The following is a 72,089-nucleotide window of genomic DNA, read 5'->3' as shown; positions in this document are numbered from 1 at the left end:
ACATAACATAAAATTTACCATCTTAGCTATTTTTAACTATACAGTTCAGGGGTGTTAAGTATATTTACATTGTTGTACAGCCAATCTCCAAAATCTTATCATCTTACAAAACTGAAACTCTGTACCCATTAAACAATAGCTCCCTGTTTCCCCCTTCTCCCCCAGCCCTTCGCCACTGCCACTGACTTATGCCTCTGAATTTGGCTACTCTAGGTACATCATATAAGTGGACTCATGCAGTATTTGTCTTTTTATGATTGGCTTATTTCACTTAGCACAATGTCCTGATGGTTTATCCATGTTGTAGCATGTCAGAATTTTCTCTTTAAGGCTAAATAATATTCCATTGTGGGTATATATCACATTTTAAATGATTTCATTTTTGAAGAAAAATATATTTGTTAGTATAGGTACGTATGTATAATATATAAACACACATACATATATATAAAAGATTGTACATGAGAATGTTAACGGTGGTTATCTCTAAACTGTGGGATTTTGAACACTTTTCATCTTCTTTTTCCTGATGTGTACCTTCTACAGTATTTGCAATGAGCACACTTCCCTGGCGTAAATGCCAAACGAGGAACCAGACATTCAGCGGCGCTGCATCAGCTACAGTGTAGTCATCCCTGTGCCAGGCACCTGCCCTCCTCCTCAGCTCATCCTTCACCACTCACTGCCTTACCCATTGTGCTCTGAGCACCACAAAACTCTGGTTCCTGCACGCACAGGGCTTGGACGCCTTGGTTGCTTGCCCCGCGCACGCCACCACAGCCGCGTGGGAAGACTCCACGCCCCTGAAGACTCAGCCCAGGGTCATTTCCTCCTTGCTTGCCCTCCCCCTGCCCTCCGTGCTGGGTTAGCTTCGTCCCTTCAAAGCTCCCTAATCCCTGTACCAATCTGGTGCTGCACTTGTTTCCTGATTGTCTGTGAGTGGCCAGGGGGCAGGGGACTGTGTAGTCATCCTTGTATTTGCAGCCCGTAGCGCTGGGCAGCTTGGGGAGCCACTGGTTGTTCAGAGGGGCTGGCTCACTGGATGCTCAGAAATGAGGCTGGAAGAGGAGGTGGAAGACCTCCCCCAAGGCCCTTCATTCCACTACACCCTGCTGCCCCTTGCGTGAGCAGTGTGAAGATGTGAAAATACTTTACATTTTACTAAAAATAAATTAGATATTAAAATTACCTAAAGCACTACGTTTCTATCTTAATGATACTGGTGAACTCTGGCCCCTGTCCTTGGTCACATGGGCCGTGCCTGGTCTCCTGTTGTGTTGGGCTCATAACACACATTTGGTAAATACCTGTTAACCTCCTTAATGACCCTAGTAGCTCCCTGTAATCAAACCTCTCTTCCGTAAATTTAGCTACTTTGACAGGCTGGGATAGGGGTTATTTAGGGCCATGGGAGGCCTTTACTGTCACCCTCCAAGTCATGTGATAGTGACTAGCTACCTACACTACATGTATGGTTGATCCCAATCAGGACCCTTTTGAGAAATAAAAAAGAAGGAAAAAGATCTACTGCTGGCATGGCTTGAGTTCTGTGTTTAAGCATCCTGTGGGTAAAAGCAACTAATGAATCCTTGCTGCACTTGATGTTGCCAGTTAAGCCTGGACCAAGAGGGGCTTAAAGGCATATGGTGAGTAATAGTAGTTCACTCTGAAAGCTGTAATGGGCCAAGTGTGGTAAAACAAGTTTTGCAGGCCAGTACAGTTAGGTAGTTTGGGACAATTCTCTTACATATAAAAAAGGGATTCTAGGCCTCCTTTAGGGAGCATTAAAAAGAGCAGAAGGAAAAATGAAAAATAGTTTTAATTACTGTGGAACTGAATCATTTGGGGCCATCTTCAGCATCTCAGACCACAAGGATTTATCTTGGTTTTCCTTGAGAACAGTGGCCCAATGTAAGTGATTCACCCAAAGTATCTGAAATATTTTTAGCAAAAGTTATTGATGACAGGACGTTTAATGTTTGAAATGATAGGTTTTTCAGCTGTTGAAATGATATGTAGTTTATTGGCGCAGGTGGCCTGTGCTGTTTGCATCAGAATCACAATAGCTTCGTTTAATGTTTCCCGCTTACCGAGATCAGACTCTTTTTGTAGAAGTTTGGTTACACTAGATAGTCCTTGTTATGATATTGTTGTTTTGTTTTCTTTCTTTTTTTTTTATATTCATTTATTTATTTGGTTGCCCTAGGTCTTAGTTGCAGCAGGCGGGCTCCTTAGTTGCAGCTTGCAGACTCCTTAGTTGTGGCATGCGAACTCTGAGTGGCAGCATGCACGTCCCTGTTTTGTTTTCTTTTGTTTTTCCCAGTAGGCCAGAAAAGGAAGTAGCAACGTTACTCAGAATAAGAATTAGACTTGGAGATGTAAATGTCAGCATTTAAGCCCTGGCCTGACCACCCTCTCTCTAGCTGGCTGTGTGCTTGAATAAGTTATTTAATTTATGGAAGCCTAGAGTTTCTGTTGTTCATCAGTAAAATGTGGGTTTGTCTGTCTTGCTCACTAGACTGTAAGCTTCTTCAGAGTAGGGGTGGTGTGGCTCATCCATCATTGGAAACTCGATACATGGGATGAGGCCTGGCAGGTAAGAACTCTATAAATATTTGTCAGGTAAAGCAGATTCATCTTACTTACTTTATAGGTTGTTTGAAAGAGCAGGTAAGATGAGCAGCAGTAGAGTATAGTGCTCAGAGGTCCCAATCCTGGCTCCAGCAAGTGACGGTGGGTGAGTAACTATTCTCTGGGCATCTGTGAAAGTGGATGGTGGTACCTACCTCCTAGGGTTGTATTAGATGTGCCTGTGCACAGTAATTGCTATATACATACCAGCTATTGATGTAACATGTGAATGGGTTTTAAAAAGTGCTATTCATATAAAGGTAGTACTTTTCAATGATGTCTTACCAAGTGTTGGACACACTGAAATACTTCCAGTACTGGGTCTTTTCTTATCTTAACTAGAGGTAATTCAGTTCCGTTTCACATTCTCTAAAGCCCTCTTACAGTGTCTTTCACCTGGACCCTTTTAGTGACACCCATGACCACCTGAATGTAAAGTATAAGTTCAGAGAAGGCCTGACCTTGGCTGCCCTGGCCTGGCACTGCTGCCTGCTCTCTTTTTCCACTGTTTGCTATGTAGAAATAACTCTGGTCAATTCCCAGGCAGTAAAGATTGTTAAGATTATGCTAAATAATTCTGATTTCATATGTGCAGACACTGTAGTAGTTTCCACTCTGGTTTCCCTGCCTCCTGCCCCCTGGCCACTAGAGCCTCATGTGCGCAGTGCTGTCTGCCTCATCTTGCCGTTATTTCACTCTCGTAAGGTCTCCCCAGCCCAGGAACCCTCTTGAGATAGTATCTTATTATAGGACCAAATCCAAGCTACCGGTGTTGCCTTTCAAGGCTATGCATAATCTGAGCCTTTTTTTAAAAAAAAATTTTTATTTATTTTTGGCTGTGTTGGGTCTTGGTTGCTGTGCACGGGCTTTCTCTAGTTGAGGCGAGCAGGGACTATTCTTCGCTGTGGTGCGTGGGCTTATTGCTGTGGCTTCTCTTGTTGCAGAGCACGGGCTCTAGGCACATGGGCTCAGTAGTTGTGGCTCGCGGGCTCTAGAGCGCAGGCTCAGTAGTTGTGGCGCACAGGCTTAGTTGCTCCGTGGCATGTGGGATCTTCCCGGCTCAGGGCTCAAACCCGTGTCCCCTGCATTGGCAGGTGGATTCTTAACCACTGCACCACCAGGGAGGTCCCCTCTGAGCCCATTTTATCTGTCCATGTTTTACTTCCAATTCCTATGTAATGTAGACTTTTACTGCCCACTCACTGGGATGTAGTCTTGTCTTTCTTTCATTTTCATGATTCCCAACACTGAAATGACCTCCCTGCCCATTCTATTTATTTACATTTGCCCATGGATTTAAGGCCCCCCTTTTTCATAAACCGTATCTTTCCTAAACATTAATTGGCTTCTCCTGTATTTTTACATTTGGTTATATTTAATATAGAGCTTTCTTAGGTACCATTTTGAAAATTAGTATCTTCTCATTAATGACTCAGATGTTAACTTGATAATATTAAAATTATTATAAGCTTACCAGTTACACATTCAGGAAAATTGTACTAGTTTCTTAGTAGTGTAAGTTTTAAAAAATTTAACTTTTTCCTCTTGGCAGCTGTAATTACACCACACTGCCTATAAGTAAAGCCCTGGAGTCCAGACCATATGCAGTAGAACAAAATAATACAGTTGAGCAAGGCAGGGCTACTATTGCTAGTATGGGACTCATAAGTTTCTATTTCTTGACTTTTATAATACATGAGACTTTGGCTGTTTCCGTATATCAACATTTCTTCACTATTAAACCATGGATAGGCAATAGAATGAAGAGCCAGAACCCTGATATCATTTAAGGACATAGTAAGAATTCAGTAACTGTTGTGGACAGATTAGTTTGTGGTTTATTTTTGGCTCCTCAGCGATTTAGTCTGATTTGTACATGTCAGTTCACTTTTCTTTACTAATTTAGTAGATCCTCTAAAATATTAGAATTTTATTAAACTTACGATATAATGGACTTCCCTGGTGGCGCAGTGGTTAAGAGTCCGCGTGCCAATGCAGGGGACACGGGTTCGAGCCCTGGTCCGGGATGATCCCACATGCCGCGAAGCAACTAAGCCTGTGAGCCACAACTACTGAACCTGAGCTCTAGAACCCGCAAGCCACAACTACTGAAGCCCGCACGCCTAGAGACCGTGCTCCGCAACAAGAGAAGCAGCCGCAATGAGAAGCCTGCACACTGCAACGAAGAGTAGCCCCCGCTCGCCACAACTAGAGAAAGCCTGCATGCAGCAACGAAGACCCAACACAGCCAAAAATAAATAAAATAAAATAAATCTTTTAAAAAAAAGGTGGTTAGAATTTGGGGCCTAATATATTGTTGTATGTCAATTATACCTCAAATAATAAAAAGAATTTGGGATATATACATGACTTCCTAGGGGAAGGGGAGAAGGGGAACTTAGGGAAAAGCAAATGATTTTTCCTAAAGAAAAATCCTTAGGGAATGGGCCCTTGCTTGGGAGAACAGACGGTGTGACAATATCTGACTTTTCTTCTGTGCAAAGAGATTAGAGTTGCTCCTGAAGGGATTTAGAACAACTGAGTTCCTTTGGGGAAGCTCTTCTTTTAGGCAGATGAGGGATTTCAGGAACTACAACACCTTTACTTCAAAATAGTTCCGTATCAAAGGGGCATGTTTTGGGGTAGCATATCCTGATCCCCTCAAATCTCACACAGTGCCTTTTCAGTGTCTATTTAAGTGATAATTTTTTTTCCTTTTTTTTTTAAATGTATGTTAATAAAATTCCCAACCCATTTTCACGCTTCTGAAATAATTCATATACCTAGTTGTAGCTTATTCTTTTCATACACTCTGAATGTTATTCCTTACAAAAGCAGTCTCTCCAACTGTGAGAATTTTAGTTCTAAAAAGTAGCTTGCCTGGCAAAACTACAGTTGTCAAAACCAAGGTTTTAAAGGAGACTGAGGTAAGGAACCAACTTCAGTTTTGAATATGGAACTGAATTAAGTAAAGGAAAAGTTCTACGTGGTAACCTCTTCCAACACAAACCAAATTTGTTGATACTAAAACCTGTGTTGATAGGTAACTTTTTTCCACATTCACATTCTTTAGTTGATCAGAAAACATTTCTGTGGTTTTCTAATTCATTGAGAGACTGAATATGCTTTGGACTTGAAGTCTCCCTTTTTTGTTTTTACAAATTTGGCTAAATTCTCCTTAAACTATGGTCATTTGAGGGGATTATTAGAGTACTTACTGGAATGTTCAGGGAGGTTCCCTAATGGTCAGTCCATCAGGGGGTCAAAGAGATCATTCTGATCCACTCAGGAGACTCACCCACAAGATCCAGGGACAGAAATGATTGCTGTCCTTTTTTTTTTTTTTTTTGTATAAGGGCATAAACTGTGGATATGTGAAAAAAATCAAGAATTTATAATTTTTGATAAAGAATTATAAAATTTCATCAAATCAAAACTGAGAGTTGATGTCTTTTGTTTTCAATCACAAATGAAATTGGTCTATAGTTTTTTTTTGGAGATAATGCTTTTCAGTTTTTGGTATCAGAAATATCCTATTTTCAAAAAACTTTGGGTAGCTTCCCACCTTTTTCATGTTCTAATATATTTAGCTTTAAAATTAGTTTTTCCTTAAAATTTTGAAACTGTTAAAAAAATAATATTCAGAAAAAGGAAAATTCATGACTCTCACACAGATATAAAAATGAACATGTGTTATAGACTTTATTGTACTCAGTAGTCAGTGAGGGAACCAGGCAGATGTTATAGCCAGTTCAAAGAGAATTTTTTTAAATGGACACGCTTACAGATCAACAATACTGAATTATAGATAAGCAATATTGAAATGAATTAATAAATGTGCAAATGAAAACAAAAGCTTTCACAGGGAAGAGGAGAATCAGTTGAACTTCTACCAGACAGAACAGAATTTGCATGTCAATTGATAAGAATTATTTTGCACTGCTCTCATTTACCTATAATTTACAATTGTTAAATAGCTTTCATAGAATCAGATAACCTGGAAAGTTGTCCTCTAGATGATACGGTTTTCCACCGCACACAACTTTTTTCCTACAAAAAAGACACATTAATAAAACTAAAGAAATCATACATTTATTCAACAAAAGTTTGAATTTCTATCCAGTGTCAATTTCTTTCTGAATTTGATCCGTTTGGATTGCCTATGTTTAGATTCAGTTTTGGAAATTCGAATATTTCCAAAATATAGTCTATTTCATTGCGATTTTCAAATGTATTAACATTCAATTTCTTATAATATTCTCTTATGATTTAAAAAATCTGTATTTTCTAGAACTTTCTTTTAAATTATTTTTGAATTCCTATGATTCAAATATCAAAAATTATTGTTATATGGTGAAGTATATCCTTCCTACCTTTTCCCCTATCTGCCTAATTCCCACTCCTCCCAACAAGTAACTACTATTTGTTTTATAGGTGTGTGTGTGTATATAAAACCATACACATATGTGCATATATATACATATATATATGTAGTAGACTGAAAAAAAAAAACCACACAACATGAGAGCTGTGAGTTCAGTTTTACTGGGGGCTGGCTGAGGACTGTGCCTGGGAGGCAGCCCCTTTGATAGCTCCAAGCAACTGCTCTGAAGAGGTGCAGGTGGGGGGAGATCAGTATGCATGCGATTTTGGTGAAGGGGGCACGTGCGTCAAGCACACATTTTGGCAGAGGCTTGCTGCTGGTCACAAGGAGCAGATGTCTCCGTTAATGATTTTAGTGCTTTTCTACGTGTGAGAAGGTGAAAGAATTTGTGTTCATAAAATTTCCTCCTGAAAATATCTAACTATCAGAAGCAGTGGTTAATGACCTAATCCTTGTAGAGCCAGATGGGAAGCATCGCTCTTTAGCTGGCAGCACCAGTGAATGTAAATACACATTGTAGGGCTTCCCTGGTGGTGCAGTGGTTGAGAGTCCGCCTGCCAATGCAGGGGACATGGGTTCGTGCCCCGGTCCGGGAAGATCCCACATGCCGCGGATAGGCTGGGCCCGTGAGCCATGGCCACTGAGCGTGTGCGTCCGGAGCCTGTGCTTCGCAATGGGAGAGGCCACAACAGTGAGAGGCCCGCGTACCGCAAAAAAAAACCCAAAAAAACAAACAAATAAATATACATTGTAGATATTTTCTAACAGTATTTTTGCATATTTTTATTTTTAAGATATTTGATTTATGAAATTTTCTGTGGTGGAGGTAGCTGGTTTAAGAACCAGCTCTTGGATTTTTCTTTATGTTAATTTGCTCTTTTTTATAATTCATTGATTGTTGCTCTTAACTTTATTATATTCTCCCTCTTAGTTTCCTTACATTTGTCCTTTTTTCCCCTAAATTCATGAAGAGAATTCTTCTTTTATTCTTCCTTCCTTTTTTTATTATAATGAAAATATTTAAGGTCACCCATTTATTCCTGAGTATAACCTGGGCTGCATCTTCCTACATACGATATTTGACAAATTCAGAAAGATTATGCCGGTATGCATTATCACCAGCACTAATTCTTGTCATTTTTATTAAAATTTTGCTGACTTCATAAGCAAACATGTTATCTCATTGTCTTACTCATACTCTTTTATAGGTTCTCCACTGGCTTCTTATTCTCAGCCTATATAAACCATTGTGCTCAGTCTTGCCATAGTTCCCATCCCCAGAGATCTTTGATCCTGGCTCTTCTTTGAACTATTGCTCCATCTGTTTGTTTATAGCCAAAGCCCTTGAAAGAGTACCCACTGCCTCACTGCTTTCTCAACCCAGTTGTACTCTAGCTTCTGAGCCATACTTTATGAATACCATTCATGCCAGTGTCACCAACGGTTTCTGAGTTGTCAGATCCAATGATTCCATGTTGCTTCTGGTCTTTGCTCTCAAAACATTTGATGTTGTTGACCATCTCTTTTCTAACAATATATTCTCTCCTCCTTTTGCTCAACCTCCATGACCACTTTTTCAGCCTCCCTTCCTTCATTGCCCTCTAAACATGAGTGTTCTGCACGCTTTCTTCTGTAAAATAAAATTCATATTTTATGGCAAGACAAGAAAAAAAAATTTTTAATAAATTTATTTATTTATTTTTGGCTGCATTGGGTCTTTATTGCTGCGCGTGGGCTTTCTCTAGTTGCGGCCAGTGCGGGCTGTTCTTCGTTGCGGTGCACAGGCTTCTCATTGGGTGGCTTCTCTTGTTGCAGAGCATGGGCTCTAGGTGCGTGGGCTTCAGTAGTTGTGGCTTGTGGGCTCTGGAACGCAGGCTCAGTAGTTGTTGCACATGGGCTTAGTTGCTCCGTAGCATGTGGGATCTTCCCGGACCAGGGCTCGAACCCGTGTCCCCTGCATTGGCAGGCGTATTCTTAACCACTGCACCACCAGGGAAATCCCCAAGACAAGAAAAATAAAAAATTTTCGCTGCCGTTTGGCCTCCTCTCTTCCCTCTACCATGCATTGTGTATCTGCATTATGCATGGACTAAAGCTCCCACATCAGCAGAAATACCTGCTCAACCATAAACAGCAACATTCTCCCAGCATCAACAAGACAACTCCTTAAAAGATAACATTCCTCCTTGATCTTGTAAGGGACCACAATGACGGTTAGGTCTGGATTGTGTAAAATGTCAATAATATGTCATCTAATGTACAGCCCTTGGTCTCAGAAAACTTATATAACTGTGTTTTGCCTTCCAAGGGGCAGAGCAGTTCTTGGAGCTTTCTGGGATGCTGTCCCCAGGTTATAATCCTCAAATAAAAATTTTCATTTCTTTCTTAGATTTCTTTCTTAATTTTCCGAGTTTTTAATTGTCTGAGTTATTGCAATGGCTACTTTGGCTTGAATTTTGAATCTTGGCTTGAACCTCTATGCAACTGACTCCCAAACCTCTGTCTTTAACTTCACCCTCACTTCTGAGAGATGTACTTCTTTTCTGAATGTCCCAAAGGCATCTCAAATGCAGCTTGTCCGGACTATCAAATTTGTTTGCTTCCTTGGGCATCTTGATTCTCCTTTTGCAACTCCTGTCTTAGTTAATAAAACCTTACTTGTCACTAAGTCTTTGCCTTTGCTCCCTTGGGTTCTGCTGCAGCTGCCCTGCCTTGGATCCATCAGCTGTCTGGCTTTTATGCTTTTGTATATTGGCTGTTGATCACTGATGAAGAAAACTCTAGGCAGCGGTCTGCAGCCTTTTTGGCACCAGGGACTGCTTTCATGGAAGACAGTTTTTCCACGTACAGGGGTGGAGGGTGGTTCAGGCAGTAATGCGAGCGACTGCGCAGGCGGAAATGCCTGCGAGCAACGAGCAACGGGGAGCGGCAGGTGAAGCTTCACTAGCTCACCCGCTGCTTACCTCCTGCTGTGCAGCGAGACAAATTCAGGATCTCCAGCCTAATTTAGGCCTTCAGGTGTGGAGCTGGATGGTTTTTATAAGTCTGCTCACTCTCCCAAAACCTCAAAGTGATTACCCTCTCCAGGCCCCTTATATTCCGCTGCCTTTTATTTTTTTTAAGTCTTTATTGAATTTGTTACAATATTGCTTCTGTTTTATGTGTTGGGTTTTTTTTTTTTTTTTTTTTGGCTGCGAGGCCTGTGGGATCTTAGTTCCCCAACTAGGGATCGAACTGCACCCCCTGCACTGGAAGGCGAAGTCTTAACCACTGGACCACCAGGGAAGTCCTGCCCACTGCCTTCTCTTTCTGTCTCTCTCAACAGATGTACTTTGCTTTGGCTGTCTACTTTCACAGGAAAAATAGTGGAAATTATCAGGCATGAACTAACGGAGATTTTCACCCTCCTGTCTTTTACTGCCTCCCTCCTGTGGCGGATAATCCTCACCGCACTCTTGAGCCAGCCCCACCCCTGCAGGATCTGGAGCGACTGCATACTGCATCTCTACCTACGAACGTTTTCAGCCTTCTGCTTTTATTCCCCATTGGCCATAAAATATGCTTGAATCTCTGTTTTTTGAAAAACAAGCTTCTCTCTTGACCTTTATCTCGATCTCCTTTACTTATGGTCGCATACCTTTGCTTTCCTAGTCAAGCTTCTCTGGAAGGTAGTCCACATCACTTTATCTACTTCTTCACTTTCCTTTCATTCTACATTGTTGCAATGCGACTTCTCCTGCCACAATTCTGCTGAAACTGCTCAGATAAAGACCATCACTGATCTACTAATTGGCAAATCCCTTGGCCTTTCTTCATCCCGCGACTTGACCTCCTTGCCTTTGAGAGAGGTGACCATTCCTTTCTTCTCAAAACCTTTCCCTGGCTGCCATAACAAAACTCACTCTTGTTCTTCTGTCTGGCTGATTATTCCCACTCACTCTCCTTTGTCCTCCCACTCGTGGTGTGCCTGGGCCCTCTGTCCTTGGCCCTGCTGAGCTCTGCTCTGCTCTCTTCCCCTTCCCTCTCCACTCGCTCATCTCCTGCCCTTTGCGCACTCTCCTTAAGTGGTATTTCCCCTGCACTTCGTGGCTCCCCCTATCACCAGGACGTTTAACTCCCAAATCAATATGTACAACCTGACTGCTTTCCTGAACTCCAGCCCTGGATCATCTCTTGCCGTCATGCCTCAAAGACACCGTAAAACTTGACTCATCCAGAATAGTGGGCCAAGAGGGCAAAGAAAGTATTATAGAAATAGTAAGAGAGAAGGGAGAACAAGAGGGAGGGTCATGGGAAGGGGAAATAAATTGTCAGTGAATTTTTATGTTTCTCCCACTGTGATTCTGCTGTGTCAAGGATGCTCGCCACCCTATCCCCACTTTTCCACACTAGAGCCGTAGTTTTCAGAGTGTGGTCCCCAGGCCAGTAGTGGCAGCATCGCTTGGAAACTTGTTAGAAATACAGACTCTCAGGCCCCTCCCCAGGCCTACTGAATCAGACACTCAGAGGTGAGGCCCAGAAATCTGTATTTTAATGAGCTCTCCAGGTGATTCTTATGCCTGCGCTAGTGAATTCCCTATTCATTCTTCATGGCCCAGCATCAGTGTTACCTCATGTGCAGAGCCCTCCCCAATCCTCTCATACAAAATTAATGACTTCCTCCTCTGTGTTCCATTGTACTTTATCCATGCCAACTATATAGCACTTATTCTATTGTAGTTAGCTCTTTAAGAATCCTTCCTCCCCCACAGATTATAAGGTCCGGGGTTATTATTGATCTTTATATTTCTAGCACCAGACATGGTGCCTGGTATGAAGTAGACATGTTACATTATCACAAATTACTTTTATTTTTTCTGCTCCCATGACCCTTTGTCACTCCCTTCTTACCTGTTCTTTTTCTTCCTTTCCTTGAACCTGGCTTTTGGGTATGAATAAATCATCACAGTGAGATCTTACCATTTAAAGGCAATGTTTTCATTGGGTTCAAGCACTCAACCCTTTCATATCTATCAAGCAGGGTTCAAAGAGAGAAGCAGAAGCACAAGTAGAGATATTTAGGGGTGTGTGTGTGTGTGTGTGTGTGTATGTGTATGTGATTGGATGATTGGTTACAGGGATTTGAACTTACACGATTATAAGCTAGTTAAAATGTCTGTGCTTCTAAGTTGGAGCTTGAGTCCACTTGGTCAGACATTTGGGAAGGGAAAGATAGATGAAAAAGGGGTGTGTGGGGAGAGCAAAGGAAAACTGGGTCCCACAGCACCTAGTGGAGTTCATGAGCATGAACTAGTACCCAAGGACAGACTGGAACCAGTCCTGTCTCCAACCTTGGTGACATGGATGTCCCATCAGTGTAGCGAGTGCCTGTGTCACAGAGCTAAACACACTCCCCACCCAGCAGTTGGAGGCGCTGACGGAGAATCCGGGAAAGGGGAGCAGCTTCAGGCCCAGCGGCTGCCCCTCACTGAAGAGGGAGCCAGCAGATAAACAACTGCGTGTGGGAGCCACAAAAGCGCCTGCCCCAACCTTCTGAGTGTGAAAACAAATGCTTCTATGCACCTAAAAGTACTCCAAAATAAACTTTTTTTAAAAAATGCCTGCTGCTTCACTTTCACCTCCAAATCTCATGTGAAAATATCCCTGTGTTGGGCTTCCCTGGTGGCGCAGTGGTTGAGAGTCTGCCTGCCGATGCAGGGGACACGGGTTCGTACCCCGGTCCGGGAAGATCCCACATGCCGCGGAGCAGCTGGGCCCGTGACCCATGGCCACTGAGCCTGTGCGTCCGGAGCCTGTGCTCTGCATCGGGAGAGGCCACAACAGTGAGAGGCCCGCGTACCGCAAAAAAAAAAAAAAAAAAATCCCTGTGCCCCATTCTCACCAGGAACATATCGGGAAGGAAATTCTGGAAAACTTAGTTCAGGCTAGCAAGTTGACACCTTACATAGCCACCACAATGTCCATGAGTCTGATTCTGAAATACCTGAGATTTACTCTCTGAACTGAAAAATCTGAGATACGGGTAATATTTTGCAAGAAAACCCCACTATGGGCTGGGTGGTGGAGGAAAACTCTTCTTAGATTGGCTGGCAGTGGAATTGGTTCCAGAAAGATAGATAAGAATTACATGGGGGAAGACTAGGACATCCCAGGGGAGACAAATCATGATTCTCAACAGAAGACCCTCAGTCACCAGTGAAAGGCATAATTATGCTGAGGACATTATCTTTACTGAGGTAAGATAGATTTTAGAAAGATTATCAGTAAGAATTAAAAGCAAAGCCATCTAAATTTAATTAATTAGAATATCCTTCATGCATTATAGTTTATTGAGGTCTTTTGTATTAGTGAGTGTAATAAAGGATAATAGAGTTTAGTAGAATGTAGTGGGCGAGAGCCTGGACTCCCCACTTACTAGCTCTGTGACCCAGAGCAATATATTATACAATACTTCTGCAAGCCTTTGTATTCTCGTTTGTAAATGAGCACTAATAGTAGTCTCTACCTCATAAGTTATTGTGAGGACTTAATGAGAGAATCCATGTAAAGTACTTGGCAGAATACTAGGGACATAGTATGTTAACTGCTGCCAATGTCCCATCATTGGTGCTGTTGATGTTGTTACTGATAATGCTATTATTTCTCTAGGAAATACTTAGCAGGCAGGTTGGTTCCAAAGGTTCAGTCATACCTTTACCACTCTAACTATGAAGCCCATTTAGCAGACAGGACCCAGCATTGTTATCAGAAGAAATTTGCTCTCCTTCTATTTATCTTTTCTTTGGATTCAAATATAGTTGCCCTTATCTCCTCAGCCTCAACTCCAAAATGTATCCCTCCACTTTCCTGTAAAAGTTCTCTTTCCTTTGCCTAAGTAATGGGCTTTGCAGCTTTTCTCCACTACCTGTGCTACCAGGTCTTGGGATGGTTTGAGAGCCCAGGTGCGGTGAGGATTATCCGCCACAGGAGGGAGGCAGTAAAAGACAGGAGGGTGAAAATCTCCGTTAGTTCATGCCTGATAATTTCCACTATTTTTCCTGTGAAAGTAGACAGCCAAAGCAAAGTACATCTGTTGAGAGAGACAGAAAGAGAAGGCAGTGGGCAGGACTTCCCTGGTGGTCCAGTGGTTAAGACTTCGCCTTCCAGTGCAGGGGGTGCAGTTCGATCCCTAGTTGGGGAGCTAAGATCCCACAGGCCTCGCGGCCAAAAACAAAAAAAAAAACCCAACACATAAAACAGAAGCAATATTGTAACAAATTCAATAAAGACTTAAAAAAAATAAAAGGCAGCGGAATATAAGGGGCCTGGAGAGCCCCAGCCTGCCTGCCTGTTCACGAGGGGTGTGGCTGTGCGCACACCACCCATGGTTGGTCACCTGACCCACCCTCAGGTGCTAACAGGAAAGAATGGGATGTGGTTAAAGCAATTTTATGGTCTCCCTGTAGCAGAGTACAGAGACTTGTTTTGTAGGGACAGGGAGAAACAGACTGGGTCCGCCCACAGCCATGGGTATCAATTTATAACCATAATCAGAAGCTGTTAAGCCTTTTTCTGCCTAAGGGAAAGTCCTGCATATCTCTTTATCTTTGTTAAACAATAAAAAACAATGAATGGAATGTTATCCTTTAATTAAAGAGCTATCCTAACCTCTTTTTTTTAATCTTGATTATTTTTGAGTTTTCATAAATCTCTATCTCTATCTGTAAATTTTCAGTCTCATCCTCTTCCCCCACCCCTCCCCATCTTTAATTAGATTTTCTGGTTTTTGGCCACTTTAACTGGAGAAAAATCACTGAAGTACAATTTGAAAATAATACAGTCCCTTCTGGTTTTATTACTCATTTTCGGTATTGGTTGGATCCCCAGAATGTACTTTCATTTACATACTTCTCTTTTAAAACAAAATCTATGGATCCTATCAAAGCAATACTGTTTTTCTTCTTTACTAAGCCCAAACTGACTTTACTCCAATTACAAAAATTCCTACAGCAGAATAAATTAAAGGGTTCCTAGTCATTGAGATGTGTATTTTGCAGGCCCTGTCTCAGCTATATTTCCAAGAATGAAATGCCTCAAGCATTCTTTCTGCTTTCACGTCCCACCTTCAAAGTATTTCTTGAATTCATCTCTTTCATGATGTCTCAACTGCTACTGCTTTGGTTCAGGATATCAGTGTCTCTGCAGGACAGTGCAAGAACTCCCCCAGTACCTCAGCCATACTGAAATCCTGTTCATTGGTAAAACAGGTTCATAATCGAATCGTGTTTCCATGGCTTTGTTCAAGCTGTCCCCCTGCCCAGGATGCCCTTTTAGCTTTGTCTGCCTGGTGAATTCCTTCAAGACCATCTAAAATGTCACCTCTGTATTCATCTCTCCCCAGCTTCCTCAGTGGGATCATGCATGCCTTACTTTGGGCTTGGTAGAGCTTCTTTGTATTATGAAAGTCATTACATTTGCGTTTGTAATTATTTGTTTCCATCTCCTCCTCTAGACACCTTGAGGGCAGAATCCTTGCCTTCTTCATAATTGTAACTTCCCCACTACCTAATACAATACCTGATCCAGGGAAGGCACTTGGTAAATACTTGTTGAGAGAATGAAAATGCAATCTCCTTTTTTAAGGTTGGTATATAAAGAAGAAGAAAAAACATAATAAAGAAGACAATTACTTAGATATTTTTCTGAAAACTAGAGAAAGCCACAAGTAATTTGTTTGTAGTTTAAAAGAAATGGGCTATTCCTTCACAGCCAGAGGATGAAAGGCAGGGTTCCCAAGATACTCTTCTCTCTTTTTAGAAATGTATAATATCTACCTAAATGTACAATGAATGTCTTTGTAGAAAGAAAAAAACAATTTTTTTTGTTCAAAAAAGATCAAAGAATAAAATGGTACATCTGAGATAATCTTAGTCTCTGCAACCCAATTTTGTTTTTGTTATTTTAATTAATTTATTTTTATTTTTGGCTGCGTTGGGTCTTCGCTGCTGCGTGCAAGCTTTCTCTAGTTGCAGCGAGCGGGGGCTGCTCTTCGTTGCGGTGCATGGGCTTCTCATTGTGGTAGCCTCTCTTGTTGCAGAGCAGGGGCTCTAGGCTCACAGGCTTCAGTAGTTGCGGCATGCGGGCTCAGTAGTTGTGGCTCATGGACTTCAGTAGTTGTGGCTCACGGGCTCTAGAGCACAGGTTCAGTAGTTGTGGCGCACTGGCTTCATTGTTCCGCGGCATGTGGGATATTCCAGGACCAGGGCTCAAACCTGTGTCCCCTGCATTGGCAGGCGGATTCTTAACCACTGCACCACCAGGGAAGTCCCCCAATTTTGAAGTATGGTAATGTTTTTAGTTGTTGTGTTTTAATGAAGTAGGTTATTTTGACCCTACCTCGTCTTTCTTCTCACTTTATTATCATATAGAGTGCTTCAGGACCCTACAGTTGGCTATCTGATGCCTCTCAGAGCAGTACACTTTTTGATTTCATGCATTAAGGTGCCATATCTTCTTTGCACCCCAAACAAACCTAGAAGCATCTCTTTATCTTTGTAAATCCACCATTTAACTCAACTGGAAATAAAATTTTGCATGCTACTGACCCCTAACTGATTTTCAGATTATGTTCTGTGATGTTTTGTTAGAGCTTACTTCCATCATGTCAAAACCATTTCAAGAATAGTCAACGTTTTGGTTTCTCCACATTGTTTCATTTGGTCAGTTGTGGATTTTGGTAACAAGGACAGGGGATGCCCAGGCTAGCTCACCATTCTTAACCAGAGAACTCCCAAGGCAGAGACGTGTGATTAGAACATGGAAATGGCAGGCGAAAAAAAAAAAAAAATCCATACCCTCATGGAGCTTACATGTAGCCAAAGAAGAAAGACTGCTAATAAAATGGATAAAATATAGTGCTGGGTACTGTGGAGGAAGATAGAGCAAGGAGGTTCAGGGAATTCTGGAGGTGAGGAGTGAGGGTGATTTAAATTGGGTTTTCAGGGAGGGCCTCCTCAAGGAGGTCCCATTTGGGTGAAGATTTGCAGGGGTGAGGGGGCAGTCATGTGCATTTCTGGGGGGCAGCGCAGGGAGGTGCTGGGGGTATCCAAGGTCCGCCTGGAGGCCAGAGTGGCCGGAGCTAGGGGAAAGACATGGACAAAGTCAGAGAGGAGTTAGCCTTCGGAGGTAGGGGTTGGTGTTTACCCTTAGCAGGAGTTGGGCTAAAGAGTGGTCTGATCTGGCCTGTGTTTTAAAATGATCAGACCACTGTGGTGAGAAGTGGCTAGGCTTAGGATCTCTTTTGGAACAGGATTTCCTGGCACACTGAAGGTAGGGTGTGTGAGAAATTGAGCCATTTAAGGCGACCCTGAGGATTTCAGCTTGAGAAACAGGAAGGGTGGAGCCACCATTAATGAGGAGTGGAGACTCCAGGTTTGGGGCAACAAGGTCAAGAGGACATCTGTGTCTAGTGATGTATAAAGCTGCCCGTGGTGTGTTAAGTAAAAAATTTCAGGGCTTCCCTGGTGGCGCAGTGGTTGGGAGTCCGCCTGCCGATGCAGGGGACGCGGGTTCGTGCCCTGGTTCGGGAAGATCCCATGTGCCGCGGAACGGCTGGGCCCGTGAGCCATGGCCGCTGAAACTGCGTGTCCAGAGCCTGTGCTCCGCAACAGGAGAGGCCACAACAGTGAGAGGTCCGCGTACTGCAAAAAAGAAAAAAAATTTCACACTTATACATATGGTGGGGAAAGCCTGGGAAGAAGCATGTTTAAGTGCTAGCAGTTAATTGTTTAGGGTGTGGCATTACTGGAGACGTCACCTTCTATTTTTCATGTGTATACAATGCACAAGTCCAGGTGATACGAGGGGTACAAAAATGCATAAGACATGGCCCTAACTGCAGTGCATGTGAGAAGGCAAAGAGCAGAACTGGATACGGTAGGGCGATCAGACCTGGTGAGTCTACCCAGGTCCAAGGTCTAAGCTCTCAGCTCTGCAGGTTTCCTTCATCATTCTCCAGAAGGTGCTCAAACTCTGAAGGCCAACTCACACCAACAAATTCATAAGACATTTCTAAACCAGAATAGAAATGTATTCACAATAGGTTTAAAGTAATATTAATTGTTTGCTTAGGAAAATCCTTTCTTGTGAGTAACTCCATTCAGAAAACCATATTATAAGCCAAAATGTGACTTGGTAAATATAGATTTAGAACAATAGAAGTGAGGATATTTCTACCAAGCAAGGCTACTTTGGCAAATTGCTATTCTTTTCTGTCGAGTTGTTTCCTTCCAGAAAACTAATCATCCTCAGAATCAAAGAAACTTTTCCCCAATCCAACACTATTCAGACACACTAAAAATTCTAATGGATCAACTTGCTCAGTTCACGAATCTGCCCTTAATTCACACCAGGCAAGGTACAATTCAGGATATTAAGGGGAGTGTAACTAATTTGAGAATCTGAATAATATGCTAGAAATTAGTTATCTACAGAGAGAGAACAGGTTATCTATTTGCTGATGAGCTATTTCTAAAAGAAAACTATTGTCTCAATCTGTTTTTTGTAAGGGGACCAATTACTGCAGAGCCATTAAAGGAGAATTTTGCAGATACCATAGCTGGAAGGAAAAGTAACACGGGCGGGTGGCAAGTCTTGAAAAGTAGAACAGTACTAGTCCAGAAACTGGGCAGCCAAATCACAGTCAGAAAGAGACTTGGTCTAGGTATGGTAGAGGGAACTGTCAAAAGTTTAGGAAAAAACAACAGAAGTAAAACCATTGAGTCACTGAAGTAATCATACTAGTTTATGTTTATTGTGAACACACGAAAAAGATAGTTTGCAAGACAGGAGCACTCAAACCAAAACATGGAATGAGGCTCAGAGGTGTATTGCTGTAAAGCAGCTGATATAGTACGGAGGCATTGGTTGTTTATTCTTCACAGTGATTGGTTACGATATTAGAATTTTCTTAACTGAAAGGAATTGGTCCGTGATGACCTCATATCAATTCAAGAGAACAATTTTAGTTTCGCTTATGATTTTCAGAGGCATAAGCAAGAAGTGACCCAGGTCACATTAGCATCGTTTGGCTTGCAAAATAAGCTAAACTAAGCTTTGCTTTTATAACTAAACTGGTTTTGTCTGCTCAAGGAATTTTCAAGTCTAGTCTCCATTTGTGTTTGATTTTAGCAGTCCCCTGCTTTGGTCATTCTCTCAGCAAGCTCAGTGTGAACAACTTGTATAGCATTACTCTTGGTTACCGTTGTTGCTGTAGCCAGGCTGAAGAATCACATATTCGCTGTATCCAATATTTGTCAGGACAGAGGGTCATGCAATTGCTGTTACCAACAGTTGCATCGTCATCATAGACCTGGGAGGTCAGATCATTGAGTTCCTCAAGTTGTCTAATCCTGATGGTGTTATCACTGATGTGTGTGTGGCTGCCAAAAGGTATTTTACGCTTAAGAGGAAACAGCACGCTGAAAAAGTTAGTCAAGGACTGAAAAATTCCCCCGAGCAGAGATTTCCAGAGGCCAAGATTTAACCAACCGAACAACTCAAATGGATTATAATCAGATTCAGACTATACCTTTCTAAGTCAATCTACATTTCTATTCTGAGTGATTTATGTAGCACAACATCATGTATTGACAATCACATATTCTCATGATTACTTAGGACAGGATGAATGTGAGGATGTTTTATTTCAGGAGGTGGTGCTGCAGGTGAGTTTTCACCTAAGTTAGGCCTCTACATGCTGTGGGCAATCGGGTAATTTAATAAGAGACATTTCTATGGAAAGAAAAGGAAAACAAAGGGTAATAGTTTCAGCAGATTATACATTCAGTTTCTGAATTTGGAGAACAGCTAGTTGAGAAAATTTCTAGTTTTGAGTTCGGAGCATCTCTAGCAGATGGAATGAGGATGGCAGTCTCAGTCTGGTGGATTTCCCTGGTTTGCAGTTTGACTGTCTTTGATGAAGTCATCAGGTATTCTATTGAACTTTCTTGAGTGGCCCATATAGCAACAGGCATGAAGGTTCCATATGTGATTTACAGTAGTAATTTCTCTGAAGTTTAAAGTAGATAACAAAACCTCAAAGACAATGAACTGGACCAGAATCTGAGAATAGGTATGCTACAGTTTTCTATTGAGATACAATTTTTATAGTAACCCATTTTTATCAAAAATATTTACAGTGGGGCTTCCCTGGTGGCACAGTGGTTGGGAGTCCGCCTGCCGATGCAGGGGACGTGGGTTCGTGCCCCGGCCCGGGAGGATCCCACATGCCGTGGAGCGGCTGGGCCCGTGAGCCATGGCCGCTGAGACTGCGCGTCCGGAGCCTGTGCTCTGCAACGGGAGAGGCCGCAACAGTGAGAGGCCCGCGTACCGCAAAAAAAAAAAAAAAATTTACAGTGAAACTAATTTGTTTGTAAAACAAAATAATAAGTCTAGTCTTATTATTTACATAAATGTAGTAACAATAATAATTCTATGCAATTCTCAAATATGACATTTCAGCCGAAGTTTTGGTAATATTCAAGGGGCTTTACTGATAAAAGTCAACCTTAGGTCTTTAACGTTGTCTGGTAATAAGGAATCTCAGATTAGATCTTTAAAGTCTATTTAGGATAAGAAGCCAAGCTAAGGACTTGTCTAGTTGTGTCCTGTTACAAGGAGAACAGATTCTTATTGAGCTTATACAAATACATATATTGTCATGAAAAATAAAAATATTTAATAAGGGTTTCTGAATTCTGGAGGAATCGAATAGTGAGAAAAAGAGAAATGTTTCAACTCTTGTTTACAAAAGTATACTTTATCAAATTGCTGTAAGGTATAAATAGTTTTTTTAAAAGAGAGGAGGAAAGAGGCTCTTTAAATCTGTAAAACAAAACATTAAAGAAGCAGCAATGTTTTCAATGAAGTCATAAAAATTGTAGTCATCTTCATCAGTTCATTCAGTCTCCTGTAATTAATTTTTGCTTTGCTTCATCTTGGGTTTGAAGCTTTATGAATCTATCAGTTTTCCATTAGCATTTAGAAATTCTTACTCAGTTCAGTAGTATGATGTTAAAGTTGCCAGCGTCTTGGCCTTGAATCTCTTTGAAGATAAAGAGATTTTTGCCTGTAGTTGATTGTAAATGCTTTCAGAGAAGAATGGAGACTAAAACAATAACTATCCGTGAGTGACAAAAGACTTAAATAGCCATCGTTAAAGGTCTGGTGAGAGAAAGTTCACCTAAAATGATGCAGCTGAGAAGCAAATTGTTATTTTTGTGATACACAAGATTGTAAAATAATAACTGGAATTATGACTGATAGTATTATACCAGGACACATCAGATTTTTAGGAATTTTGTATAATTTCTGGAGCACTTATATAACCATGTAAATATAATCTAAAAAGGTTAAACATTACTTTTTATTTGACCTTGTTTCCCATGTAATTTAACATATCAAATAAGCCTAAATAAATTAACATTTTTCTTTTATAAGGAGAGAGAACAAATCTTTTGAGATCTTCCCTGGGCCCTCTGGAAAATCCCAAATTTAGTTTGAGGTCAAAAAGACTTCATTCAGAATTTGATTTGGGGAAGTTTGTCCAAAATGTCAAACGGTTTAAAACACTTGATCAAATAGGATCACAGGTCACTGTGAAACAATACCTAGTTATACATTCAACCAAAGTGACAATTAAAAGATTTCAAAGGCTAATAGAGAAAGTTATATAGTTGTAAAAAACCTTAGCTCTTTTAATATGGAAAACTCAGTTTTCTTAATCAAAGACATGATAAAGACAACGTGAAGCCCCAGAAATTATTTTGATAAAACACAGAGTCTTTGTTTTCTAGGCAGCTTACTTTAAGGGTAAAGAAAAAGCTTGCAGAAGCTTATCAAGAGCAGACCAATGGTCCAATAAGTTTTAGTTTTACATAAGGACACTACTTATTAAAGCTTATTTTTTAAAATCCTTATAACAAAACCATTCAATTTTAGCCAGCTTTGACTTCACAACATAAAATTTCTTTTCCACAAACGTGTAACTTTCTATATCCATTTAGGTTTTGTCTTATTCTTTTCCTTTCTTAATCTGGAACAACTAGTTATTTTATTTTAGACAGCATTACTCTCTTTTTCCCTGACAAACTCATTCTATATTCCTTGCATACTCTGCATATAAAATTACATCCCATTTTCTTCCCATATTTTGTATGCACAGTTGTTTCCCTTCACTCTTATTGTTTCTTATAGTTTTGTTTTTATGTATTGATTATAAATTTTAACCATTAGTAAATTTTACCTTCCAGTGAAAACTGGGAAGCAGGCAATTGTGAACTGTCTATCACATATTAGCATCCAGTAGTAGATTAGCAAATTTATATAATTTAATAATATATATATTATATATAATATATATTATTATACTATATATTATATAATATATAATAATATATGATTATGAAAACATTCTTTTTAGAGACATGTTTTTCATAGTATAATTTTTAATGTGGTACAAGATATTTATTAATAAACCTAAACATATTTTGTCTCTCTGTAAAAATTAAAAAACCAAAAGTAGATAAACTTATGTTTAGCAATCAGTCTCAGTATATTATCTTATTTGAATATCTAAATATTTGAATATCTAGATATCAGTGAATATCCATTATTTAGTTTAACTTAGTATAAACTTTTATCTCATTTGTTTATTTAAATTACTTTTTAAATTTACTTTTAACAATCATGCTTAGATTATACATCAAACAGCTAAACATTATCTTAAGTTATTTTTCTTGTTGACAAATTTTGTAACATAGAGATAGCATGAGCTTATGTGACAAGCAAACCCAGGTAGGAAAAGTTGTATGTTTGTATTACATTTAATGTTGACAATCCTGAAGACATGTCTGTTTTTATTAAACCAACAAACTTAAACTAGTTTTTTTTTCCAAATTAGTTCTTTTATTTAAAAATTCTTTTAAGTTTTTATACAATTTTTCAAAGTTACTTTCCGTTTACAGTTATTACAAAATATTGACTATAGTCCCCAAGTTGTACAATACATCCTTGAATCCATCTTACACCTAATAGTTTGTACCTCCCATTTCCCCACCCCTGTGTTGCCCCTCCCCTGCCCACTGGTAACCACTAGTTTGTTCTCTCTAACTGCCTCTCCTTTTTTTTATTATATTCACTAATTTGTTGTGTTTTTTAGATTCCACATGTAAGTGATATCATACAGCATTTGTCTTATTCTGTCTGACTTATTTCACTTAGCATAATGCCCTCCAAGTCCATCCATGTTGCTGCAGATGGTAATATTTCATTTTTTATAGGTGAGTAGTATTGCATTGTATATGTATACCACATCTTTTTTATCCATTCATCTGTTGACAGACACTTAGGTTGCTTCCATATCTTGGCAATTGTAAATCATGCTGCTGTGAACATTGGGGTGCATGTATCTTTTCAAGTTAGTGTTTATGGATTTTTTTGGATATATACCCAGGAGTGGAAATGCTGGGTCATATGGTAGTTCTATTTTTAGTGTTTTGAGAAACCTCCATACTGTTTTCCACAGTTGCTGCAATAATTTACATTCCCACCCACAAATGTATGAGGGTTCCCTTTTTTCCACATCCTTGCCAGCATTTGTTATTTGTGTTCTTTTTGATGATAGTCATTCTGACAGGTGTGAGGTGATATCTCATTGTGGTTTTGATTTGCATTTCCCTGATAATTAGTGATGTTGAGCATCTTTTCATGTGTCTGCATTTCCTCTTTGGAAAAATGTTCAGTTCTTATGCCCATTTTTTAATCTGGTTGTTTCTTTTTTTGTTGTAGAGTTGTGTGAGCTGTTTATACATGTTGGATATTAATCCCTTATCAGTCGTATCATTTGCGAATATTTTTTCCCATTCAGTAGATTGTTTCTTTCGTTTTGTCAATGCTTCCTTTGCTATGCAAAAGCTTTTAAGTTTTATTAAGTCCCATTTATTTATTTTTTCTTTTATTTCCTTTAAGAGATGGACCCAGAAACATATTGCTGCAATTTATATCAAAGAGTCTTCTGCCAGTGTTTACCTCTAGGAGTTAAATTAGTTTTTATTTATCAAAGATTATCCCAGATCATGTGAACTTGAAAAACATTTGGATTAGATTTTACATTTCTGAGAGTTTTAGGAATCAATTTATATGAGCATTTATTTTTCTTTAAGTCAATTAAATAGAACTCTTAAAAATATCACATGTACATAATATACATACATACATACACGTAAACATACAGACAGATGCGAAGAGAGATCTTGTGGCCTTCATTTAAAAATTTTAGCCACGTTGGGAATTCCCTGGCAGTCCAGTGTTTAGGGCTCCAAGTTTTCACTGCTGAGGGCCCAGGTGCAATCCCTGGTTGGGGAACTAAGATTCCGCAAGCCACACGGCGTGGCCAAAAATAAATAAATAAAAATTTTAGCCATGTCTTAGGTACAAGACAAAAAAATAACTGGATCCAAATGGTGTTTTGGGCCGGTGGACTCAGTTAAGATAACCTGCTCAGTTAGACAAAGTTATTTACAAAAGATTTTTTTTTGCATTCTGTAAGGATTCTTTTAGAGAAAATATTTCTGGAGTCATTTTGTCTTTTAGAAGCTTCTGCATGCCAGTCAAAGAATGCATTCCACTATCTCTGAGAGGTTTGGGATCCTCTCTTTTCCAGGGTCTCCCTTTAGGTGGACTTACCTCAGTTAAAATTTCCCCAAAGTGGCCACTGCGATTACAAATTATTCAAAAGTTCACCCATTTTTCCAGAAAGGCACAAGATCCTGGTCCCTAGTGGGTATACATATAAGAAGCAGGAGTCTTTTAAGGGAGAAGGAGGAACTTTAGATCAGGTAGACCCCCTCTCTGCCTTTAGATTCCCCGAAACAAACAATCTATGGGGAGCCCAGTAATCCAACGGCTGCCTAAACCCCAGGGAATCACGGGTTTCTCCCCTCACAGACAGAAGGGTGACTTAGCAAGAAGCTTCAACAAACAGAAACAGAGAGCAAGTGTGCACAGTAAGGTTGGAGAACTCAGAATGCAAAGAGAGGAAAGCTCAGACCCAAGAGAGACTTAACCCCCAAACTCCAGGGTCCGCGAGAAAGCAGTGAGCGCAGTGGTCTGTGGGTCCTGACTCCTGATTGCTCACCAGCCTTGGAGTCATTGGGGGAGTCTTCTTTGGATCCCACTTCTGATGCTATGAACTGTCAAAAGTTCAGAAAAAAGCAAAAGTAAAACCAATGAATCACTGAAGCCATCATACTAGTTTAAGTTTATTGTGCACACACCAAAAAAGACAGTTTGCAAGACAGGAGCATTCAAACCAAAACATGGAATGAGGCTCAGAGGTGTGTTGCTGTATTACTCTAAAGCAACTTGTATAGTATGGAGGCATTGGTTGTTTATTCTTCACAGCGATTGGTTACAATATTAGAATTTTCTTAAATGAAAGGGAATTGGTTAGCGATGCCTCATTATCAATTTGGGGGAACGATTAAGTTTCACTTTTGACTTTCCCAGAGGCAGAATCAAGAAGTGACCCAGATTGGCCTTGCTTGTCTTGCAAAATAAGCCGAATTAAGTTTTGCTTGTATAACTAAACTGATTTTGCTCAGGGAGTTTTCAAGTCTGGTCTCCATTTGTGTTTGATTTTAATGAAACAAAAAAGAGACACTTGGGAGAGACGGCATGTGTGTCCTAGGGGATGATTCCTCTGCCTCCACCCTGCCCCTCCCTTCCACTCTCAGGAACTGGGTATCATGTATGATCACGTATGATCCATCTTCACAGGGAAGCAGAGATGGGCCGCAGAAGGGAGCTGGCATCTGAGCTGTGAAAGGGGCAATTGGGAGAGCATTGACCTAAAGAAGTAACCCAGGACCAAGGCCAAAGCATCCTGGGTCTGGTGAAGGACACTCGAGCCTTTGGAGAACCACCAAGGGGCACAACGGCTGGGCCCAGCACACTGAGTGGTTCAGAGTTCCAGTTTCACGCCAGTCACTACTTTCTGAGAGTTGGGAAGCATGCCAGTCTCTTAGCAGGATGCTTGTAAGTCGTTGTTCAGATGTGTTACTGCTCAAAGTGCTTAATTTCATTGGTTCACTATGGAGCCACTTTTGTTGGTGATTTTGCTAATTTTGCTCTTAATTCTGCAGGCACACCCTTATGTATATCCTGTAGCCTTCTAAGTGCTTAACATTAACATGCAGTGACATCATCTGTGGGAATGAGGATTTGAGGAAGACAGAAGAGGTTGATGATTTATGAGGTCTATTCCAGGTTGTTTTTTGTACAAGGGAACTGTATGAAATGAGAAACTGCATTAGGTCACCTTTCACAAGGTGTGTGGAACGCCAGCTGGGTGTGGAAGACGAGGCATCAGGCAGTAAACTACATTTTATAAATCCCTGGTTTCACTGATTTTTATTCTGGTGATGTAGTGGTTCTGAGTGTTCGGGGGAGTTCAGGTTCTGAGCTGCTGATTAGTTCCTCTGGCCTTGAGAAAGATGCAGGATGATGTACAGCCTTCTTCAGTGCACGTCTGAGCTCCACAAAGCAACCTCTGGTCTCATATATTTCATGTGGTTTTTTGGTCCTTCCAAAGACGTCATCAGCGTAATTTCTAGGAGACAGTTTGAAGGATTTTTGTACAAGGTCATACCCTGCTTCACCAAGAGAACATTAAAAACTTACCTTACTTTCTCGTTCACGTTCCTCACTGAATTCCTGAGCAGTCACTGTTAAGCTAGAATAAATTTGCACATTTCTACTTTCTTTTTCTGGACCACAAATGGATGGGCACTAGTGATATTAAGACAGCAATTTATAATAATAGGCTTCCAATTATTGAGCTCTTGCCATATACTTATCAAAGAGCCTTACATGTTTTAACTTCCTTAATCCTCATGGCAGCCCTAGGAAGTAGGTATTATTACGATCCCATTTTATTCTATAGATGAGAAAATTGAGGCTTAGAGAGGTTAAGCGATTTGCACAGCATCACCCACCAACTCTGTGGCAGACTCTGGATCCAGGACACATGCTTAGGGATCCAGCTCTATTCTGTGTTCCCACTGTAATGGAGAGTGGAAGAATTATCATTTTGACTCTCACTTTTGGTATATCACATCCACTGAGCAGCTGCGAGTGTGTTGGATGAGGAGATACAAGTTCAGTGCTTGGCGCTTGATGGTCATGTGCAGTAGTAGCCTAGCATTTTTCAGCCACATAAGATTCTACCTGAATTTCCTTCTCAGATCCCCATGTCTTGAACTTACCGAACTTACCTATCCTTTGGGGATTTCTTTTTTGCTCTTGTTTCCTTCATGTTTGTTTCAGGCCTGTGGAGTTGGTGTCAGAGCCCAGCAAGAGAGCGCCAGCATCACGAGGAGTCGTCGTTTGTTTTGGCACTTGGAGCTGTGACTGTGGGTCGGAAGGGGTTGTTGTGATGCTGTTTCAAAGCTCTGGATCAGGGACTCCTGGGCACAAGGATTTCATTTCCAGTTAGCCTGTGGTCAGATGGCTTTATAGTCTTTTTTTGTGTTTGTTTTTTGCCTTAGGGATAGGAAGGCACATGAAATAATTGCATGTGGCAAAGAGTCTAGACAAGATTCTTTAGAACTGGTGAATCGAGAATGTTAAAAGCAGTGATGTCATTGTCATCTATAAAATAAAATTAATAATATTACTCAACTTTTTTATACCTCCCAGGATGCCCTGAGGATTCATTTGATTCCAGATCTATAAAATACAACTAGCTCTTTAGGAAAAACATATGTTTGTGTATTTGTAAAGGCTTTTTGAAAATTATGTGTAAAATATTGGTCACTGCTAAGTAAGGAAGATGTCCCCTGGCCTTAATTATTTCATGTACTTAGAGAAAACACCTAGTCACTTGGAATGCTTGGGTATCATCTGACTCATCAGGGCAGGATTCTCTTAAATTGTTGTCACCTAAGAATCCATGTACTTCTCCAATAGCTCGTGGACAGAGTGACTTCATCATTTTTATGGGAAATGATGGCAGGTATCAGATAAGATATTTGGGCTGCGGTGAACAGAGTATCTGAATGTATTCGCTGTGGTAAAAGGTTCAGCTGCTGTAAAAAGAAACCCAACAACAGTGTGGCTTAAAAATGAAGTTTGTTTTCTCAAGTATCAGTCCCGGGCGGGTGTCCCATATCAGCGGGAGAGGAGAGATTCATGACAGGCCGTGCTTAACGTAACTTCTTTCTTCTGGTCACCACTGTCTCAGCCCATAGGAAATGAGTGTTTGAGAGACGTGTGTGCCGGGACAGGAAGTGGCACCCATCTCTTCTACTCACATTCCATTGGCAGGAATTCAGTCCCAGTGCTACTTCACATGCAGAGGAGGCTGGGCAGCCAAATGACGCCTAGCTATTCTTTTAACACAGTGGAAGAAGGGGAAAGTGGATTTTCATAGACAGCTAGCTAACAATCTTTTTAAATTTTTATTGAAATATAGTTGATTTATAATGTGTTAGTTTCAGGTGTACAGCAAAGTGACTCAGATATATATATAGATTCTTTTCCACTATAGGTTATTATAAGATATTGAATATAGTTCCCTGAGCTATACAGTAGGTTATTTATTTTATATACAGTAGTGTGTACATGTTAATCCCAAACTCCTAATTTATGCCTCCCCCCCTTCCCCTTTGGTAACCAGAAGTTTGTTTTGTATGTCTGTGAGTCTCTTTCTGTTTTGTAAATAAGTTCATTTGTATCATTTATTTAGATTCCACATATAAGTGATATCATATGGTATTTGTCTTTGTCTGTCTTATACCTCACTTAGTATAATAATCTCTAGGTCCATTCATGTTGCTGCAAATGGCACTGTTTCGTTCTTTTTTATGGATGAATTAATTTTCCATTGTATATATATACCACATCTTCTTTATCCATTCATCTGTTGATGGACACTTAGGTTGACAGCTAACAGTCATATGATTTTGTCTCTTTCTGGCTTACTTCACTTAGTATGATAATCTCTAGGTCCCTCCATGTTGCTGCAATGGCATTATTTCATTCTTTTTTCTTTTTATTTTTTTATGAGTAATATTTCATTATATATATATATACCACATCTTCTTTATCCATTCCTCTGTTGATGGACATTTAGGTTGCTTCATGTCTTGACTATTGTAAATATTGCTGCAATGAACATTGGGGTGCATGTATCTTTTTGAATTATGGTTTTCTCTGAATATATGCCCAGGAGTGGGATTGCAAGATCATGTGGTAACTCTATTTTTACTTTTTTAAGGAACCTCCATACTGTTTTCCATAGTGGCTGCACCAGTTTACACTCCCACCAACAGTGTAAGAGCATTCACTTTTCTCCATACCCTCTCCAACAGTTATTATTTGTAGACTTATTAATGATGGCCATTTTGACCAGAGTGAGGTGATACCTCACTGTAGTTTTGATTTCAATTTCTCTAATAATTAGCAATGTTAAGTATCTTTTTGTGTGTGTGCTTTTTAAAAATTTATTTTATTTTTAATAGATCTTTATTAGAGTATAATTGCTTCACAATACTGTGTTAGTTTCTGTTGCACAACAAAGCGAATCAGCCATATGCACACATGAGTCCCCATATCCCCTCCCTCTTGAGCCTCCCTCCCATCCTTCCTATCCCACCCCTCTAGGTCACTGCAAAGCACTGAGCCGATCTCACTGTGCTATGCTGCTGCTTCCCACCAGCCAACTATTTTATCTTCGGCAGTGTATACATGTCGATGCTACTCTCACTTCGCCCCAGCTTCCCCCTCCCACCCCATGTCCTCAAGTCTATTCAGGGCAGATTTATTCCTGCCCTGCAACTAGTTCATCAGTACCTTTTTTTTTAAGATTCCATATATATGCATTAGCATATGGTATTTGTTTTTATATTTTATAAGAGCTTTATTGGAGTATAATTACTTTACAATGGTGTGCTTGTTTCTGCTTTATAACAAAGTGAGTCAGCTATATGTATACATATATCCCCATATCCCCTCCCTCTTGCATCTTCCTCCCACCCTCCCTATCCCACCCCTCTATGTGGACACAAAGCACCGAGCTGATCTCCCTGTGCTATGCGGCTTCTTCCCACTAGCTATCTATTTTACATTTGGTAGTGTATATATGTCCATGCCACTCTCTCACTTCGTCCCAGCTTACTCTTCCCCCTTCCTGTGTCCTCAAGTCCATTCTCTACGTCTGCGTCTTTATTCCTGTCCTGACCCTAGGTTCTTCAGAACCGTTTTTTTTTTTTTTTTAGGTTCCATATTTATGTATTAGCATACGGTATTTGTTTTTCTCTTTCTGACTTACTTCATTCTGTATCAGTCTCTAGGTCCATCCACCTCACTACAAATAACCACTTTCATTCCTTTTTATGGCTGAGTAATATTCCATTGTATATATGTGCCACATCTTCTTTATCCATTCATCTGTTGATGGACACTTAGGTTGCTTCCATGTCCTGGCTATTGTAAATAGAGCTGCAATGAACATTGGGGTACATGTCTCTTTTTCAATTATGGTTTTCTCAGGGTATGTGCCCAGTAGTGGGATTGCTGGGTCATATGGTAGTTCTATTTTTAGTTTTTTAAGGAACCTCCATACTGTTTTCCATAGTGGTGTATCAATTTACATTCCCATCAACAATGCAGGAGGGTTCCCTTTACACCACACCCTTTCCAGCATTTATTTTTTCTAGACATTTTGATAATGGCCATTCTGACCGCATGAGGTGATACCTCATTGTAGTTTTGATTTGCATTTCTCTAATGATTAGTGATGTTGAGCATCTTTTCATGTGCCTCTTGGCCATCTGTATGTTTTCCTTGGTGAAATGTCTATTTAGGTCATCTGCCCATTTTTTAACTGGATTGTTTGTTTTTTTGATATTGAGCTCCATGAGCTATTTGTATATTTTGGAGATTAATCCTTTGTCTGTTGTTTCATTTGCAAATATTTTCTCCCATTCTGAGGGTTGTCTTTTTGTCTTGTTTATGGTTTCCTTTGCTGTGCAAAAGCTTTTAAGTTTAATTAAGTCCCATTTGTTTATTTTTGCTTTTATTTCCATTACTCTAGGAGGTGGGTCAAAAAAGATCTTGCTGTGGTTTATGTCAAAGAGTGGTTTTTCCTATGTTTTCCTCTAAGAGTTTTATAGTGTCTTGTCTTACATTTAAGTCTTTACTCCATTTGGAGTTTATTTTTGTGGATAGTGTTAGGTAGTGTTCTAATTTCATTCTTTTACATGTAGCTGTCCAGTTTTTCCAGCACCACTTATTGAAGAGGCTGTCTTTTCTCCATTGTATGTTCTTGCCTCCTTTGTTATAAATTAGTTTCCCATATGTGTGTGGGTTTATCTCTGGGCATTCTATCTTATACCATTGACTATATTTCTGTTTTTGTGCCAGTACCATACTGTCTTGATTACTGTAGCTTTGTGGTATAGTTTGAAGTTGGGGAGCCTGATTTCTCCAACTCCATTATTCTTTCTCAAGATTTCTTTTGCTATTCGGGGTCTTTTGTGTTTCCATACGAATTGTAAAAATTTTTGTTCTAATTCTGTGAAGAATGCCATTGGTAGTTTGATAGGGATTGCACTGAATCTGTAGATTGCTTTGGGTAGTATAGTCATTTTCACAATATTGATTCTTCCAATCCAAGAACATGGTATATTTCTCCATCTGTATGTGTCATCTTTGATTTCTTTCATCAGTGTTTTATAGTTTTCTGAGTACAAGTCTTTTGCCTCCTTAAGCAGGTTTATTCCAAGGTATTTTATTCTTTTTGTTGCAGTGGTAAATGGGAGTGTTTCCTTAATTTCTCTTTCTGATTTTTCGTTGTTGGTGTATAGGAATGCCAGAGATTTCTGTGCATTAATTTTGTATCCTGAAACCTTACCAAATTCATTGATTAGTTCTAGTAGTTTTCTGGTGACATCTTTAGTATTTTCTATACTATGTATAGTATCATATCATCGGCAAATGGTGACAGTTTTACTTCCTCTTTTCCAATTTGTGTTTCTTTTATTTCTTTTTCTTCTCTGATTGCTGTGGCTAGGACTTCCAAAACTATGTTGAATAAGAGTGGTGAGGATGGAGATCCTTGTCTTGTTCCTGATCTTAGTGGAAATGCTTTCAGTTTTTCACCATTATGTATGATGCGTGCTGTGAGTTTGTCATATATGGCCTTTATTATGTTGATGTAGGTTCCCTCTATGCTCATTTTCTGGAGAGTTTTTATCATAAATGGGTGTTGCATTTTGTCAAAAGCTTTTTCTGCATCTGTTGAGATGATCATATGGTTTTTATTACTTAATTTGTTAATGTGGTGTATCACATTGGTTGATTTGCATATATTGAAGAATCCTTGCATCCCTAGGATAAATCCCACTTGATCATGGTGTATGATCCTTTTAATGTGCTGTTGGATTCTGTTTGCTAGTATTTTGTTCAGGATTTTTGCATCTATGTTCATCAGTGATATTGGTCTATGATTTTCTATTTTGTGATATCTTTTTCTCGTTTTGGTATCAGGGTGATGGTGGCTTCACAGAATGAATTTGGGAGTGTTTCTCCCTCTGCAGTTTTTTAGAAGAGTTTGAGAAGGATTGGTGTTAGCTCTTCTCTAAATGTTTGATAGAGTTTGCCTGTGAAGCCATCTTGTCCTGGGCTTTTCTTTGTTGGGAGCTTTTTAATCATGGTTTCAATTTCATTACTTGTGATAAGTCTGTTTATATTTTCTAATTCTTCCTGGTTCAGTCTTGGAAAATTGTACCTTTCCAAGAATTTATCCATTTCTTTATGGTTGCCCGTTTTATTGGCATATAGTTATTTGTAGTAGTCTCTTACAATCCTTTGTATTTCTGCTGTGTCAGTTGTTATTTCTCCTTTTTCATTTCTAATTTTATTGATTTGCGTCCTCTCCCTTTTCTTCTTGATGAGTCTGGCTAAGGGTTTATCAATTTTGTTTATCTTCTCAAAGAACCAGCTTTTAGTTTTATTGATCTTTGCTACTGTTTTCTTCATTTCTATTTCATTTACTTCTGCTCTGATCTTTATGATTTCTTTCCTTCTACCCTGGGTTTTCTTTGTTCTTCTTTTTCTAGTTGTTTTAAGTGTAGGGTTAGATTGTTTATTTGAGATTTTTCTTGTTTCTTGAGGTGAGATTGTATTGCTATATACTTCCCTCTTAGAACTGCTTTTGCTGCATCCCATAGGTTTTGGGTCGTCATGTTTTCACTGTCATTTGTTTCTATGTATTTTTTTATTACTTCTTTGATTTCTTCAGTGATCTCTTGGTTATTTAGTAACGCACTGTTTAGCCTCCATGTATCTGTGTTTTTTACAGTTTTTTTTCCTGTAATTGATTTCCAGTCTCATAGCATTGTGGTCAGAAAAGATGCTTGATACAATTTCAATTTTCTTAATTTTTCTGAGGCTTGATTTGTGACCCAAGATGTGATCTATCCTGGAGAATGTTCCATGTGCACTTGAGAAGAAAGTGTATTCTGCCACTTTTGGGTGGAATGTTCTATAAATATCAATTAGATCTATCTGGTCTGTTGTGTCATTTAAAGCTTGTGTTTCCTTATTTATTTTCTGTTTGGATGATCTGTCCATTGGTGTAAGTGGGGTGTTAAAGTCCCCTACTATTATTGTGTTACTGTTGATTTCTCCTTTCATGGTTGTTAGCATTTGCCTTATGTATTAAGGTGCTCCTATGTTGGGTGCATAAACATTTATAATTGTTATATCTTCTTCTTGGATTGATCCTTTGATCATTATGTAGTGTCCTTCTTTGTCTCTTGTAACAGTCTTTATTTTAAAGTCTGTTTTATCTGATACAAGTCATGCTACTCCAGCTTTCTTTTGATTTCCATTTGCATGGAATATCTTTTTCCATCCCTTCACTTTCAGTCTGTACGTGTCCCTAGGTCTGAAGTGGGTCTCTTGTAGGTAGCATATATATGGGTCTTATTTTTGTATCCATTCAGCCAGTCTGTGTCTTTTGGTTGGGGCATTTAATCCATTTACATTCAAGGTTATTATCATATATATGTTCCTATTACCATTTTCTTAATTATTTTGTGGTTTTTTTTGTGGGTCTTTTTCTTCTCTTGTGTTTCCCACCTAGAGAACTTCTTTAGCTTTCTTGTAAGGCTGTTTTGGTGGTGCTGAATTTCTCTTAGCTTTTGTTTGTCTGAAAAGCTTTTGACTTCTCCATCAGATCTGAATGAGATCCTTGCTGGGTAGAGTAATCTTGGCTGTAGATTTTTCTCTTTCATCACTTTAAGTATATCCTGCCACTCCCTTCTGGCCTGCAGAGTTTCTGCTGAAAAATCAGCTGATAACCTTATGGGGATTCCTTTGTATGTTCTTTTTGGTTTTTCCCTTGCTGCTTTTAATATTTTTTCTTTGAATTTAATTTTTGTTAGTTTGATTAATATGTGTCTTGATGTTTTTTTCCTAGGGTTTATCCTGTATGGGACTCTCTGTGCTTCCTGGACCTGGGTGACTATTTCCTTTCCCATGTTAGGAAAGTTTTCAACTATAATCTCTTCAAATGTTTTCTCAGACCCTTTCTTTCTCTCTTCTTCTTCTGGGACACTTATAGTTTGAATGTTGGTGTGTTTAGTGTTATCCAGAGGTCTCTGAGATTTTCTTCAATTCTTTTCATTCTTTTTTCTTTATCCTGTTCCTTGGCAGTTATTTCCACCATTTTGTCTTCGAGCTCACTTATTCATTCTTCTGCTTCAGTTATTCTGTTATTGATCCCTTCTAGTGTATTTTTCATTTCAGTTATTGTGTTGTTCATCTCTGTTTGTTTGTTCTTTAGTTCTTCTAGATTTTTAAGTATGTTTTCATGTGTCTTTTGGCCTGTATGTCTTCTTTGGAGAAATGTCTGTTTAGATCTTCTGTGACATTTTTCTTGTGTCTGTTCTTTTTTTTAAAATTGTGGTAAAATATCATATAAAAGTTACCATTTTAAGTGTATAATTTAGTGGCATTAAGTACATTCACATTGTTTTGCAACCATCACCTTCATCCATCTCCAGAACTCTTCTCATCTTGCAAACTCTGTAGCCATTAAACACTAACTCCCTATCCCCTTTTTCCCCCAGCCCCTAACAACCACCATTCTACTTTCCAACTCAATAAAGTTGATTACTCTAGGTACCTCATATAAGTGGAATCACACAGTATTTGTCCTTCTGTGACTGGCTTATTTCACCTAGCATTATGTCCTCAAAATGTCCATGTTGTATAGTATGTCAGAATTTCCTTCCTCTTTAGGCTGAATAATACTCCATTGTATGTTTACACCACATTTTGTTTAGCCATCCATTGATGGACACTGGTTGCTTCCACCTTTTAGTTACCTTGAGAAATGCTGCTGTGAACATGGGTGTGCAAATATCTCTGAGTCTCTGCTTTCAGTCCTTATGGGTGTGTATCTAGAAATGTGTTACTGGCCCATATGGTAATTCTATGTTTAATTTTTTGAGGAACTACCACACTGTTTTCCATAGCAGCTGCCCTATTTTACATTCCTGCCAATACTACACAAAGGTTCCAGTTTCTCTCCATCCTCACCAACATTTGTTATTTTCTGGGGTTTTTTTGGTTTTGGTTTTGATTTTGATAATAGACATCCTAATCAGTGTCATGTGGTACATATTTTTTTGATGATGTAGGTTTCTAAAATTATTTTTCTATTATGGTAAAATACATATAACATAAAATGTACCATTTTAACCATTTTTAAGTATATAATTCAGAGGCACTGATTAGATTGACAATGTTTTATAACCATCACCACTCTATTTCTAAAATTCTTTCATCGCCCCATGGATGAAGTTTTTAAAAGTGAATTTTAGACACTATGACAATTAATCCCCAAATACTTCAGTGTGCATCTCTAGAAAATAGATACCTTTTCCTATATAATACAATATTTTTATTGTAAGAGCCTTCACGTACATTCCATTGGACAGAACTTACACACAGGGCCACACTCACTTGAAAGGGAGGCTGCTAATTATAGTGTAGTTGAGCAGCCACTTGCCCAGTTATAATGGAAGAAGGGAGAGCAGATTTTGATGCTATACCAACCTACAGTAATAAAGCAATGAAGACTTAATTGGTTCACATTACAAGAAGTTTGGGAGCTGGTGATACCGGGAATTTAGTACAGTGTCTAATGAATGATATTATCAAGGAGTCAGTTCTTTCCATCTGCTACTCTGCCATCCTTAGTATTTTGGCTTTGGGTCCTTGTGTTTGTTGTCTCATGGTTACATGATGGCTGCCATAGCACTAGGTATCATACTTTCACAACAGCATCCCAAGGGGGAAAGGAGAAGAGTGGGCAGAAAAGAGACTTTCCGTTTCATCTCATTGGCCAGGTGCAAGGGAGTCTGGAAAGATATTTGTCTAAGGAAAATGAGATAGCTATAATTGGCTTATACTGGCCATGACTTATACTCTTGGGCCGAACACATTGCTGTGCTGGGTAAAACTAGATTCTTTTAGCTAAGAAAAAGAGGAGAAATGATTTTTGAGTTGGCAATTATATTTGCCATATGTGGGAAATATTTTTATTATTGAAGATATAAATGGACTCTGAGGAGGATCTTGGCATAAAAATTCTAAGAGGTTAATATTGAATTGAAATACTGGAAGAAGGGACTTCCTTCTGGGATTATTCCGTGAATGGTGTGAGGACAGTATGTTCCATCTATTTCTGAGAAAAAGAATCATTTGGGCCACTAGCGTGAATGGATCCCTATAAGTCATTTGTCGACTGAATGAAAGCGATTGATTTTAGAAATCAAGAGCCCATTGAAGAAAAACCAGTCACCATTCGTTCTACATAGAAACTATCATATTCCTTTGGAGATGGTAATATTTTAAAGAATTCCGTTATTAATTAATATATTTTTTCTTTCCAGTGTTCGTGGAAATTATTTTGGCTCAAAATTGACCTCATAGCTTGAATAGTATTGTTTATATCTGTATGATTAAAGGAAGTCATATATTTTTATATGACACCAAGTCACTCAAGCTATCATGCTTTCCCAAACTTAGGATTTTGAAAGCAAAATTTTAACCATCAGCATATTGAGTTTGCTATATTGAAGATCTCTATGCTGACTTACATCTGAGACCCTGTAAACATTTTAGGGATGAAACAAAACAAAACAAATAGTCCTTGTCTTTACCATCTATAATTGTAAATGAATTACAAAATAACTCACGCTCTCCACATTTGTCTATGATACACGTGGAAAATAACTCGAGATTCCCAGAAGGTTAAAAAAAAATCAAGGATGCTCTTGGTCCATAGACACTGCAACAATCCTGGTCATTAGTGGGTGACTCGTTAATCTTTCCTGCTCCATGCCAGCTGGCCCTGGGAGCAGAATGAAAAATTGCTTTGGTAGAGAGCTTATTTCCTGATAAATTACAAAATTTTAAGAAAGATAACTGAAGACCCCGAAGATCACTTGCAGTGGCATATAGTTAAGACTTATTGAAAAGCCATCAAATGTTAGGCACTGTTATCAGAGCCTTAAATGTATTTTCAACCCTCATAAAAACCCGTTGAGTAGGTACTATTATTGTTCCCACTTTACTGATGAAGAAACTGAGGCAGAGAGGACTGAAAAACCGAGATCACACAACCACTATAATAAGTGGCAGAGCTGGGATTCCAAGCCCTGGTAAACTGGCTTCTGAGTCCATGAACTCTAGCTGCCTCTCACCACTACCCTAGGTTATACAAAATCCTTCCAATTCATAACAAGCAAATCGTTTCCAGCCCCAAAAGATATTATCTTAACTTTTGAGACATTTCACTGTCATAAGTAGTTTCTTATTAACAAAGTTTTAAAGTCTGTAAATCAAGATGATCCAATGGGCTTTCTTTTTCCATTTGTTGCTTGGAGGAGTTTTACCACCACCTGAAAGAACGGAAAGTTTGTCTTCAAGGATTATTATTGGTAACAGTATGCTATATTCTTTGACTTGAGTAGCTTCATTAGATTATACTATAAGAATCATCTGTTTGGAATTTGGTGATAAAATTATGAATATATGACCTCAACTTTATCAAGACCCGTTCATGTAGTTGGAGTCAAATCACGTTTTTCAAATCACGTTCATGTAGTTGGAGTCTTGGGCGCTGAGCAAATGTGGGCTTAAGTAACACTTTGTTTCTTTCCATGAGATTGTAAATTTTCAAATGACCAAGTGTTCTCTTGAGCATTAAAGCTAGAAGACTTACAGAGGAACAAAAATGTCGACAGCAGAGCCACTGCAAACGTTTGACGGTTCATTTTTCTTTCTGAGGAAGAAGGAGCGCTCAGGGAAGCAGGGAGCAGATTGAGATTTTCAGCCTTTGACTCTGAGTGCTCAGCAGTCCCCACTGTGCAGTCCCACTCCTACCACAGATTCCATGAAAGAGACTGAAGATCGCTCAAACTTCGAGAATGCTATTTATTGGAAGAAAAGAACATGCAAAAGAAATGTACAGGGGATTAGCAGTACTGGCATTCGAGGAGGATTTGACCATCTGGATAACAGCTTTGCAAATCATTTGGGTAAATGACACCATTTGGAGGGGAGTCTTCCAAACTGAGTCTAAATGCCAGAACCCTTTCGAGAAGGTTTATGCAATTCTGGCTCTTTTCCTCCTTTTGTCAGAAACGCATTAGATGACCTTGTTGCAGATATAGTTTACTATTTGGGACATGGAAGCAATTATCCTAAGTTTTTTCCTATGAGGTATTATTGGAAGATTAATATCAATGGAGTAAATATTACACAAAAATTTTAAAAAGTATAATTCAGAATGCACAGATAAAACTATCTTAAGAGTATGGAGTAGTCCTTCCTTCTTCCCCTCTTTCTTTAAAAAGGCAAGGAAAAATGTATCCTCATAGCTGGTAGGTACCATGTTGATGCAGCTCAGGGAAAGAGTGGAACTTGTCCTTGCTTGGAAATATAAGTAAAGTTTGTGTGATAGGAAGCATTGGGCCAGTTTATTTTAATGGTGTCTGGAAGGATGGGAGAAAGAGAACCACCTCTCAGTTTTAACTTTTAATTCTTAGATAACATTGAGGCAATGAAGAGAGTTGATTGAATAGATCTATTCATTTTTTTCTTTTAGAAGTACTTCCAGTCAAACATCTGAACTTGTCAACCAGAACACCTTATGAACCAAACCAAATCAAACATTCATCTCCTGGCATCTCCAGAAATCCTCCTCCGGCGTAGAGAGTATATCAGTGTTTTTTCTATTGCAGGTTCTTTGGTTACATTATCAGCTGGGTATGCGCTAAGGAAAGACAAATAGATTATTTTGGACAAGAAAAGTATATGTAACAGAGTCCCCTTTTTTGGTTAACACAGTCCCACCAGGGAGGGAGAAGGAAATAAAAGCATCAAGATGTGTCAGATGGGGTATTGGTAGGTTAACAAAACCAGAAGCTGGTCCTGAAAGAGCATTTTACTTTGATTTTCTGGTCTCCATGATAACTCAAAGGTGGGTAAGGAGGTGAAGTAAGTAAGGGAACTTCCCCCATCTACACACATACACCTCACTGTTCTGTTCTTAACCTCATACTCGTCAGTTGACAAAAGAACCTGGCATGGTAGGGTGTATTATGGCTTAAATATATGTTCTTCATTATAAGAATCTTCTTTACTACTTGTTACTAAGTCAGAAGACTGACTTAGCTCATCACCTATTTCCTGATCCTTGTTAAAGTGATTTATAAATGGTCTAGGGTCTAATCCAATTGAATAAGACAATAGAAATCTATTGTTTAAAAAGACATAACCAGATCGCAGATTTAAATGTAAAATTATACATCTTTTAGGAAAAAAATACAGGAGGAAACCTTCGATATTAAGGGCTAGGCAAAGTTCTTAGGCTTGACATCAAAATCATGATCCACAAAAGGAAAACTTGGTAAGTTAGAACTCATCAAAATTTAAAAAGACAGTCTTTTAAATAAATAGTTCTGGATACTATCAAGAAACCAGAAAATAGGGAATTCCCTGGTGGTCCAGTGGTTAGGACCCCATGCTTTCACTGCCAAAGGCCTGGGTTCAATCCCTGGTCAGGGAACTAACATTCCACAAGCTGCACAGTGTGGCCAAATAAATAAATAAATAAAATCTGACACAATCCCTGTTTAAAAAAGAAGAAAAAGAAACCAGAAAATAACAAGTGTTGGTGAGGATGTGGAGAAACTGGAACCCTTGTACATCACTGGTGGGAATGTAAAATGGTGCAGCTACCATGGGGGTTCCTCAAAAACTTAAACATAAAATTACCACATGACCACCAAGTACCAGCAATTTAATTCCTAGGTATATACCCAAAAGAACTGAAAGCAGGGACATGAATAGATATTTGTGTATGTCATACATATGTTTATAGCAGCATTATTCACAATAACCAAAAGGTGGAAACAAGCCAAGTGTCCATTTACAGATGAATGGGTAAACAAAATATGGCATATACATACAGTGGTATATTATTCAGCCTTAAAAAGAAATGAAGGGCTTCCCTGGTGGCGCAGTGGTTAAGAATCTGCCTGCCAATGCAGGGGACACAGGTTTGAGCCCTGGCCCGGGAAGATCCCACATGCCATGGAGCAACTAAGCCCAGGCGTCACAATTACTGAGCCTGTGCTCTAGAGCCCACGAGCCGCAACTACTGAGCCCGTGTGCCACAACTACTGAAGCCCATGTGCCTAGAGCCCGGGCTCCGCAACAAGAGAGGCTACCGCAATGAGAAGCCCACGCACCACAACGAAGAGTAGCCCACGCTCGCCGCAACTAGAGAAAGCCGTGCGCAGCAACAAAGAACCAAAGCAGCCAAAAATAAATAAGTAAAATTAATTAATTTAAAAACAAAAAGAAATGAAGTTCTGGGACTTCCCTGGTGGTCCAGTGATAAAGAATCTGCCTTCCAATGCAGGGGACACGGGTTTGATCCCTGGTTAGGGAACTAAGATCCCACATGCTGCGGGGCAACTAAGCCTGCACACCACAACTACTGAGCTTGCGCACCTCAACTACAGAAAAGAAAACCTGCAGGCCACAACTAGAGAGAAGCCCACGCGCTGCAAAGAAAGATCCCGCATGCCTCAACAAATATCCTGCGTGCCGCAGCTAAGACCCAACACAGCCAAAAATAAATTAATAAATAAAATTTTAAAAAAGGAAAAGAAATGAAGTTCTGATACATGCTACATCATGGTTGAACCTCAAGAACTTTATAATAAATGAAATAAGCCAGACACAGAAAGACAAATACTGTATGATTCCACTTACATGAGGTAGCTAGAGTAGTCAAAATCATAGAAATAGAGAGTAGAATGGTGGATACCAGGGGCTGGGGGAGGAGGGAATAGAGTTATTGTTTAACGGGTATAGAGTTTCAGTTTGAGAAGATGAAAAGGTTCTGGAGATGAATAGTCGTGATGGTTGCACAACAATATGAAGGTACTTAATGCCACTGAGTTGTACACTTACAATGGTTAAAATGGTAAAATTTTTACATTATGTATATTTTATCACACATACACAAAAATAATTTTTAAAAAGACCCTGTATAAGAGGATAGAGATGCTACAGACTTGAAGAAAATAAATTGCAAACTACATGTCCAAAAACAGACTAGTATCTAGAATATATGAAGAAATCTCAAACTGTTTTTTTGTTCTCAACTGTAAAAAAAAAAAAAAGAAATCCAAGTTGAAAATGGGTAAAAGACAAGAATAGACATTTCACTGAAGAGAGCATACAGATGGCAAATAAGCACGGGAAAAGATGTTTAATATCACTAGCCACCAGGGAAATGCAAATTAAAACCACAATGAGATGTCATTATATGACTCTCAGAATGGCTAACATAAAAAATTGTGATAGCACCAATTAACACTGATTATTTAATGATAACACCAAATAGTGATATCACCGATAGTGATAATGATGTGAAGAAACCGCATCAATCATACATTGCTGGTAGGAAAATAAAATGGTACAGCTGCTCTGGAAACAGTTTGACCAAGTCTTTAAAAACTAAACATGTATTAGGTTTGCACAGTGGCAGTATTGTAGCCAATGAGGTTTATCCAAGGTGTGATTATTGCTAACTGAAAACTTTTCCCAATACCCCACCATAACGACTTGAAATATAGTCCGCAATGGCAATTTTTGACAGTCTCTATGGAGATTGAAAGAAAAAAACTAATCATGTATTAGCAAATGACCCAGCAATTGCAATCTTGGGTGTTTATTCCAGAGAAATAAAAACTTATGTTCCGAGACTTCCCTGGTGGCTCAGTGGTTAAGAATCCACCTGCCAATGCAGGGGACACGGGTTCGATCCCTGGTCCAGGAAGATCCCACATGCCATGGAGAAACGAGGCCCATGCGCCACAACTACTGAGCCTGCACCCTAGAGCCCGCGAGCCACAACTACTGAGCCCACGCACAGCAACTATTAAAGCCCACGTGCCTATGCTCCACAACAAGAGAAGCCCCTGCTCGGCACAACTAGAGAAAGCCCACACGCAGCAGCGGAGACCCAATGCAGCCTAAATAAATAAATAAATATTTTTAAAATAGTAATAATCAATTAAAAAAAACTTATGTTCCCACAAAAATCTGTACACTAATGTTCATAGCTTCTTGATTTGCAATGGCCAAAATCTTGAAACAAACCGGATACCTTGTAAGAGGTAAATCAACACACTTGGTCCATCCATACCATGGAATACTACACAACAATGAAAGGTACCAAACTGTTGATCAGCACAAACCTTAGATGGTCTCCAGGGAATTGTGATGCCTGAAAAAAAGTCAATCCTAAAAGTTGCATACTACATGATTCCATTTGTATATCATTCTTGAAATGGTAAAATTATAGAAATGGAGAACAGATTAATGGGTGCTAGAGATCATTAAGGAGGGTGCAGGGAAGGGAAGTGGGTGTGGTTATAAAAGGGCGACATTAGGGATCTTTGAGGTGTTGGAACAGTCCTGTACCTTGACTGTAGTGGTGGCCACGTGAATCTACACATGTAGTAAAATTGCATAAACTAAATACACGTGCACACACACACACACACAGAAAGGAGAGCATGTAAAGCTGGTGGAATCTGAATAAAGTGAAAGGATTATATCAATGTCAGTATCTTGGTGTTGATATTGTACTGTGGTTATACAGGATGGGAAGACAGAGTGAAGGACGTACAGGCAGATTTCTTTCTTACAACTGCCCATGAATTTGCAGTTTCCTCTAAGGGAAAAAAAAAAAAAAAAAGCATAGGTGCTTCCCTGGTGGCGCAGTGGTTGAGAGTCCACCTGCTGATGCAGGGGACACAGGTTCGTGCCCCGGTCTGGGAAGATCCCACATGCCGCGGAGCGGCTGGGCCTGTGAGCCATGGCCGCTGAGCCTGCGCGTCCAGAGCCTGTGCTCCACAACGGGAAAGGCCACAACAGTGAGAGGCCCGCATACCACACACACACACACACACACACACACACAAAAGAAATAAAACAATTTAGGAGAATAGCCATTAGCCACCTTAGCTGCTTCCAAAACAAAATAAGAAAAGCAATGCACACTTAATGATAACCAGAGGGTAGAAACTTAAGAAGGTGGGCCTTCAATATATGTGTAAGAAAAAGGTATTAATTAATTTTTTGGAGAGTCATCTGAAGAAAGAAACTATTATTAATACTATCAGGAAGGGAGTCTGCCCTGTTCTAGAAAAGCAGGAGCCCAGAGAAGAAAGTGTTAAGCTGTCGTGAGGCCCTGCCCTTGTCCTAACAGGTGTATTGATCTGCTTGGCAGTTAAGAGTTGGCAGGGATGCCACTTACAGAACGTGTATTTATGTGTGAGGTACTTTACCTGCCTTGTCATTAATCCTCAGCACAACTCTACAAAATAGAAGTTATCTCCATCATTAAACTAAGGCTTAGGAGATGAAATAACTTGCCAGAGATCACACAGCTAGTGAGTGGCTATTGTGCTTGATGCCTTGGTCTTAGAATTAATTATCTCATTAACTCTTTTCACTCTAACTTCCTGCTTCAAAATTTTGATTTTCCATATAGACATTCCTAAAAGGGAAGCCCATGTGAATATTTAACCTTTTGGCAGTTCTGTTTTCACTGTATATCAGTTAAGTTGACACTGTGATTTACTCACCAGCCTAGTGTGAAAATGGTTCATAGGCATGAGTTCTTCTGCCGCTGAATATTCTGGGTATATGGGAGCATTCTGTTACTGTAAAAATATAAGGTACTGAACTTGGGTTAATTTCCAAGGTACCACCACCCTGTGAGGCTTCAGTCTTTGATGCCCTTCTCCCTCTCTTAGAATTCAGTCTTCCTGCGGCAAGATGGGGAAATGGTGTTGCTGATTTAAGTAAATGGCGAGGGCTTACGGAATCAGTTACAGGCAAAGCGAAAGTTGAGAACTAGGTCCCCTAACTCTTACTCCAGTGTAACCCTTTTGGCTGTACTCATCTTGTCAGAGCGCCCTATTTCAAGGGGCAGATCCAGAAAAATTGGTTTATATGCTCAGTTAACATCCCTATTTTCTGTACTCCCTCTGCATCTTGGCTACTGGTGGAATTATTTTTGTTAGCATTATTGATAGCTTTATTATGAGCTCAATTTTCTGGACATAAATGAATAGACACTGAAAAGTCATATTGTGTTTATTTAAAATGTTCATCATTTCAACATCGTATAAACTGGGCAGCCATGCACCACTGGCTCAGATAATAGCTTTTATATATTGCATAGACTATTACATATAAAGAGTTATACTCATTAGACCTCGGTATTTCCACTGCACAGTATAGTACCTGGCACAAGTAGGTTGTTAATACCTGTGAACTGGATCAGATTGGATTAGACTGAATTAAATTGATTGAAGGTGGCTCTAATGTGTTTCGACTCCTAGATTCTGTAATTTATTTAACACCCCTACCCAAGTAGATGTTTACACTACATCATGTCTGTTCAAAGACACATTATTAGGTCAAGTTTTCTGTCCCCTGATCTGAAAGATCTACCTAATCAGGTAGGTCAGTTCTGGGAACTAAGACCTTCCTGAGACCTCGCAGATTACCAGCCTGGAAGGGAAGGCTGTGTTCTCTCTCTGTTCTCAGCACTGGGAAGGGCCAGGGAGTCTCAGCACATGATAGCAGGTATTGCAGAGGTGCTCAGAAATGTGGCAGCACTGGTTCAAACCCAGTAAATGACTTTTTGCAGTTAATTGTAAAACCCCAAATAATGAGCAGTGATATTTCCTTAGAGGTGCCACTTAATCACTTTACCCTTCTCTTTGTCAGGTCACCTGCGGAAGTCACTAGGGCACTTTATTTTCTTGAAACAGGTTTTTTCTTTTGCCTTAAGGATTGTTGGCATCCAGAGTCTCAAATAGATTTTGTCTGATGGCTTTGGGCAAAGAAGGAAAGTGATAATTAGTTGTTTCTTTCTGTTCTGTACCAGTAACTTTTCACAGACACTTCTGAAGCTTCTGGTTTTCACTTCATTTTTGTGGAGAACTTTTTATTCATCTGTTTTTCTTTTAAAATATAGTATACAAAATGCCTGACATCTGTATCCTTTTTGATTGTGTTGGTTGGAGAGAATTTAAAGTTATACACAATACATTGTTTTCTAGAACATTTGTCTTTAGAGTCTTCTGAGATTGTTGCTCGGTAACATGTCATGAGGAAAGTTCAGATTTCCAAAGCATTTGTCATTTCTTCCTGAGCTGCTAATTTGTTTAGTAACCATTTGTTTCTCACACTCTTGTCTGCCAAGCTGTAGACATAGGTACATGCCAGATCCATAGATCCATAATCCATAAATGTTAATAATAGCACTAAAAGTAGGTTGGAGTATGCCTTTGATATCTAGCTTTTCTCCTGAAAGTCCTAAACCAAACTCTCTGGTCTTTTCTTAAATACACTGATGCTTGTATAATGATACACGTCTTTAGGAGAAATTTCCCATCAGTTCTCAACTAAAACTCTGGAATATTTAAACTAATGATAGAAAACAGTCTTCCATGTTACTTCCTCAAGGGATTTCCTACCTGTGTAGGTAACAGTAATGACACTGATTTGAATCATGGCTTCATAAAATACACTTTTTTAGGTTAAAGTAAACTTCCATTCCATCTTGAAAGAGTGAGATCAATTTTTGCCTTAGTTATTAATACCTGTTCATTTTATTTCAGGGGTACAGGCATGGATGGGAAGAAATGCAGCATATGGATGTTTTTACCCCTTGTATTTACCTTGTTTACTTCAGCTGGATTGTGGATAGTGTGAGTATTCTCTTATTTAAGGACTCAGGTGCAATGTAGATAAAAATGTCAAGTGTTGATAGTATGGTTGCCCCTTTGTATCTGCAGACTGCACATCCTTGGAGTCAACCAACTGCAGATCAAAATTATTCAGGAAAAGAAATTCCAGAAAGTTCCAAAAGGCAAAACTTGAATTTGCTGCTCACTGGCAACTATTCACATAGCATTTACATTGTATTTACAACTATTTATATTTTATTAGGTATTATAAATAACTTAGAGATGAAAGTATACAGGAGGATGTGCGTAGGTTACAGTTGACCCTTGAACAACAGGAGTTTGAACTGCGAGGGCCCACTTATATGTGGATTTTTTTCAATAAATACTACAGTACTGTATGGTCCATGGTTGGTTGAGTTCGAGGGTATGGACCCTTGGATGTGGAGCTGACTATGGGACTTGATTATCCACAGCATCTGGTGTCCACTGCTGGTCCTGGGACCAATCCCCCACATATACCGAGGGACAACTGTTCATATTCATATGAATGTATTTGTAAATACTTTAAAATAATGTTTACTAATTCAATCATGCTAAATTTCCCATTTCTCTTCCCTTCTTGTTTCACCCAAAGTAGATAATAAGAGCAAGTAATAAATTATGCAAAGCAGATGGTGAAGAATACTGGTGATGTGGACTCATTATTTGCAAGATTTGCTAATTTGACATTAACATGCTATAAAGATTCCATTCACAGTCCCGTTCATAGTCCAGTTTTTTGGTGTGTGTGACTGGGTCTGGTATGTTTATAAAATGGGTATCATTACATCAGAAGTCTTGCTTATCACAAAACATTCCCACACTTGCTTATTTCAAGTACTGTTTACTTCTAGAAAATTATTTTAGTTCCTTGCAGTTCATTAAGAAAGGTGAACACATATTCCTGAGAAATTAGAAACTTTGAATCCTAATTTTAGTTTCCCCAAAGTTGTATGGTCTTACTTCTTTGCTTCCCGGTTTCCAGATTATAATGATTGCCATTAATTAATTGCCATTAATTTTCTTTTGAAAATTACAGAAATACTATTAATGACATTTATGGTTCAGAGGGCTAGGTGAGCTATAGGTAAAGCATTGTAGTAAAACAACATTGTCCCAGTTAGAAAAAAATGAATATGATTTAATGTGGTTAGTCCAATAAAACTGGGAAACAAATGATTCTTGGGTTTTTTGTTTTGTTTTGTTTTGTTGCGGTACACGGGCCTCTCACTGCTGTGGCCTCTCCCATTGCGGAGCACAGGCTCCGGACGCGCAGGCTCAGCGGCCATGGCTCACGGGTCCAGCTGCTCCGCGGCATGTGGGATCTTCCCGGACCGGGGCACGAACCCACATCCCCTGCATCGGCAGGCGGGCTCTCAACCACTGCGCCACCAGGGAAGCCCGATTCTTGGTTTTTTTTTAACATTTCTTTGTTTTATAAATTTTTTTGTTTTTTCTTCATAGATACTTTATAGCTGTGGAGGATGACAAAATTTTCCCATTAAACTCAGCTGAAAGGTAAATTTATCTCTGGGTAATTCTTTGTTCATCAGTAGATTTAACAAAAACTTTGCCACTGATGAAGTTAAACTATGCACAAGTGACCATGCTTTAACCTGAGCTTCTGGCTTTTCTTTTGTTATCCAGGAAACCTGGTGTGAAGCATGCACCGTATATAAGGTAACTTGATAATTCTCTTCTGATCTGTTGGATCTTAGGAAAGTTTAGGGTGTATTAGTTCTGGCTACTAAGACAAAGTAGCATAGACTGGATGGCTTATAAACATGAGAAACTTATTTCTCACATCTCTAGAGGCTGGAAGTCCAAGATCAGGGTGCTAGCATTGTCAGGTTCTGATGAGAGCGTTCTTCCAGGTTGCAGACTGCCATCCTCTCATTGTGTCCTCACATGGCAGAAAGAGGGCAAGAGAACTCTTTAGGGTCCCTTTTATAAGGGCACTAATCCCATTCACCAGGGCTCCACCCTCATGATCTAATCACTTCCCAAAGGCCCCACCTCCTAATGCCATCACATTGGGGGTTAGGATTTCAGCATATGAATTTTTAGGGGACACAGACATTCAGTCGATGGCAGAGAGTTATCAATTTTACTACAGTAATAATAAAACACTTCCTGTTTTTCAAGTATTGCAGGTGATGAACCTCCTGCAAGCTGTGTGTTTAGTCAAGTTATGAACATGGCAGCATTCCTAGGTAAGAAGAGCATAAAGAATGCTTTATGTGCTTTGGTATGTTTCTTTTTTATTTTAAATTCTCCCAAACCCATATCAAAATCATGGTGGACTTAGTTGATAATTTGGTATCATATCATGTCAATATGCTGAAGAGGGCTTTTTGTTTTGAGTGTCTTTTTTTCTCATGAATCCTTTTACATTCACCTGCTTACCTTACGTTTTCTTTTCCCTTTACCATCTTTAATCATTTCAGCCAATTCTTGACTTTATTTCTTTTGCTGCATGAAATAATATATTTCATGGGCCATAAAATCCTGCATGAGAATGTAATATTGTGCAATATGTTTGCTTTAAAAAGCATGCCTTATTTTTTCCTTCACTGGCAAGGATGAAAAAATGCTTAGGCTCTGTGATAAATATTGATGTGTGTAGATATTGTCTTTAAATCTAAAGGTCAGCCTTAACATTAGGGTGATGCTCTCCCCTGTGCCTATACACATATCAAGCTGGCAAATGGAAATGTAGGTTAAAAAAAGAAAGAAAGAAACCTTTTGTACTCATGTCTGGCCCCAATTCCCCACTTTTCCTTTAGGGACCAAGGCCTTCATTTAATATCCTGTCCCCTTTGTACTGTTCCCTGGGGATCGTGGGAACCAGCCATGCTCTCTGTCTTCCTCCAGATTGACTTTATAGCCCATTTCCTCCAGGCCAGGACTCTCGGTGTCTTTCAAAGGGTCAACCAGCTACCACCACTGGCATATTGTTGGGTCGGCCAGTGACAGCTAAATTTTTCAACAGTGGTTTTCTGGAAGTGTTTATTTTGCATAGTAAGACTTTCACTCCAAGTAAGAGAGAATGATGATGTTATTACCGAGGGAGTATTGGCACCTGTCCCCCAGAGAGGTGCCCTGTTATTTCATCTATTTATAAACACCCCACAAAGAAATTTCTATTCACTCTTACATGTTCCTTTTTAATGTTTGCTGTAGGAAAAGGGAAGACCTGTAGAATTCCCTGGAAAATCAAGGGAGACTGTTGGTCCAACATGCAACACAGGCAGAATCCTAGTTGGTTCAGAAGGCTGATAATGTGAGAAACATGGAGAATGTTCCCTGTGAGGCACCAGGGGAAGTGCTAGTGGGTCCGGTTTTGTCTCCCTGCCTTTAGCCTCAAAGTTGCCAGGAGCTGTAGACTCACTCTTTTTTCCTAGCCTTGACACTACTCTTCTGAAGAGCTCTAATAAACATACTCATGCTAAGGCATAAATGACCTCTAAGGAGATACTTGCATTTAATAGAACACAAAGTCCCAAGGGTGGATCTGGACTTGCAGGGTCAGGGACCCTTCCCAGCCCCTCTGCAATCACACCACATAGGCCTGCAGGTTGGTACAGACTCATGATCATCCCCACGGAGCACAATAATTACAATAATTAATGGCAGTCACTTAATATTCCAGGCACAATGCTGAGTGCTTTGCAAATACTACCTCTTCTAATCATGATACACAGGAGACTGCCTTTATGAGGAAGGAGACTGCCTTTATGAGGAAGCTATCACAGGCTGTCTGTCCTCCACTGGGCTTTAAAGAGACCAATGAACATGTTGGAAACAATATATTATCCTTTATATTCTTAAGACAAATTGATATGTCCCAATAGTCTTTAGTGTAAAATCTAAAATATGCCAGTTTGCACAGCTCACAAATTTATCCAGTTATAAAGCTGATGATTAACTCATTATAAAAGCATTTCCAAAAACACAGTCGTGAAAACAAGTTCCCCTCTTGCAGATGACATTCGTCGTCATCTGACTCTCCAGTCCTCCCCTGCTCCACCAAGAAGCAGTTAAGTTTTTACTAGCTTTTGCTCTAAGGTATTACAGCATCCAGTATTTATACTTTATTATCTTTCATCATTTTTAGTGCCATCTGGTAGACACAGAACTGATTAAGATTAGTATTCAGTGGGAGTGAACCAACAATTATTTATCTGGGAATGAAAAAGAATCAGTTTGCTAATGATTCTTGCTCTAAACTGTGGTTGCTTTTGTCTCCCCAGGCCTATCCCTCTTAGACCTCAGACTGTTACTTTAGACGACATCACTGACTATAAGAAACAACATAGACCACCTGTAAATCACTGCTTGTTGGCAGCTGTATAGATGATAATTTATAACCTACAAATGAGTTGGTGTAGCAAAGATCTTATATCTTTTTGATGGACTAATCAAAGATCAAATGCTCAGTGATTTCCTTATAGAATTAGTTACACTTTTTGTCCTGAATCCACACTTTCATTTCTCCTGGGGGGTGGGGTGTAAAGACCTAAGACAAATTTCTTTTTTTTTTTTTAGGTAAGAAGTGGATTTATTTAGAGAGAAACACACTCCACAGACAGAGTGTGGGCCATCTCAGAAGTCAAAAGGCCCCAGGTTACAGGGTGGTTAGTTTTTATGGGCTGGGTAATTTCTTTTTTTTTTTAACTTCCTAAATCTTATTTATTTGTTTGTTTATTTCTTTTTATACAGCAGGTTGTTATTAGCTATCCATTTGATACGTATTTATGTATACATGTCAATCCCAATCTCCCAATTCATCCCACCACCATCACCCCCCCACTTTCCCTCCTTGGTGTCCATACGTTTGTTCTCTACATCTGTGTCTCTCTTTCTGCCTTGCAAACTGGTTCATCTGTACCATTTTTCCAGATTCCACATATATGCGTTAATATACAATATTTGTTTTTCCCTTTCTGACTTACTTCACTCTGTATGACAGTCTCCAGATCTATCCACGTCTCTACAAATGACCCAATTTTGTTGCTTTTTATGGTTGAGTACTATTCCATTGTATACATGTACCACATCTTCTTTATCCATTCATCTGTCGATGGGCATTTAGGTTGCTTCCATGACCTGGCCATTGTAAATAGTGCTGCAGTGCACATTGGGGTGCATGTGTCTTTTTGAATTATGGTTTTCTCAGGGTATATGCCCAGTAGTGGAATTGCTGGGTCATATGGTAATTCTGTCTTTAGTTTTTTAAGGAACCTCCATACTGTTCTCCATAGAGGCTGTATCAATTAACATTCCCACCAACAGTGCAAGAGGGTTCCCTTTTCTGCACACCCTCTCCAGCATTTATTGTTTGTAGATTTTCTGATGATGCCCATTCTAACTGGTGTGAGGTGATACCTCATTGTAGTTTTGATTTGCATTTCTCTAATAATTAATGATGTTGAGCAGCTTTTCACGTGCCACGGCCATCTGTATGTCTTCTTTGGAGACCAAGAAAAATTTCTTAAAAGGAATATTATTTTCTGCTCTGGAGAGGTTGTGAGGATAAACTAATAGCTGAATAATTTTGGTCACCTAATAGCGGCGTCTTTCCCTCCTTCAGCCAAAACATATTGATTGTCATGTTCTACTGCTGTCATAAATAAGAATTATTGATGTATAAACAGTAAAACTAAACAAAATGAAGAAGAATTTGGCCAGACCCAGTCTAGAACTGCAGTGAAGAGCTGCTGTTTTGAGTTTGAACTTTAAAAACCCGATCAGCTTCAGAATAAAAGAATTTAACAAAGAAAATAAGGAATTACTCTAATATTTATATTTTTAACAGGCAGATAAATTAAATAAGGGACACTTGTATAGCAAAGGACTGTTGGGAATATCAAAAACAACAAAAGGGTGGGTTTTAAAAATCTTTTCTAAAACTGTAAGTAAAATTTTAAATTTTTAAATGAAACAAAAAATATATCTATTGAGCAGAATGTTAATGTGGTAAAAATTGGTTGACATATATAAAGATGGCTTTGAAATTGCCCTACTGCCCAAGAAAACTTTTTCAATAAGGTATAATTAAATCATTACTTGGTTGTAAATGGACTTCATAACAGTCTGAATCTGTCTGCATTTAAACCTGTTAATAAAACTGTTAATGGATCAGAAGCTTTATTATTTCCACAACCATAAAATTTCAACTAGACCCTATTATGGAAAGAAATTAGGCCTAGCCTCAGCTGATTAATAATGGAGTTAATAGGTTAAAAGGGCCAAGTGTGGTGTTTGGAATGCTGTTCTGGAAGTTGGGAATGTTGGGTTGATTCCTGTCTTCAGGGAAGTTTCTGTTTCCTGGTTAATATCATCTGTTCTTGATGAAATGACTTACCACCCATATTACAAATGAAAAGGCTAGCAATGCTGGAGCCAGGAGAATAGTACACATCCAGAGTTCACTGGAGAGAAATGAGTAACACAGACAGTGGCACTGACTGCGTCCCTTTGGGTAGAGTGGCACAAACTACCTGGATGGTCAACATGAAGAGCCATTTCGGTGTCTGCTTTGGCAGTGGGTTAGGGCCTCGGTGAGAGTTCCGACACCATCCTAGCCCTCCAAACTAGATGACAACCAGAAAGTTCCCAGAGTCATACTCTCCACTAGTCGTTTTTAAAAGAAATTAAATGTGCTGCCTCGGTATTCTGTCATTATGTGCTGACTAATATCCACACACAGTTAATTAGCAAATGTCTCCCCTGGTGCCTTTTGTGGAGATTTCTGGTCTAAATCTAATGACTTCTTTACTGAAGATCACTTTGTGTCAGGGCGCTTATGTTGAATTTCTCGTCTCCCCACTTCTTCCTCCTATTCGTATCCCCAAAAGTATTAGAAATTGTGCTTATTTTTTCATCCTCTAGGATAGTTATTGTCAACATTAATAGACTTCTGATAATATGATAACTCCTAACTGGATCCCTCAAACCATTAGGTTGAAAAACTATTATCAAAAAAATGGTTCTGAAGAACCTAGGGGCAGGACAGGAATAAAGACACAGATGTAGAGAAGGGACTTGAGGATACGGGGAGGGGGAAGGGTAAGCTGGAATGAAGTGAGAGAGTGGCATGGACATATATACACTACCAAATGTAAGATAGATAGCTAGTGGAAAGCAGCCACATAGCACAGGGAGATCAGCTCAGTGCTTTGTGACCGCCTGGAGGGGTGGGATAGGGAGGGTGGGAGGGAGGGAGACGCAAGAGGGAAGAGATATGGGAACATATGTATATGTATAACTGATTCACTTTGTTATAAAGCAGAAACTAACACACCACTGTAAAGCAATTATACTCCAATAAAGATGTTAAAAAGCTATTATCAGCTCAAGTATAATCTATTAATTTGATGATGAATCATGGGCATTAGCTTTAACATAAATATACTAAAAGCTAAATCAGATCCAAACAATTTAAGATTTCATAGATTGCAGTTTATTTCTATTTTGTTTCCAGAATCCAACTATTAACCAAGTTGTATACCACTCTTTGACCAGAGGTACTTGGAACTGAAAGTCAACTCACTGAACTAACTTTGTAGCTTGAAACTATGAAATTCGTCATACTTGGGAAATGCAAACTTGTGAATGGGTTTCTTTGTTAATGGCTACTAATAATGGCCTGAAATCAAGGCAGACTTACAGCAAATAATTACCTACTAATTGTTGTATAAATAGGATGATTCTTGAATTCCTAATTGTCTTCCCTGCTAAACCTTAATGTCAAAATAAATTGCCTTAGGAAGTAGTAAGTGCATTTCTTCATATTAGCTATAACATATTAATTGCAAGTGCTTTTTAAAAATCATTTGTAGACTGACCTCTCCCAGCTTTTTGTATAAATATGAAAATATCCCTGCACCAAGCAATTAATAAAAGGAGATTCTTAGATTAGTGACTTGAGTATGGACTGGCCTCAAGGTTACTATTAGAAGTCAGATTTGAAATCTAAGTGCTTCCTTTTTCTCTCTGCAGATTCTCCAATGACAATTTGATTCAAAAGAGTGGGATTTTAAAATAAGTAATTAACATCATGTGAAGAATTGAGCTTTCTTAATATAATCAATATGATTTTCAGTACATACCAAACCCCCAAATCTGCTATGTTAAAATACAGATTCCATGATTTTATTGCTGTAACTGCTCTAATTTGGGTGAGCTGTCTTTGTCCTTCGACAATGAACACCTGCAGGTAGAATCAGAAGGGAGAGGGAATAAACCAGTAATAAAGGGATTTGTACATGTGCCTTTATCTTCCTTCCTATCCCCGGGAATGATTTCTGGCACAGGGACCAGCAGGTTTGTCTAGATTGGTAACCTTGTCTTCTTCCCCTTGTTTTCTTGCCCTATCTGTTCTAACACGGTTCTAAACTAAAGGCTGATGGAATCAGTGAATTCCCGTGCCACGGGCTGTCTCTCTGTGTCTGATCTGCTGTGTGCCAAGCCTCTGTGATGTTCTTCTAAGCCAGTCTGTCTTGCGCTGACCTTGTTTTTGAGAACTCTGAGAACAACACTAGTTGTTACCAGTCTATCATCTTGTGTCACCCAAATAACATATAGCACGCTGCTTCAGTTCCTCTCTGCTTTCCCCAGGTTAGCTAGAATAAAACATCTCAGTAATCAGAAACGTCACATGGAAAATTTCTTTTAAAAATGCATCTGTCGTTTTAGAGATTTAAAGGTGTACTGTGGCAAAAAGTTTACTTCTGCACATCGTGGCTTTAGAACGCTGCTTCCTAGTCTGACTGTGTGATTTAACTTTTTCAATCATAACATTTTGTTTTATTCCCAGCTCTGGTGGTAGCTGTTCTGCGCTTCATACAACTGAAACCAAAGGTTTTAAATCCATGGCTGAATATTAGTGGATTGGTGGCGCTCTGTCTGGCTTCCTTTGGAATGACCTTACTTGGTAATTTTCAGGTACTTCATTTGGCCTTTTTCACCTCCATCTCACACTTCACCTATATGATGATCACAGCCACTGAGTTATAGTCACTACGTGGCCCATAGAATTCTCCATGAATCTTTAAAAAAATGCTAACAGTGGTTCCTGATATGCACAGTTTCTCCAGCAGTCAGTCCATCTGTTCTTTGAGCCTCGCCTACGTAAGTCTGAATTAAACATGAGAAATTCCTCCCTATGCATTGGAAATACAGCACAGCTATTGGGAAACGTATCTACTAAAATAGGGCTTTCAAACCGCTATATACTTTTTTTCATAACAAATTGTATTCTAATGTACCTTTCTAGAAAATTAATAGGATCATTGCCTTTCTGTAATTAAACATTGAACATTCTTATTGGATGAAACCTTGCATTTTAGATTAGCAAGCTCACATGGGAGTCAGTTTGAAAACCTAGAATTTCTCTAGAACGCCTGTGACTTGAATAAGGAGGTACTAACCCTCACTCTTCTTCCCAGAGATGTAGAAACCCAAGGTCACTTAAGCATAATTTCCCTTGCCAATACCCTCACACAACTCTTGACCTAAATGACTTCATTTGTAAAATAGACATGGAGACCCTGCCCAGTTACAGTAGTCTGTTTTTCCTGCCTCCATTCCCTCCCCAGCATCCTCCGGCCTCTGTGATATACTGCTGCTAGAAACTTCCTCCTTGCAGTCAAACACCAATCCTGACACTTCTCCACCGTCTGTTGAGTGAAATCCAAATGGTGCAGGCATTCCAGGCACTCAGCATTCTAGTGAGTGTTTAGGAATGTTCTTACTGAAAATACGGTAGTGGATTTTCTAAGACTGTCTCTCGTCCTTGACCCTCAGTGCTGATAATTCATTAAATTAGGATAACTCATTCCCCAAGATGTCCCCGGCACACAGTAGCAACTCAATAAGTATTTTTTTTAATAAATAAATTTATTTATTTTTATTTTTGTGGCTGCACTGGGTCTTCGTTGCTGCGCGCGGGCTTTCTCTAGTTACGGCGAGTAGGGGCTATTCTTTGTTGCAGTGTGCGGACTTCTCATTGCGGTGTCGTCTCTTGTTGCGGAGCATGGGCTCTAGGTGCACAGGCTTCAGTAGTTGTGGCACGTGGGCTTAGTTGCCCCACGGCATGTGGGATCTTCCCAGACCAGGGCTTGAACCTGTGACCCCTGCATTGGCAGATGGATTCTTAACCACTGTGCCACCAGGGAAGCTCTTAATGAGTATTTTTTACTTAATGGGCTGTCTGACAGATAGGCAGGCAGTCCCACCCATTCCTCTAACTATTCTAGATCTCATTCCGTATCAACCTAGATAATGAGAAAACTGCATTCTTAGAACATATTGGCTAGGAGGATGAATTATCAGGAGAATATTTGAGAGTTTATCTGTTAAGCTCCAAAATGTTAGGGCACAGAGCATTTTAAATTGAGATTTTGGTGGTAGTCTTTCCTCCACTTATCCATCTGTGCTACAGGGACTGGCATGTTGTAAAATGCTCAGTAACTATCATTTCTCTCAACCAGGTCTTAGATGGAAGTTACTGAATAGACATTTTGTTTTTCACTAAAGTTCCCCAAAGAATCCCATGATTGGGTTGTTTGGGTGAACCACAGATATTCAAAACTGTAAATGATGACGCTGTATATGAAGAACATTTTCTGGAATATCTACAGAGATTACACAGGAAACAAATAACACATTAGTTGCCTGTGGAGAAACCAGGTGGCTAGTATATGAGATAAGAGACAGACTTTTCAATCTATACTCTTTTTACAATTTTTTAAAGTTTGGCCCATGTAACTGTATCATCTATTTTTAAAATTAGAATTAAAAAATAAATGAACAGACTATGTAGACCATGGAAAACCAATTTCCTAGTAGTAAAATTTGACTTGGGGAATCATTACTTAAAGTGTTTCAGGACTTTCCTGGCGGTCCAGTTGTTTAGACTCCACGCTTCCAATGCAGGGGGTGTGGGTTCGATCCCTGGTCAGGGAACTAAGATCCCACATGCTGCGCAGCCAAAAAATAAATAACAATAAAATAAAATGTTTCAAAAATATGTGTTTTGAACTGTGAGCGGGGGGAAATGGCTTCTTCAAAGAAGAAAAAAATCCTACAGCCAAAACAATAGAAAAAAATTGTAAAGGGAAAGTAATATTGATTTGATACAACCATTATTCATAGCAACGCTAAACAATAAAACACCTGAAGGCAATGGCGATTCAAAAAGATATTTTCACCATGTTTTTAAAGCCATCTTTCAACAGTAGATTTTATTACCTGTGTTTCCTATATATGTGGGGTACTATATGTGTAGTTAAAAATATATGCAATTGATAAAGGTGTTTTAAGCGACAGATATATTTTTTAAATCAGTGGGTAATGATTTGGGCAGTTTACATCTCTAACCCCCAATTGAAATAACCCAGATGGGTCTCCTTTAACCTATTAACTGTATAAAAGCCTTGACCAGGAATCTTCAAACACTGTTGCCCTTTAATGGGTCTCCAGATATGGCAAAAGCTCATAAGTGCAGTTTTCTTATTATAATAGGAAACAAAACAAAAGCCCATTAACAATGAATTGGCCACATTACATAGACTGGCCAGTTTTGTAAGAGCAAAGAACAGCTCAAGTGTTATGAGTTGTCCAGGCCAGTGAAATCTTGACCTGCTTAGAATTGGCCATCCTCAATCAGTAAGTACACAGCCGGATTCTGGTCTCATTTCTTAGTGTAGAAAACAGAGTTTGGGGTTTATGCCTGTAGAAACTTTGACATTTCTCTTTTTTTGTGTAACTCTCCTGCTTTTTTCTTTTACTTTTCTACAAAGCTTTTCTGGAAAATAAATTCAAAGAATAAATTACCACTGCCTGTATGATTCTTCCAAACAAACGTTTTGAGGTGTGGGCATACTATTCATTTCTCTTCTTCCCCTCAGAGTTGGAACCAATGGAGAATAGGCACAAAGAGCCAGTGGAGATGCAGGGTTCTACTCTTTCTACAACCTATCATCCCATTATTGGGACATCTCTTTACCTATTTTTTTCTCCTTCACGTATTCCACTGGCTTGTATGTATTTTCTAAATGGGCCTCCACAGGTCATTATCTGTTCATCCCTTAGCTCACAAATGATGAAGAAATCCATAATGTCGGAACTTCCTTGACTTTTGGATTTGGCACGTTGACCTGCTGGATCCAGGCTGCATTGACACTCAAAGTAAACATCAAGAATGAAGGACGGAAAGTTGGAATTCCACGAGTTATTCTCTCAGCATCTGTCACTCTCTGCGTGGTCCTCTGTATCCTTTGAATGTGAAAACGTTCTTTGCCAGTGAGATTAAAACACAGATAAGTTGTCCATGTAGAAGATGAGAAGAGTGCCATTCTCAGTTGGTTAGGATATACTGTCGTATCAACTCAGAATATTAGACAAAAAAGAAAAATAAATAGGTATAAAAACGAAAACTTTCAGACCTATTTTTCATGCCAAAGAGGAGATGGAGAGCTAAAGATAAAACAAGCTCTGCCTTCTCAAAACTGTTTCAATCTGTAGGAATGTGCCATGCATTCTCCTTTTGATGTAAAGTTTCCTTTTGTGAAAAACATAGAATGCATAACCAAAAGAGAATTGTGGGGTTTTTTTCCTTCCATCTTGAAAAATTCTTTTCATTTTCGACTTTATCAGTGGCTCTGTTATTTCATTTAATCTATTAACTCTAAAATGAATTTCTAGGGACAAAAATACATTTATACCTTTCAGGAAAACAAGTAAGCTTTTCTGGAAAAATTCAAGAACTAGATTACCACTGCATGTACTGTTGTCCTAAACAAATAATTTTGAGGTGCTATTTATTTCCCTTCCTCCCTCGGAGTTTGAACCAATGGAGAACAGTCACACGGAGCCAGATGGGGATGAAGAAATCAGCCTTTATTCCTAGTAAACTTGGAAAGGAAAATCGTGCAGGCCTCCTATCTCACACCCTGGAATTCAATCTATCCACCCAGTAAGAAGCAGAGAAATCAGGGAAAGGCAGAGGAGAGCATTACACTCAGCTGAAGCCCAAACAGATCGCAGAGGGACTGGTCTAGGGTGGAGCACAGTGACCCCACCTACTATAGCAGGGCCCAGTGGAAGTCGGCCAGTAACCACCCCACCAATCAGATCAGTCACTCAATCCTAAGTGTTCACTCCATTAGGTCCTCTGGAAACTGGAGAAGAAGGAAGTTCCTAGACGGCAAACTGTATAGCTAACACAGTTACAATCATCAATGTAATAGCCAATATTTATTGGGTACTTATAATGTGCTAGGCAGTATTCTAAGCACTTTAAATGTGTCAACCCTTTTAATCCTCACTTAACAAGTAAGAATAGTGAAAAACGAAGGTTAATTACCCAAGATCACACATGGTATGTGTCGATTTGTTCTAAACTCAGGCTCAGTTCTTATACTCTTAAGCACTATGCCATCCCTCCTTAGAGTGGCTTTAAAATACGAGAATGTTGGGCTTCCCTGGTGGCGCAGTGGTTGAGAGTTCGCCTGCCGATGGAGGGGACACGGGTTCGTGCCCCGGTCCGGGAGGATCCCACATGCCGCGGAGCGGCTGGGCCCCGTGAGCCATGGCCGCTAAGCCGGCGCATCCGGAGCCTGTGCTCCGCGACGGGAGAGCCACAACAATGAGAGGCCCGCGTACCACAAAAAAAAAAAAAAAAAAAACCATGAAAATGTTTAGCGTTTGGAGATGTTCGTTAGTGGAATATTTGGAGCCATTTAGTTATTCTTCCCTCACAAACTGCCATTCAGTCATTTTAGCGGTTTTCTTAAGTCTCATTAGATTGAGAACATTTAAGGACTTGAAATTCAAGCCAAAAAACTTGCTTATTACTAGCAACCTGATAAAATATTTTATGAGTAAACAGGTCAGAATTCTGCCAGTGCGAGATTTGAAGATATATTCCTCCCCTGTAAGTTAATATTGCTTTGGCAACAATTTGAACCCTCAGTCAGAAGAGTATGTACAGATTTTAAATCATTCTGAGTTTTGAGCTTATACCAAACAATTCTGATCCATGATATTTCCGAAGACTTGGAACCATTTCGTGGTTCCCAGGTGAATGAATCCAGGCCTAGTCAGCAGAGCGAAGTTTGGCTGAAGTAGTTGTCACAGAATTTTTCACTCTCTGAAAATTTCCCAAGATTTTAAGGCTAAGTTCTGAAGGTAGAACTAATTCTAAGGGAACATTTCTGATTTTTCTAAATAACTTTATTTAGTCCTTGGCCTCTTAGCTTTTCACTATAGAACTTTATGAACCTTTCTCCTCCCCAGCTCCTACCTTCATATATACTGATGTGTGTGTGTGTACACATACATACACTCTGTGTATAGTCAGGCATAGATGAATCATCAGTTCTTTGGTTTTTTAATTGCCTGCTTTCATTTGGGCACAAGTTTAAATGCAACACCAGGAATGAAACCAGCCTATAGAATATTGTCTGAAAGGCAATAGTGAAAACTAGAGAGAAGAAGAGGGGCCACTTAGACCTTATTAGTATCACTGCAGAGACAAACACAGCTTATATGGAGGTAGTTAGCTATTTGATACGTTCACATTGTTCCATCGTCATTTGCAGTGTCTTTTTTTTTTTTTTTTTTGCGGTACGCGGGCCTCTCACTGTTGTGGCTTCTCCCGTTGCGGAGCACAGGCTCCGGACGCGCAGGCTCAGCGGCCATGGCTCACGGGCCCAGCCACTCTGCGGCATGTGGGATCCTCCCGGACCGGGGCACGAACCCGTGTCCCCTCCATCGGCAGGTGGACTCTCAACCACTGCGCCACCAGGGAAGCCCTGCAGTGTCTTTTAAAAATACAGCGTTATTTTTCTGGCCAACTAGTTACTTTGGAATTGTAATTCTTTAGCTAGTCTCACAGTTTATTAGGCAGCCGTAGACTATAGCGGTCGAATGCATGGCCAGGGAGTCAGAGTGCTTGTGTTTGAATCCCAGTTCCACCAGTTAATACCCGTGTTACCCATTTGGCCTCCGTTTCCCTATTTTAAGCGAACTGCTGATAACAGGATGTTGTGATGAGTAAGTTAGGTTTTCCATGAAAGCACCTAGAAGCATGTCTGGCACAAAGTAAGGGCTCAATAATGTTACCTTGTATTATTTATGTAGATGGTGTTCAGCTGGCTCTGTGAAGCTCTTCTGCTAGTCAGGGGGAGAGCCAGGCTTTTCCCGTAACCTGTCTCTGCCCAGAAAAGAGCCCCGTCTTAATGTGGCCGATGGAGGAACTTGCCTTGACTACTTCTCCCCAGACTTCATCCTCATGGCCCAAGGCATCCACCTGTACGCAGCCAGGGTCCAGTGGGGCCTGGTCATGTGCTTCCTGTCTTACTTTGGCACCTTTGCTGTGGAGTTCCGGCATTATCGTTATGAGATTGTATGTTCCGAATACCAGGAGACTTTCCTAAGCTTCTCAGAAAGCCTGTCTGAAGCTTCTGAATATCAAACCGACCAGGTGTAACCCATCAGTTTTTCCTTGCTGGTGAGGTGGGTGTAGCATCAGGGGAGGGGCCAAGGCACACCCACAGGACTTGACACACAACCTCATGACACATCGTAAACACAGGCACGTGCACACGCACACACTCACACACACATTCATGGCCACGTTTGCCAAACGAGCGTTTCGGGGCGAGTTATTTAACAAAAATGCACAAGCCCTATGTGTCGAAATATACGCTGTTAGCACTGAAAATATAATGCACGACAGAGCAAGAAGCTTGTGCATGATCACCTCTCTTTTCCCCTCTCTCCCAACACCCCCTGCTCTTCTTGTCCTCTTCACGTATTCCAGACATCCTGATCACCCTACCTTGGGCAGGCCAAATGTAACATGGGAATAATGCCAACTCCCAAAGTTGCCTTCAGATCCAGAGGGCTTGGAACTAGCTCATGAGGACATTCTGAATCTGGCACTAGGGCTCTTGAATGGACAGAGTATCATTTGGTTGGATGGAAACTGTACAGAGATGTGACCCCGTGTAACCTGTGGATGATGTTGGATCAAGGATAGAACTTTCCCACAAAAACTCCCTTCATCATCGTTCAGTGGTTGGCTGAGCAGATTCGACAAAAGGAATATGCTACGATCTGTGAGGGGGAAGCCCACCACCATGATTTGGACTTTACTGTGACTGAGAAAATATTTCCAAATGTGAATATTTGTAGGCCATGGTCTGCCATGGAGAGATGTGGGTAGCGAGGGTGTGGTTTCAGTTTTGCTTCCATAGTATGCTATGTTCAGTTTTTATTTTCTATTTCATAGTTTGCTTTGTTTTCTTTCTTTTTTTTTTTTTTTTAACTAACTACCATGGTTCTCTTGGGGCCTCACGGACAGAGAAGATGTAGGCCAAACGCAAGAACTGAGCTTGTTTGGGGTTCAGCATGATAAAAGAAAAAAAAAAGAAAGGTCACCTGCAGGCTTAATTTGCTGCTTTTATGTTTGAAGCTAAGAAAATGTTCACAGAAAAGCACAAAGAAATACGTGTGGAGGTAATAAAAAGAGCTCCTGCTGGACATTTGTAAAAGAGAGGAGTTTCAGAGGATCGTGTTGTAAATCCAAATCAAGGAGTTTCTTAATATGTATCTATTGCTCAAATTTAGTATTTTGGGGGGCGGGGGGTTAAGGGCTTTTCATACTCAGAATTTGTAGAAGCCAATTAAAAGGTTACCCTCCCCGAAAAACAAATTGGTTCAGTTCGTCCCCTACAACACATCATGTAGTTCCCACCCGCGAAGAGTTTAGAACTCAAACTCTATTCCTGGGCTTTAGAGGATGTGCTTCATAAAAAAGGGCAGAATTCTAAATCAAAATGCGTTGGAGTGGGCCAAGCTGATGGACCCTCCGTGAGTGCACTTTGTTTCAAGAAATCCCCAAACTTACTTCATAGGGGCTTGGGATTTCATGGAATATAATGTGAAAAAATGTTTTTTTAATCCAACCCAAACTCTGAGCTTCTTGAGGAGGGGGTTCAATGACTTTTCATCTCTGTATTTATCCCCACCTCTTAGCACAGTGCCTGGCACATGTTAGGTGCTCAACAAACATCTGTTGAATAGAATTACTGGTAATTTACAGTACGAAAAAGGAGTATCAGAGAAAGACTCAAAGATGTGTGAGAGAATGGAAGATGACTGTTTCATGCAAGACAGGAATGGAAGAAATCACGAGGGTTAGATGGGGGAGGCAGAACACCTCTAAGGGACAAGTAAAATGTGAGAAAAAGAGACAAGCAGAGAGTGTTCTATTAGAAAGTCATCTTACTGTAAATAGTCCAAGGTGACATTTATTATTTTTGAATACTGCTTTTGGGGTTTTTTTTTCATTTTTATATTTTAAAAATTTTATCAGAGAACAAAGATTTATGAAGTTTTCTTTTACTCTACACAATCCAAATTAAATAGCTTTTGGTGATGCACCATACACTTTCTTAAGAGTAGATCTAATAGCGCATTTTAACAGAATCAAGCAATGACTGGCATTATTCATCGGGATCTGACCACTAAATAAAATTCTTTTGTGCAGAATTGTGATTTTTCTTTTGTCTCTTACAAGAACATTTCTTCTCTAATATTAAAGCATGTGTAAACTGACTCAGACATTATGTTGAAAACTTCAGTGTGACATTGGCAGCATATTTCTAGGGTGTTTTCCAACACTAACAACCAATTCTCTGATTCTCTGGACACCAACTGGGTGTCCTACAATTCAGTTCAATTCTGACACTACCCAAAGTTATCCTCAGACCCCACGGGTTTAAAGGCTTGGTCCCGCAAGACCTCCCTCGCTTCAAATGCCGGTCGCAAGTATCATGTCCCCAGATAACCCACACTTCGGTCCAACCTGGTCATAAAATTGGAGGGTGCCCACAATTCCCTTCCCTTCTGGGTTCAATAATTTCCTGGAACAGCTCACAGAACTTGGGAAAACACTTTACTTCCATTTTCTGGTTTATTATAAAAGATACAACTTGAGAGCAGCCAAATGGAAGAGATACACGGGGCAAGGAAGGGGAGGGATGCAGGGGCACAGCATCCTCCCAGGGTTCAATGTGCTCACCAACCCAGAAGCTCTCTGAATCTCACTATTGCTGAGTTTATAGAGCTTCCTCTCCAGCCCCCTCTGCCACCCCTGCCTGGAGGTCAGTCAGGAGGTCTAGCCACTTGGTCTTTCTGGTGACCAGCTCCAACCTGAGGCCATCTAGTGGCCTCACCCTTAGTGATCTCATTAGCATAAACTCAAGTGTGATCAAAGGGGCTCATTACAAAAAACAAAAGCCATTCCTATCACTCAGAAAATGCCAAGAGCTTTAGCAGCTCTTGGCAGGAACCGGAAGACAAAGACCAAATAAATTTTTGTATTAGACCACACAGACACATAAAGATCAAGATTACAGAACCTCCTAGGAGTTAAGGACCACAGCATTCATCTAGAAGGACAAGGCCAGGGAATCTGCATTTGGAGTGAGCATTCCTGGAGGAGCTAACGCAGATGACCCAGAGAACAAAATAGTAAATATACTACACTATGTTTCTGGTAGTCCAGCTAAGTCTCTTGAAGAAAAGTTGCCTTCCTGGTTAGGAGAGAAATATTTTACGAACAATGTTAACATTTTCAAGGTTCAATAGTTTTTGATTTAATGGAGAACTGACAGTGAGGTCAAGTTTTATTACCTGTGTTATTTATTGGGTTTTCTTTGCCCCTGGTATGGGAAAGTAAAACTTGCATACCCTGAAATTTGCATTCTGCTGGTTATTGTGGAGACTGGTACATCACTGTTTATTTTGGTCCTTAGGCATTGTGTCAGGATGGATCGGGTTTTGCTATCCCAAAATAAAACTAACGAAACTAAAGTTTATTACTCATGCTAGGTGTCTAACCCGGGTTATCAAAGGGGCTCTGCTCATCACTATGACTCAGACCCTGGCTGGTAGATGCTTCGTCTTAACACTGCTTCCACAGTTGCTGTCAGCCAAGGCAATGTGGGAGACTGCTCACTGGTCTTAAAGCTGCTATGAAGTGACAAACAAAACCACATGGCCATACCCTAGAGTGGCTCTCCTGCCATGGGCTCAGAATGGGAGAAACATTTGTGAACAGCCTAGTAACTTACTGGCCACAGTAAGTGGACTCCTGGCCACATGTGTTTTGTCCCTCAAAGTAGTGGGAAGTTGGGGAAAGAGAATTCCACATATGAAATAAGTTGATTTTCACAATCCTCAGTTCCATATCAGCTCAGATTCCCTATTAACATTCCTCAAAGTGAGGGTTCCAAGAAACAGCAAATATCCAAATCTGAAGTCCAAGGAAGGGAGGGTGGGTGAGAAAGCTAGGTTCCTCACTGGAAAAGCAAAGATCTTTCCATTAGCATAACTATTGTTTTATTTCTCCTATCTTAAAAAAAAAAAAAAAGTCCATATTTGCTCTCTCCAGCCCCTCTCTCCCAATTCTTTCTTCTTCTTTTTTAAAATTTATTTATTTATTAATTTTTTTTTTTTTTTTTTTGGTTGCATTGGGTCTTTGTTGCTGCGCACAGACTTTCTCTAGTTGCGGCGAGCGGGGGCTACTCTTCGTTGTGGTGCGCGGGCTTCTCATTGCAGTGGCTTCTCTTGTTGTGGAGCATGGGCTCTAGGCGCGCGGGCTCACTAGTTGTGGCTCGCGGGCTTCAGAGCGCAGGCTCAGCAGTCATGGCACACGGGCTTAATTGCTCCGCGGCATGTGGGATCTTCCCAGACCAGGGCTCAAACCTGTATCCCCTGCATTGGCAGGTGGATTCTCAACCACTGCGTCATCAGGGAAGCCCCCAATTCTTTCAAAAAATTTTTTAAAATTTTGTTGAAGTATAGTTGATTTACAATGTTGTGTTAATTTCTGCTGTACAGCAAAGTGACTCAGTTATACATATATTTTTTTTTCATATTCTTTTCCATTATGGTTTATCACAGGATATTGAATATGTTCCTTGTGCTATACAGTAGGATCAATTCTTTCCTGAACACACTCCAGCCTTGCTTGTTACCACTTCACTGGACCTGCTCTGCTCAAGTTCTCCAAAGACCTTGTCATGTTATATACACAGTTCATTCTTTCCATACCTTACCTAGCAACACTTCACAACTGGATCACTCACCTACCTGCATAAACATTTTCTTCACGTGGCTTCCAGAACACCATGCTCTTTAGTTTTCCTCCTGCTTCTGTCCCCTCCTCAGTCTCCTTTGCTGGGCCTTCTTCTCCCTGACATCTTTGAATGTTGAAGTCCCCCATGGCTCAGGCCTTGGAACTCTTCCTTCCTGTCTACACTCACTCTCTTGGTGACCTCATACAGTCTTCTAGTTTGAACAGTTGCCATATGCTGACCTCTCCCAACTTCTCCAGCCCAGACCTCTATCCTAAATGCCAGACCTGTATATACAACTACATTGTGACATCTCCCCTTGAAGGGCACCTAAAGTTTAACAGTCCTGATCTGATCTCTTTAAACTCACTCCTCCAGGACTCTTCCCATCTAAGTTAAGGACAACTCATCTTTCAGTTACCAGACAGAAACCCTGAAGTAATCCTTATCTCTCCTTTCTCTCACACCCCACCCACATCTGTCAGCAAATTTGGTTTGCTCTATCTTCAAATTATAATAGAATTCGTCCACTGCTACCATCTAATCCAAGCCACTTCCATCTCTCCTGGACTTTTAGAATAGCCTACAAAAACTACTTTCTCTGCTTTTTCATTTGCTCCCTTCAGACTGTCCTCAACACAGCAGTCACAATGATCTCAGATCATCACTCCTCTGCTTAAAATCCTCCAGTGGCTTCTCTTGTACTCCTACTGAAAAACCCCGTTCACTAAAATGCCCTACAAGCCCCAACAGGACCTGCCTCTCCATCTTTCATTTCGCCTGGTCCACTCCCTCTGCCTCCTTGTGTTCCTCCAACAGCCAGCCATGCTCTGACCTCAGGACTTTTGCACTTGCTAAAACCTCTGGCTTGGACAATCTTCCCCCGTCTCTCACCTTCTTCACCTACTTAAGTGTTACCTTCTCACTAAGGCCTCCTTGGCCTCTAAAATTCACCCCCCTCAAGCGCATCCCAACACTGTCACTCTTTCCAGCTTTATTTTGCCCCATAGCATTTTTAAAAACATGGTCCTGGGCTTCCCTGGTGGCGCAGTGGTTAAGAATCTACCTGCCAATGCAGGGGACACGGGTTCAAGCCCTGGTCTGGGAAGATCCCACGCAGAGCAACTAAGCCCATGCGCCACAACTACTGAGCCTGCACTATAGAGCCCACGAGCCACAACTACTGAGCCCGCCTGCCACAACTACTGAAGCCCGTGCGCCTAGAGCCCGTGCTCCACAACAAGAGAAACCACTGCAGTGAGAAGCCCGAGCACCGCAACAAAGAGTAGCCCCCGCTCGCCACAACTAGAGAGTCTGCGCACAGCAACAAAGACCCAACACAGCCAAAAATAAATTAATTAAAAAAAAAAAAACATGGTCCTGTGATTACTTAAAAGTCTGACAGGGCTTCCCTGGTGGCGCAGTGGTTGAGAGTCCGCCTGCCGATGCAGGGGACACGGGTTCGTGCCCCGGTCTGGGAAGATTCCATATGCCGCGGAGCGGCTGCGCCCGTGAGCCATGGCCACAGAGCCTGCAGGCTCCGCAACGGGAGAGGTCACAATAGTGAGAGGCCCGCATACCGCAAAAAAAGAAAAAAAAAGTCTGACATACGTAACACTCTCTAACACCTTTTACTTATTTTATTATCTCATCTTCTCTACCCCTAAAGTGCAAGCTCCACGAGGGCAGAGGTTTTTGTCTGCCATATACCCGGCACCTAGAACAGTGCCCAGCACATAGTTAAGAGCTTAGTAAATTTTTTAACACCTTTATTGGAATATAATTGCTTTACAATGGTGTGTTAGTTTCTGCTTTATAACAAATTGAATCAGCTATACATATACATATATCCCCATATCTCCTCCCTCTTGCGTCTCCCTCCCACTCTCCCTATCCCACCCCTCTAGGTGGTCACAAAGCACCAAGCTGATCTCCCTGTGCTATGCGGCTGCTTCCCACTAGCTATCTGTTTTACATTTGGTAGTGTATATATGTCCATGCCACTCTCTCACTTTGTCACAGCTTACCCTCCCCCCTCCCCGTGTCCTCAAGTCCATTCTCTACATCTGTATCTTTATTACTGTCCTGCCACTGCCCCTAGGTTCTTCAGAACCATTTTTTTTTTTTTTTTTTTTAGATTCCATATATATGTGTTAGCATACGCTATTTGTTTTTCTCTTTCTGGCTTTGGTAAATATTTTTTTAAATAAATGAATGACTGATAGCTACTATCCCCTTCTTTTTCTTTTTTTTTTTAATTTAGTCTCTTAAATATGAGCTGCTTAGTGTTCAAGGCACTTAGGAAACAATAGTAACAGGGTCAGATTTCAGAGGATGCAACTGTCCCCATGCTTCTCATAGCAAACAGCGTTATGGGTCTTAAGGAGGAAATTCTAGATTAAAAAAAGGGTTTTTTCTTATGATGTCTGCAGCAACTAGTACACGTTAAATACCCAAGTTCTAAATAGGACCTAAAATAATCCTTATGCAAACTCTGTGTCAGTACCTGATTTTCTCTCATGGAGCTTCAAAAATAAAATCGTTATTTTTGGATAACTGGGTCCTTACCTGAGGAAAATTGCATCTATTTCATGGTTTTAAGACAGGAAGCTGAGATGACTCTGCAGGTCATACTCAGATTTTTTAAATTTAAATCGTCAAAAGCTCTCCTTACAAATACTGTTTGGATTAGGATAAAGGAAATGGTGTAAGTTATTGAATGAATATTTTGGTAGAAAGTAGAACTAAGGGATTTAACAGTCAATATTGGAATAATATCTAACACCTCTAGATTTTTGTTAAACCAAGTTTAGATTTGTAGCCTGGGATCGTTCAGAGGGGCTGGAGCAAAAGAGCTTTGACTAAACACAGGAACAAAGTGGATCCAGGGACTAGAAGTACTCCAGGGACTTCCCTGGCGGTCCAGTGGTTAGGACACCGCACTTCCACTGCAGGGAGTCTGGGTTTGATCCCTGGTCGGGAAGCTAAAATCCCACAAGCCGTGCAGTGCAGCCAAAAAAATAATAAAATTTTTAAAAAACAACAAAAAAATAAAGAAGTACTCCAGAGACTACCCAGTGATTTGCTTCTTGAATGGCCCTGGAGGCACCTTCTCAAAATACAGCCGACTTCCATGTCATATCTATAAGCATTATCATTTCTTGCCCTTGGAAAGCTTTAAACGCTACCTTTCGCTAGTATGAAACCTGAGAGCATGATGCCTATTATTACTGGCAGTCTTTTTCTACCCCATTGCTCTGTATTCTGTAAGTAATAATGAACTCCTGGAATTTCAAGCACAGGCTGTTAGGAATGGGAAGTAAAGAACAAATTTGTGAGGCTGTGAAAAAGACAGTGGGTGTCACTTGCTACCCACGTGAGGAGGGTGAAGGGGAAGGAAAAATCAGAGACATTCTGAGGTTTCAAGCCTGGATGATTGGGAAGGTGGGACACTCACAAAATCTAGGAAGATAAGAGATGCCACTGTTTGGAGGGAGGAAAAGGGAGCACATGAGGCAATCTTAATGCTCCTCACTTGCACTCTGCAGCACAGGCCCTTTAAATCCATCTGTGCTGAAAGGGATGAGAAGTCTGTCCACTGCTTGGTACCATATGACACACTTGGTGACTTTCCAGTTACTGTGGCTGCCTAGCAAATTACCACAAAATGTAGCGGCATAAAAATAACTATGCATTATGCTCACAGATTCTGTGAGTCAGGAATTCAGACAGGGCACAGCAGGGACAACTTATTCCTGCTCTACGATGTCTGAGGTCTCAGCTGGAAGACTTGAGGGCTGGAGGCTGGAAGCATCTGAAGGCTAGTTTATTCCTATGTCTACAGATGGAGGCCAGCGTCAGCTTGGGGCCTCCTTTCCTCTCCCCAGGGGCCTCTCCACCTGGTCTCTCCCTATGGGCTAATTTGGGCCCTCACAGCATGGTAGCTGGCTTCCTCAGGGCAAGTGTCCGAGACCTAGCTCCTGAAAAAAAGGATATAGAAGCTGTATCCTTTTCATAACCTACCCTGGAAAGTCACAGAGCATCACTTCTGTGGGCCTCTTTTGGTTGGAGCAGTCATAAGCTCCCACCTAGATTCAAGGGAAGGGAACAAAGGCCCCCACCTCCTAGAGGGAGGAGTGTCAGTGTCACACAGTTAAAAGAGCACGTCGGGTGACATCAGTGAAAATGGAGGAATAAGGAACATCAAAAGTGCTTCCCTCCAAAAAAGCAACAAATAGACTGGCAAAAACTGTCACAATCAACTTTTTCAAAATTCTTGAAAGTAAGTAAAAGCTTACAGCAGCCCGGGGGGATGCTTAATCAAGGCAAACACAGCTGAATCTCCGTAAAGACAGAGAGCTTGGTGGTGTTTTAACTCACCTTGGCCCCATCCCTGCTCCCCAGCTCAGGGGTAGCCTAGACAATAACAGCCTGTATTTCTGGAACGGGTAAGAGAACCAAAGGGAGCAGAAAAATGGACCTCATTTGCCAAGAACTGTGGTTGTTTGTTTTGAGCTGTGTATTAGCTCAAGCTGCAGTCACAAAATACCACAGGCTGGTTGTTTGAAACAGCAGAAGTTTACTTTCTCACAGTTCTGGAGGCTGGCAAGTCCAAGATCAAGGCTCTGGTCGATTCAGTTTTTGGTGAGGGCTGTCTGGTGTCTCTTCCTCCTGCTGTGAGGACATCAATCCCATCGGACTGGGGCCCCACCCTGATGACTTGCTTTAACCCTAACTATCTCCTGAAGGTCCTATCTCCAAGTAGAGTCACACTGGAGGTCAGGACTTCAACATTATGAATCTGAGAGGGGCCGGTGGGGGGAGGGGGCGAGCCCTAGAAACACAATTCAGTCCATAACCATCTGCCTGGCGGCTCCTTGGAGGACTGGCTCAAAGCGTTTACCTTTATCTTGCCGAACTAAGAATTCTGCCAGTGTTGAGGCAGCTGCCCAGGGGCATTTGTCAAAAAACGTTTAAAGGCAATGTATTAGTCACAGCTACCGGGAGCACTGGCTAACAAATGGGACAAAAGACACACTAACCAAAAAGCATGAGAGGAAAGAGTGGAGAATGAGGTGCTTCGGCAAATAAGGGCTTTGAAAAGCTCTGACATATTCCTGGTGTTATGGGTTGAATTGTGTCTCCCCAAAAAGATTTGTTGAAGTCCTAATCCCCAATAGCTCAGAATGTGACCTTATCTGGAAATAGAATTGTTGTAGATGCAGTTGGTTAAGATGAGGTCATGCTGGAGTAGGGTAGGCCCCTAATCCAATACTACTTGTAAGACAGCATGTGAAGACACAGACACACAGGGAGAATGCCATGTGAGATGGAGATGGAGATTAGAGTAATACATCTGCATGCCAAGCACTGCTAAGGGTTGTCAGCTGTCATGAGAAGCTAGGAGGCAAGGGACAGATTCTCCTTCAGTGCTTCGGTGCTTCCAGAAGGAACCAACTCTGCTGACACCTT

The 72,089-nt window shown here is 40.2% G+C and overlaps 1 protein-coding gene and 1 non-coding gene across 2 annotated transcripts; both read left to right on the top strand.

Moving 5' to 3' along the window:
* The first annotated feature begins 42,179 nt into the window (after positions 1–42,179).
* On the top strand, positions 42,180–42,320 carry LOC115803991 (U4 spliceosomal RNA). Its single transcript, XR_004024798.1, has one exon. It is a non-coding gene; the product is annotated as a U4 spliceosomal RNA (small nuclear RNA).
* A 1,298-nt stretch (positions 42,321–43,618) lies between these two features.
* On the top strand, positions 43,619–64,323 carry TMEM150C (transmembrane protein 150C). Its single transcript, XM_022599527.2, has 7 exons — positions 43,619–46,443; positions 47,926–47,979; positions 48,109–48,141; positions 48,607–48,674; positions 55,283–55,410; positions 58,561–58,738; positions 61,752–64,323. The coding sequence occupies exons 1-7, from the start codon at positions 46,364–46,366 to the stop codon at positions 61,958–61,960; spliced, it is 750 nt and encodes a 249-aa protein (XP_022455235.1). The 5' UTR covers positions 43,619–46,363; the 3' UTR covers positions 61,961–64,323.
* The last annotated feature ends 7,766 nt before the right edge of the window (positions 64,324–72,089 follow it).

This window comes from Delphinapterus leucas, chromosome 5, assembly GCF_059928025.1.
Source record: "Delphinapterus leucas isolate spDelLeu-1000000601 "Yukka" chromosome 5, BTC_Dleu_Yukka2, whole genome shotgun sequence".
In the NCBI taxonomy this organism is placed as follows: Eukaryota; Metazoa; Chordata; class Mammalia; order Artiodactyla; family Monodontidae; genus Delphinapterus; species Delphinapterus leucas.
This window is presented reverse-complemented; position numbering and strand designations above follow the sequence as displayed.

What these genes read in the sequence shown, in the direction of transcription:
- TMEM150C (XM_022599527.2), top strand. Translation starts at nt 46,364, where the DNA reads ATGGATGGGAAGAAATGCAGCATATGGATGTTTTTACCCCTTGTATTT. An exon ending in TCAGCTGGATTGTGGATAGT is followed by an intron (nt 46,444 to 47,925) that starts GTGAGTATTCTC and finishes TTTTCTTCATAG; the next exon opens with ATACTTTATAGCTGTGGAGG. An exon ending in CCTTACTTGGTAATTTTCAG is followed by an intron (nt 55,411 to 58,560) that starts GTACTTCATTTG and finishes TTCATCCCTTAG; the next exon opens with CTCACAAATGATGAAGAAAT.